This window comes from Cotesia typhae, unplaced genomic scaffold, assembly GCF_013202065.1.
Source record: "Cotesia typhae breed Kobodo isofemale line unplaced genomic scaffold, CoteBio_Ctyphae contig_44, whole genome shotgun sequence".
NCBI lineage: Eukaryota > Metazoa > Arthropoda > Insecta > Hymenoptera > Braconidae > Cotesia > Cotesia typhae.
Genome location: NW_027423753.1, coordinates 7,986,963 through 8,059,051, shown reverse-complemented (window position 1 = coordinate 8,059,051; position 72,089 = coordinate 7,986,963). Strand labels below are relative to the sequence as shown.

The 72,089-nt window shown below is 34.0% G+C and overlaps 3 protein-coding genes and 2 long non-coding RNA genes across 5 annotated transcripts; all 5 read left to right on the top strand.

The window, feature by feature from the left end:
- The first annotated feature begins 21,490 nt into the window (after positions 1–21,490).
- Positions 21,491–22,136, top strand: LOC141528515 (uncharacterized). Its single transcript, XR_012479387.1, has 3 exons — positions 21,491–21,623; positions 21,704–21,911; positions 21,989–22,136. It is a non-coding gene; the product is annotated as an uncharacterized LOC141528515 (long non-coding RNA).
- A 3,295-nt stretch (positions 22,137–25,431) lies between these two features.
- On the top strand, positions 25,432–29,606 carry LOC141528936 (uncharacterized). The gene is made up of 4 exons (XM_074245230.1): positions 25,432–25,495; positions 26,418–26,706; positions 29,139–29,452; positions 29,553–29,606. Exons 2-4 carry the CDS (start codon positions 26,418–26,420, stop codon positions 29,604–29,606), a joined length of 657 nt encoding a protein of 218 aa, XP_074101331.1. The 5' UTR covers positions 25,432–25,495.
- Positions 29,607–30,053: 447 nt separating this feature from the next.
- LOC141528935 (uncharacterized) lies at positions 30,054–59,611 on the top strand. Its single transcript, XM_074245229.1, has 2 exons — positions 30,054–30,341; positions 59,147–59,611. Exons 1-2 carry the CDS (start codon positions 30,159–30,161, stop codon positions 59,609–59,611), a joined length of 648 nt encoding a protein of 215 aa, XP_074101330.1. The 5' UTR covers positions 30,054–30,158.
- Positions 59,612–65,008: 5,397 nt separating this feature from the next.
- On the top strand, positions 65,009–66,044 carry LOC141528933 (uncharacterized). The gene is made up of 3 exons (XM_074245228.1): positions 65,009–65,695; positions 65,750–65,948; positions 66,028–66,044. The coding sequence occupies exons 1-3, from the start codon at positions 65,009–65,011 to the stop codon at positions 66,042–66,044; spliced, it is 903 nt and encodes a 300-aa protein (XP_074101329.1).
- A 66-nt stretch (positions 66,045–66,110) lies between these two features.
- On the top strand, positions 66,111–70,184 carry LOC141528766 (uncharacterized). The gene is made up of 3 exons (XR_012479456.1): positions 66,111–67,049; positions 69,967–70,023; positions 70,101–70,184. It is a non-coding gene; the product is annotated as an uncharacterized LOC141528766 (long non-coding RNA).
- Positions 70,185–72,089: the final 1,905 nt, after the last annotated feature.

Below are 72,089 nucleotides of genomic sequence, written 5' to 3'. Positions count from 1 at the left end.
TCATCATCATCATCATCTTCAATACTATTATTATTATTATTATTATTATTATTATTATTATTATTTGTTATTAATTGCTCAGGGGGGTTTTCCCCGGAGTCCGACTCTCCGAGGGCCCAGCCTGAGCGCCATCCATTACTGCTGCACCACTCCACACAACAAGGCGGTTAGTGAGTGCAGCAGGCCAAATTCATTTGCCTAAGTAGACGCAGGGATCCCAAAATGACAGCCTTTTGCATCCGCACTGCTAGAGACACGGCTGCTGAACTGCAAGCCGGTATCTTCGCAAGTGAAGACACAAAAGACTGTTTCATCCCTCCAAGGACGCCGACAACCAAAACGACGAGCTTGACACGGTAACCTGGGTACAGTTTGCCAATTTCAAACAGGAGATCCTGATATATCTGGTGTTTGTGCTCTTCTTTGGCCGAGATATTGTATTCGGCTGGGGCCGAAAACTCAATGACATAAATGTCACGAGTAGCCTTGTCAAAGAGCACAATATCAGGTTTGTTGTGGTCAATCCGCCGGGTTGTTGCGAATGGTATGTTCCAATAAATTTTGGAACTGTCATTCTCAACAACCTGCGGAATATCTCCTGGCAGATAAGGCAACACTGGTGTCTCATCGATACCGCAGCTATATCTGAGATGATAATAGAGTACTCGCAGGGCAGCATTGTGACGCTGTATGTAGGCACCTCTTGCCAGCACAGGACATGCCGACAAAAGGTGCATCAGCGTCTCCGGATGTTGTTTACACGTCCGACAGGACGTGTCCGGAAGCTGCGCCTGGAGCACCTTGCTACGGTATTCGAGAGTGTTGATAACACCATCTTGGCAGGCAAATATAAACCCTTCGGTCTCGGACATCAGGCCAGCTGACTTCAAGAAGGAGAATGTCAGCTGGGTGGACAAGCCATGGTCACGGACGTGTTTGAAATACATGCTGTGCATGGACTTGTCCATGTGTTCACCGAGGAGTTTTTTTCCTCGGCTATCCTGACGACGCTCTTGAACTCCTTTTTCGGGAGTTCAATGAGAGCGTTTATTTCTCCGAGACCTAAGGTATTTGCCGCGTAGATTGCTGCCTTATACAAGAACGACCCCTTCCGCGCATTTTCATGACTATGAACAAATTGCATCAGGAAGTCGTCCTCGTCTGCTGTGAAATTGGCAACCTCGTATGTTAAACCCAGAACCAAACGATCGTGAAGCCGCTCCAAGCTCTGCAATCCTCTCCCTCCGATGTTCCGGGAGAGGTACATCCTGACGACTGATGAGTTAGGGTGCATGCTCTGATTCATATTGATGACTTTACGGGTTTTGATGTCGAGATCTTTCAACTCATTTCGAGGCCATTTCAGGATCCCAAAAGAGTAAAGTAGGACCGGGACAGCGAGCATGTTAGTAGCTGAGACTTTGTTCTTGCCGGAAAGTTCTGATGACCAGATCTTCCGGAGTCTTCTAACATACTCACTGCGAAGAGTTGTTCGGACTTCAGAGACGGCATGCATTTGCCGCTCTTCAATCCCTAGATATCTGTACAACTCTCCGGCGTCTAATTCTCTTAAGACGCTCCCATCCACTAATTCGACATCTCCACCCGTATCAGAGCACTTACCCTTCGCCAGGTGTACGACCGCACACTTGTCCAACCCAAAAGACATTCCGACATCTCGTGTGTACTCTGCTACGATGTTGATGGCCGTTTGTAGATGATCTTTGTTGGCACAGTATATCTTTAGATCATCCATAAACAGTTGGTGAGTGATCGAGTATACTCGATCACTCGGTAGCCCCGCAGAGTACCCACGAGTTTGTCGGAGGGCAACAGATATTGGCAGCAGTGAGATGCAAAACAACAGAGGGCTCAGAGAATCTCCCTGAAAGACGCCTCTCTTGTACTGAACAGTTCCGGTTACGTGCAATGCATTTCCACTTCCTATGTGAAAACGCGTTCGCCAGAGCTGCATCGTACGTTGTATGCATCCCACTGTTTGGCGATTGATTCCGAGGCATTTGAGCAGATAGAGAATCAACTCATGTGAAGTTGAGTCAAATGCCTTACGGTAGTCAATCCAGGCCATAGACAGGTTGCGTTGGTAGTAGATTGCGTCTTGAATGACGCATCTATCTACCAACAAGTTGATCTTGCAACCTGACACGCCCTGTTTACTGCCACGTTGTTCGTATATCTGTTGCCACACAGGCTCTATCTCCTGCAAGATACGGTTATTTAAGATTTTTGTAAAAATCTTGTAAACCGCATTCAAGCAAGTGATAGGCCTGTAGTTCTTTGGGTCGGACAAGTCACCCTTTTTAGGGATGAGTACGGTTCGCCCTTCTACCAGCCAGTCTGGAATTGGTTCGTCGCCCTGAATGTATGATGTAAAAATCCGGGCCAGATGAGCATGTGTAGAAGAAAATTTCTTCCACCAGAAGATGTTTATGCCATCTGGACCCGGGGCAGCCCAGTTCTTGCTGCCATTCAGGGCTTTACGAACCTCTTGCACACTGACTGCAGGGCTCTCTTCGGCGATATCCTGCCGTCGGTGTTCTCGACAGAATGCCTCGAAGTCGTGCAGAGCTGGAGTATCCGGGTTGACGTTTGGTTGATCTCCGTACAATTCACTCCAAAAGGCTTCCACTCGCTCAGATGATGGATAATTCTCGGGAACAGCGGTCTTAGGTGACAGAAAGCGTGAAGGGTTTGATCGAAACAAAGAGTTGTCGATCAACCGCTTCAGCCTTTTCTCTAGTGACTTTTTGGAAGCCACCAGAGCCCGCAACCTATTAAGAGACTCTTCTTTGATGACAAGAAGAGTACTCTTGTTCAGTGTGTGATGTCGCCTTCGAAGTTCTGCCGCCAGGCGACGAACTTTTGGCGTGTACGGTCTTTGAGTACTAACATACTCTATCACACACTGAATGCGGGAGACTTGTTTCCGAGAAATGTCAATTTTGTGTCCAAGTTGAGCGATGCGCAGCTTCAACTTCGCCTCGAAGGAGAGAGAATGTCTTCTCTCTATCGGCAGAAGCGAAGCCGCGGCACCGTAGACAACTCGGTTGACAGTGAGCAGAGTGGAGTCCTCTTGAAGCTGTGTGGGGAGATCTTCGTTCACCGTGTCGAGCTGTTGTTTTGAGTGAGTCATCTTTTTGGAGATGCTCACTTGTCGACCTGTAAAGAGGTTGTCGTTGTCCTCGGAGAAACGGTGCCGTTCTTGGTGTAGCGGTGCTGGAAATGAAGGCCGATTAGACTGCCTTCTATTTGGCAGCAGCGATCGTCGATTATGCCGAAGGTATGAAGCGTAATTACGCAGGTGTTTGGGCGTAAAATGTCTGTGCTCCGGATGCATGCCACACCAAAGTGTGTGCATCCGGGCCATATACCCTGATACCTCCGGCTCGCTGTTCTGCCAGCACACCAAGAGATCGGCGCGAAGCTCCTCCGTCCACTTAAACTTAATCCTATAAGCGCCGGGGTCGTCATAAGTCATCGGGTCCGGTGTGCTCCTCCCACCTGATGACTGGTCCTCATCCGAAGAGGACCGGTTGTGGGGAGCACTTCTGAGATTATACTGTTTTGGAACTCAGATATTACGGTGCAACGGGTAGTTGGCCCGTTGCTCCGGTTACGTTGTTAGCCTACAGACCAGATGTTGCGGTCTGCGTTTCCCGCGGTGGGCCACTAGGAGGCCACGTAACAAGCACCGCTTATTATTTTGTTATTAAATGCTCAGGGGGGTTATCCCCGGAGTCCGATTCTCCGAGGGCCCAGCCTGAGCTCCATCCGTTACTGCTGGACCACTCCGCACAACAAGGCGGTTAGTGATCACAGCAGGCCAAAGTCATTTCCCTTAAGAGACGGAGAGAACCAAGTAAAACAGCCTTCTGCATCCTAACTGCCAAGAACTCAGCTTTTGATGAGCAAGCTGGAACTTTGGCAAGTGAGGATACAAAAGACTGTTTCATCCCTCCTAGGACGCCAACAATCAGGACGACAAGCTTGACACGGTAACCTGGGTAAAGTTTGCCAATTTCAAACAGGAGATCCTGATATATTTGTCTTTTGTGCTCTTCTTTGGCTGAGATGTTGTATTCAGCCGGGGCCGAGAACTCAATGACATAAATGTCACGAGTGGGTTTGTCGAAGAGCACAATATCAGGTTTGTTGTGATCTATCCGCCGGGTTGTTGCAAATGGAATGTTCCAATAAATTTTGCAACTGTCATTCTCAACAACCTGGGGAATATCTCCTGGCAAATAAGGCAGCACTGGTGTCACGTCAATACCGTAGCAATGACGAAGATAGTAGTACAGTACTCTCAGGGCAGCATTGTGACGCTGGATATATGCACCTCTCGCCAGCACTGGACATGCCGACAAAAGGTGCATAAGCGTCTCCGGATGTTGTCTACACCTCCTACAGGACGTGTCCGGAAGCTGCACCTGGAGCACCTTGCTACGGTACTCAAGAGTGTTAAGGACACCATCTTGGCAGGCAAATATGAACCCTTCAGTCTCGGACATCAGGCCCGCTGACTTTAAGAAGGAAAACGTCAGCTGGATGGACAAGCCATGATCACGCACGTGTTTAAAGAACACGCTGTGCATGGACTTGTCCATCAGTTCGCCAAGGAGTAGTTTTTCCTCGGCGTTCCTGATGACGCTCTTAAATTCCTCCTTTCGGAGTTCCATAAGAGCGTTTATTTCTCCAAGACCAAGGGTTCTTGCCTTATACAAGAATGACCCCTTATGCGCATTTTCATGTTTATGTACAATTTGCATAAGAAAGTCATCCTCGTCTGCAGTGAAAATGACAACTTCGTGAGTTAAACCCAGGACCAAACGGTCGTGAAGCCGCTCCAAACTCTGCAAACCTCTCCCACCGATGGACCGGGAGAGGTATAATCTGGCGACTGATGAATTGGGGTGCATGCTCAGATTCATATTAATGATCTTACGGGTTTTGATGTCGAGATCTCGTAAATCCTTTCGGGTCCATTTCAGGACACCGAAAGAGTATAGTAAGACTGGGACAGCGAGCATGTTAGTAGCTGAGACTTTGTTTTTGCCGGAAAGTTCGGAGGACCAAATTTTCCGGAGTCTCCTAACATACTCGCTCTGGAGAGTTGTTCGGACTTCAGAGACCGCATGCATGCGGTGCTCTTCCATTCCTAGATATCTATACAACCCCCGGCGTCTAATTGGCTTAAGACGCTCCCATCCACTAATTCGACATCATCACCAGTATCAGAGCACTTACCCCTCGCCAGATGTACGACCGCACACTTGTCCAACCCAAAAGACATTCCGACATCTCGTGTGTACTCTGCTACGATGTTGAGGGCTGCTTGTAGATGATCTTCATCAGCACTATATAGCTTCAGATCATCCATGTAAAGCAGATGGGTGATCGAATATTTTCGATCACCCGGAGGCCCCACAGAGTACCCACGAGTTTTACGGAGAGCAACAGATATAGGCAGCAGTGAAATGCAAAACAGCAGAGGGCTCAAGGAATCGCCTTGGAAGACCCCTCGTTTGTACTCTACAACTCCGGTTACGTGCAATGCGTTTCCACTTCCAATGTGAAATCGCGTTCGCCAGAGCTGCATTGTACGCCGAATACATTCCACTATTTCGGGATTGACTCCCAGGCATTTGAGTAGATATAAAATTAACTCATGTGGAGTTGAGTCAAATGCCTTGCGATAGTCAATCCAAGCCATTGACAGGTTGCGTTGATAGTAGATCGCATCTTGTAACACGCATCGATCCACTATCAGGTTCTCCTTGCAACCTGACAGGCCTCTTTACTGCCACGTTGTTCATATATCTGTTGCCATACAGGCTCTATCTGCTGCAAGATACGGTTATTTAAAATTTTTGTAAAAATTTTATAAACCGCATTCAAGCAGGTGATAGGCCTGAAATTCTTAGGGTCAGACAAGTCACCTTTTTTAGGTATCAGTACGGTTCGCCCTTCTACAAGCCAGTCCGGAATCGGATCGTCAGCTCTAATGTATGATGTAAATATGCGGGCCAGATGGAGGTGGGTAGAAGTAAACTTCTTCCACCAAAAGACATTAATGCCGTGTGGTCCCGGGGCAGCCCAATTTTGCTGCCATTTAGAGCTGAACGAACTTCATCCACACTGACTGCAGGGCTCTCTTCATCAGCATTCTGTCGACGGTGTTCCCGACAGAATACTTTGAAGTCGTGCAGAGCTGGAGTGTTGGCGTTCACGTTTGGTTGATCTCCATACAACTCAGTCCAAAAAGCTTCCACCCGCTCAGGTGTTGGATAATTCCCGGTAACATCGGTCTTTGGTGTCAGAAACCGTGAAGGGCTGGATCGAAACAACGAGTTGTCGACCAACCGCTTCAGCCTTTTCTCTAATGACTTTTTAGCAGCCACTAGAGCCCGCAATTTATTAAGAGACTCTTCCTTGATGACATGAAGAGTACTCTTGTTCAGTGTGTGATGACGCCACCGAAGTTCAGCAGCAATGCGCCGAATTCGGGGCGTGTATGGTGTTTGAGTTGTGTCGTACTCAATCACACACTGAATGCGGGAGACCTGTTTCCGGGACATGTCAATTTTCAAGCCAAGTTGTGAGATACGCTGTTTCAACCTTGCCTCGATCGAGAGACATTGTCTCTCTCTCGGAAAAGCCGAAACTGCTGCACCATACACAACCTGGCTCACAGTGAGCAGGGTGGAATCCTCCAGGATGTTTGCACGGAGATCTTCGTTTACCGCGTCAAGCTGTTGTTGGGAGTAAGTTATCTTTTTAGATATACTTACTTGCCGTCCTACAAAGGGATTGTTGTTGTCCAAGGAGGAACGGCGTCGCTCTTGGTGTAGTTGCGCCGGAAAGGAAAGTCTATTAGACTGCCTTCTGTCCGGCACAAGCGATCTTCTATTTCGCCGAAGATGAGCGGCATAATTACGCAGGTGTTTGGGCGTAAAATGCGCTAGCTCCGGATGCATATCACTCCAAAGAGTGTGCATCCGGGCCATATAACCGCTCACCCCCGGCTCGCTACGTTGGTAGCACACCAAGAGATCGACTCTCAGTTCCTCCGTCCACTTAAAGTAAGTCCTTAAGGCGCCAGGGTCGTCATCATTCATCGGGTCCGGCGTGCTCCTCCCACCTGATGAATGGTCCTCATCCGAAAAGGACCGGTTGTGGGGAGCACTTCTGAGTTGATATCTTGTGGTAACTCAGTTATTTCCATGCAGTGGGTAGTTGGCCCACTGCACGGGCTACGTCGTTCGCCTACAGACCTGATGTTATGGTCTGCGTTTCCCGCGATGCGCCGCTTGGAGGCCACGTAGCAAGCATCGCTTATTATTATTATTATTATTATTATTATTATTATTATTATTATTATTATTATTATTATTATTATTTTTGTTATTAATTGCTCAGGGGGTTTTCCCGGAGTCCGACTCTCCGAGGGCCCAGCCTGAGCGCCATCCATTACTGCTGCACCACTCCACACAACAAGGCGGTTAGTGAGTGCAGCAGGCCAAATTCATTTGCCTAAGTAGACGCAGGGATCCCAAAATGACAGCCTTTTGCATCCGCACTGCTAGAGACACGGCTGCTGAACTGCAAGCCGGTATCTTCGCAAGTGAAGACACAAAAGACTGTTTCATCCCTCCAAGGACGCCGACAACCAAAACGACGAGCTTGACACGGTAACCTGGGTACAGTTTGCCAATTTCAAACAGGAGATCCTGATATATCTGGTGTTTGTGCTCTTCTTTGGCCGAGATATTGTATTCGGCTGGAGCCGAAAACTCAATGACATAAATGTCACGAGTAGCCTTGTCAAAGAGCACAATATCAGGTTTGTTGTGGTCAATCCGCCGGGTTGTTGCGAATGGTATGTTCCAATAAATTTTGGAACTGTCATTCTCAACAACCTGCGGAATATCTCCTGGCAGATAAGGCAACACTGGTGTCTCATCGATACCGCAGCTATATCTGAGATGATAATAGAGTACTCGCAGGGCAGCATTGTGACGCTGTATGTAGGCACCTCTTGCCAGCACAGGACATGCCGACAAAAGGTGCATCAGCGTCTCCGGATGTTGTTTACACGTCCGACAGGACGTGTCCGGAAGCTGCGCCTGGAGCACCTTGCTACGGTATTCGAGAGTGTTGATAACACCATCTTGGCAGGCAAATATAAACCCTTCGGTCTCGGACATCAGGCCAGCTGACTTCAAGAAGGAGAATGTCAGCTGGGTGGACAAGCCATGGTCACGGACGTGTTTGAAATACATGCTGTGCATGGACTTGTCCATGTGTTCACCGAGGAGTTTTTTTCCTCGGCTATCCTGACGACGCTCTTGAACTCCTTTTTCGGGAGTTCAATGAGAGCGTTTATTTCTCCGAGACCTAAGGTATTTGCCGCGTAGATTGCTGCCTTATACAAGAACGACCCCTTCCGCGCATTTTCATGACTATGAACAAATTGCATCAGGAAGTCGTCCTCGTCTGCTGTGAAATTGGCAACCTCGTATGTTAAACCCAGAACCAAACGATCGTGAAGCCGCTCCAAGCTCTGCAATCCTCTCCCTCCGATGTTCCGGGAGAGGTACATCCTGACGACTGATGAGTTAGGGTGCATGCTCTGATTCATATTGATGACTTTACGGGTTTTGATGTCGAGATCTTTCAACTCATTTCGAGGCCATTTCAGGATCCCAAAAGAGTAAAGTAGGACCGGGACAGCGAGCATGTTAGTAGCTGAGACTTTGTTCTTGCCGGAAAGTTCTGATGACCAGATCTTCCGGAGTCTCCTAACATACTCACTGCGAAGAGTTGTTCGGACTTCAGAGACGGCATGCATTTGCCGCTCTTCAATCCCTAGATATCTGTACAACTCTCCGGCGTCTAATTCTCTTAAGACGCTCCCATCCACTAATTCGACATCTCCACCCGTATCAGAGCACTTACCCTTCGCCAGGTGTACGACCGCACACTTGTCCAACCCAAAAGACATTCCGACATCTCGTGTGTACTCTGCTACGATGTTGATGGCCGTTTGTAGATGATCTTTGTTGGCACTGTATATCTTTAGATCATCCATAAACAGTTGGTGAGTGATCGAGTATACTCGATCACTCGGTAGCCCCGCAGAGTACCCACGAGTTTGTCGGAGGGCAACAGATATTGGCAGCAGTGAGATGCAAAACAACAGAGGGCTCAGATAATCTCCCTGAAAGACGCCTCTCTTGTACTGAACAGTTCCGGTTACGTGCAATGCATTTCCCTTTATTATTATTATTATTATTATTATTATTATTATTATTATTATTATTATTATTATTATTATTATTATTATTATTATTATTATTATTATTATTATTATCATCACTATCATTATTAATGTTATTGTTAATTTCAAACGTCGCAATTTCATCAATTCTATTGAAGTCTAATTTTATTTTGCAATAATTATACACTTCTGAATTTTTTAACATGTTCGCTGCGTTTATTATTGCTTTTGGCCGAACATTTTCAAACATAACATTAGATTTAAATGACCTTTTCCTTCGAAAACATATTGGAATGACCATAGCCTCTGATTGAACTCTAGGAAGAATGCTTACAGAAGTTTCAACATTTGTTGGTACGTTAACAGCTCGACCTTTAACCAAATATTGCCCATCATTAATCACAGCTCTGATCATCATAAAAGGGATTCGAGGACAAATAAATCTTTCTTCTAAGTCAGATAAAGTTGAAATTTCTTCTGGTATGTTTGGAAATATTAATTCTTCATTAAACAGTGATAATATGGGTACTTCATGCTTTTTAATTGCCTTTTCACAACTAGAACATAAGAATCCGATTGTGGTACTATTTACCGTTTTACAAGTTGATTTGAGAAATGATAATTTACAATGACTTAAATCATTTTTAGTGAAAAATTTTACTGACGTTCTAAACCACAAGCGGCAACAAGATGCACATTCATATGTTGGACCTTCTAATTTTGATACATTAAATTGATTGAAAAGAATTTGGCGTTGATTTGTTTCATGATTTTGTTTTCTTAACGTATAACATTTCTGAACTCGACGTTGATGTAAATATTTTTGTTGTTCATCGAATAATCGATTTTTTTGTGATATTTTTAATCTTTCATTATGTATAAGTTTTTGATTGGTTTTCAGCAGTCTTTTCTTTTGACACATTTTATTTTTTTCGTTATGAATTTGTTTTTTTTTATCATCAAGCAATCGAATATTTTGATATTCTTTGTTAATTTTATTATGTAATTTTCTATGTTTAGGATTTTGTAATCGTCGTTTTTGAGCAATTTTTAATCTATTTCTATGGATTTCTCTATTTGATGGATCTTCTAATCGGTTATCCTGCGCTAATTTTAGTCTTAGTTGATGTAACATTCTTCGATTTGAATCTGACAATTTTTGCTTTTGAGTTATTTTGGATCTTTTTTGATGTATTTCCCGTTGTTCTGGATCTTGTAATCGTTTGTTCTGTGCCACTTTCAATCTATCTCGATGTTCTTCTCGTTGTTCTGGATCTTGTAATCGTTTGTTCTGTGCCTTTTTTAATCTATCTCGATGTACTTCTCGTCGTTCAGGTTCTTGTAATCGTTGTTTTTGTGAAAAACTTAACCTCAACAAGTGTTTTTTATGTTCAACCAAATTAGACAAACGAATTTTTTCATAAATTTTGTGTTTCTCTCTGAAATTCATTGAAGCGTTATACTTCTTCATTCTGTTTCTATGTTTTGTTAAATTTTCTTCACTAGAAAGATATTTTTTCTGCCGTAATTTTGTACAAGTTTGATCAGGATGTTCTTCTTTCTTGTCGTTATTACTGCTGTTGCCTTTGTCACTATCAATTATATTAATATTATCTTTCTTTCTCCGTTGTGAAATTCTTTCCGACTTTTTCTTTCTGATTTGATCCTCACTGAGGCGTTTCAATTTCGGCATTTTGAGTAACGCTGAGTAAATTTTATAAACACTCTAATTAATAATTGTAATCAATCAGTATAATTGTGATAAGTTATTTTTATAGGAATACTGAACCAAATAGATTCGAATAGTATTAGAAGTCTAAGATTGATGAAACTCTTTTGACTCGAGTCAAACTGATTTCGATCGGTCAGGCTGCTCACACACACACACACACACACACACACACACACACACACACACACACACACACACACACACACACACACACACACACACACACACACACACACACACACACACACACACACACACACACACACACACACACACACACACACACACACAACGGCACGGACACCATCGCAGGAATAGTCAGGACAGCTTCCTAGGACCTCAAATCGTTGAGATCTGATGAAAACTCGATTTTCGCAAAACGGGGTAAAACCAATAACTTCCCGAATTTTTTTTAATTTTCAATTTTTTTTTAGCGGGAAGTCAAAAAAACACACATATACGCAAACATATCATACTCAACATAGGTTCCTAGTGCCTCAGAGAATCAAAATCTAACGAAAACTCGATTTTTGAAAGTCAAGATAAAAATGATACTTGGTCATTTCTTAGAAGAGGGACGCATATATCTTTCGAGTATCAATTCTCTGATTTCGACATAGGTTCAATCGCATGAGTTGGTTTTGATTTACGGATTTATGTAACTGTATAATAATGAAGAGTCTTATGGCGCCTAAGATTGGTAATTTTAGGCCCAGATTACATAATAAATTGTCATAGTACCATTAGATTACAATAATAAGAATTTCAATAACTTTCATTATTATACAAATGACAAGATAATGATTATCGAGAATTTTATGTGATTTTTTTCAAAAATTTCATAAAAACAGCTGGAAAGTAAATTTGAATAATTTTCTTTAATTACTATTACGAAAATGTTTTGAATAAACAAGTTACAAATGAAATATTAAGATTGTGAACTATAATACCATTTTAAAGTGATCCAAGTGGTCGCTATAGTGTAGTATAGGAAAGAACATATAAAATTTAATATTTTAAACTTTAAATATTTTTTTAAATTATGAATTTTTAATTAATTATAAATTCTAGCAATTGATCAGTTGATCCAATCGTTTGACCACTATGCACCGTAGTTGACCCGTCTGCTAATATTAATTATTTATTTTTTGTTACATGAAATCTGACTTCTAAGTTTCATTAATACATTTTGAACTAATAATTAGAATTTAAAATTAAAAATTCTATAATAAATTTATATACTTCGCCACACCCAAGGATTAACAGATGATTCTATGTATTTACTGATATATTTATCCCAATAATTTGGTTCAATAATTATCTATTTATCTATTTATTAATACTATAATTAATTAATTGAATACGGTACTTACTCGTAAGCAACTATGTGAGGTTTCTTAATTCAATAAATATATGATTATTATTAATAATTCTCTTTAATTAAAAAGGATAGGGATATTCCAAAAATTTATCTATTCTGAAAGAAATATTGTGAATAAAAAGATTGTGAAGACTTTAAATATTAATAATTAAGCCAAAAAATTCTTATCTTATTAAATCTTCACAAATAGAAAATCTATTTATCCATGAACATAATACCAAAATAAATTAATATTCTTTTCCAGTTGATATAATATTGAGGAAATATCATATGTTTCATTCCTAGTAGTATTGTAATGTCATTTTACTAAGAGCTCTGCTAAATACATTAAGGTTATGATATTAAATTTTATTTTTTGTTTTAATAGTGAAGTAAGTTAGTAATAAGAGACTTCAGTAATAACATTACGTTGCCTATAATATAAATATTTCTTTAAAACAAATCATTATAATTAATATCTTCTTAATTCCATTTTATACATATAAAGACACATGATGCATTTTTTCACAACATCACAATCTATTAATTTAATAACGATAAACAAATTGATGTAAGTTACTGTTTAGACATTTAATTTATTACGCTACTATAATATTTGTCTATTATTTTAGCGATAATACTGGATACATAGTATTTGAATTTATGATTTCTAATAATTCAGGTAAATTCATAAATTGTCAATGTTTTAATAAAACTGCAGAGATTATGAATAAAGCATTGGGATTATTTATTTAAAAATAATTTATAAAAAAATTCAAGCAAACTTTTAAATTTGAATTTTCTCGCCAATTTGTAATTAAATTAAAATTATCGCGGATTTTTGATATGTTATTGATACTTACAATAATATTAACAATGAAAATAATAATAAAATTTAAATTTGTTATTTCGCGTCAACTTTTAAAAAGGGGTTTTCCCGGGATTTTCAACGTATGAATGATACTTATAATATTAATAATGATGATAATAATAATAATAATAATAATAATAATAATAATAATAATAATAATAATAATAATAATAATACTTTTTTTTTTACCTATTATCCATCAATCGTAGTTGTAATTCTTATCTCGTTTAAGTTCTGAGAATACTAGTCTACAATGCGCGAATTAACTTAATTTGAAACGTTATGTTTTTTTTTCTGTCAGAAAAGTCAACTTTTGACGTAAAAGTTTGTTTTCATAACATAAATTACGTAAAAATTAGACAAAATGGTCAAAATAAATTTTACTGAAAGTGATGGAATGAGATTAGACACAATTGTTAATGGTGAAGAATCAAAGTTAGTATTGTTATCATTATTATTCTCATTTATGATCAATTTTTCTGCGCTTTTCATAAAGCGAAGCAAATTGAGACTGTGTTTCTGAGAAATATCGAAAGTTGGATAGTTTTCTAAAAATAAATATAAATTCAAAGCACACGCATAATTATTCTAACCATATTTTTTTTTAATTTAATTTAATAGTTATAAATAAATCGACTAATTTATGTAGTGAAAAAGATATACATTAATTTATTTTGTTTCCTCACAGTTTTATTGGTTTTGTAACCCGTATAATGGGAATAACATCGTTTGGAGATGAAGATGAAGGTCGATTTGTTTTTTTAATATCTGAAGGAGTTATTACTAGATATATTATGTGTATGAGCACAGATTTTATAGATATTATCAAACATATACAATTGCATAATATAATTATTGTGCGTGGATCAATAGCGAGAATTGGGGTTCCGGACTTATTTACTAATGATCCTCTTATTGCGGATTTCCGATTTGAAATAAATGTCACATCTTTTATAAAACTAATCTCAATTACTTTAAAAGCTCAGGATTTCGCTCTGTTACCAAATATCAGATTTGAAATAGAGTCCGAGGATGAAGAATAAAATTCTAGGTTAGTTTATAATAAACATTTTTGTTGAAATCAAAAATTCCATGAAAACTGAGTTTTATACAATGAAGAGATTAGAAAAGGTGATAAATTGGAAACCAGTTAAAAATTATTGTAAAAATTATAATTTAAAAACTTTTTCTAGAACTGAATATAGAATTTTCATCGTGAAGTTTATTTACCATATGATGTTAACGATTACTTTAAAATTTTAAATTGACAAGAAATTTTTTATTTAATTTTTCAGGATATTTAATTATTAAAATTTTTTTTTTTGCAGAATTGATCTTAGAACTTTCATCGTGAAGTTAATTTACAATATGATCTTAACGGGTACTTAAAAATTTTAAATTTATAAAAATTTTAAGTTTATAAAAAAATTCATCACAATTTTCTATAATTTCAAAAATTATTCCCATGTAAGTATGGACACTAGGGTGATTAAAAAAAAAAGAATATTTTTTTTTTCGTTTGGTACTCTGGAAAATAGGTTCCTAGACACCTCTAAGAAAGCCTCTCCAAGCATGAGTTCTTAATTGTAACGGGAAGGTCCTCCTTCTTACAGTTTTCTATTTTTTCTTATTATCAGATAGAAAAATTTATATCTCGCTTCCAACTACTTGAAAAAATATCTTGTTCCTTAGATTTTGTAGGAAATTGAATGCTCTACAAAAAAGGTCTCTTACGATTTTTTTCGTAAACCCAACCGTTTAAAAGATATTAACGGTTAAAGTTTGATTATTTTTGGGAAAATTTTTTATTTCTTATGAATTTTATAACTCAATGAAAAAAAATCATTATGAATGATGAAACTCATAGTTTTGTAGGAAATTTACTGCTCTATAAAAATGGTCTCTTATGATTTTTCGATCAAGTTGAGCGTTTACGAGATATTCATCGTCAAACATCAATGCATATCAATTTTTCTAGTTTTTGATCAATAATTCGAAAAATTTCAATTTATTCTGTGAGTTTCAAGGAAATTTAGACAAATTTGAGTTTCTATGAATAGAAATATGTTATGAACTATTTTTTTAATTAGTTTTTTTAGTCTTGGACATGTTTGATTACATTAAAACAAAAAATTAGTGCATTTTTTTAAATATATAATTCAATTTAGTGTGTTTCACATGTGTTTCACTTTTTTATCGAAGAATTTATTTATTTAATTATCAACTGCCATATAATTTTCAATATTTTCAACATAACGGTACACTTTTACTGTAAATAATTTCCTCTATTGCAGTTTGGGTAGTTTTTTCGATGTTCTTTGATAATTTGCAATAAGTATTGGAATTGCTCTTCATTTTTGTCAAGCATTGATTATACTCACTAACTAATGCAACAGCTCGTTCTGCTGAATCATTAACAACTTTCAATTGGTTAAAGTATTCTTTATTTTCAATGTAACTGTCATTAGTAGGCCACGATTCAATATCTTTATCAAGGAAGTCATATGGTAAATCAAAGATTTTAAAGAGATTTAAAGACTTTTTAGAAACAAAGTCACTCAGACTTTTTGCGTTAATGAATTCAAATCGTTTTTATCAATTATAAATTTTTTAGCTTTAGAATCTGTACCGTTACGAGTATTAACAGCTCCAACAATATTTTTTTACTTCCAATGAAACGGTATCGTCAAATAATGATAAAATGGCAAGTTCATCACTTAAATACCATAAATGCAAAATCATTTTTCACAAGTTGCTGAAGAAATCAATGAATTGATATTTTTGTACTCGAATAAATTTTTCAAAAACTGCAAGTCATGATTAGCAGCAGTTGTTGCAGAAGTTGATGAAAACCAAGCTTTTAAATACAGTGTAACTATAAATATACAAATTTGCCGAAGACCGTCCAATTCTTTATTAGAAAGTTTAAATTCATTTCTGAATAGAAACATTTTTAAACTGTAAATTGCCTTCGCCATCCACCTAGCATGATGAATTGCACCAGGACGTTTGAAAAAATTTCTTCTTGAGGCATTTCTCCAAGGAAAATCAACGACAATTCCAACAATTCTTTATAGTCATCTCGGGGTTGTAGTAACTATCAAAAACAATTAAAAATTTGTCAAAAACAAGAAAATTTTTTTCTTAAAATCGCAGTTAAATCATACCTGTAAGGATTGTGCAATTAAACTAGATATTTCATTTTTTTTATCCAAAATGATATCAGCAACAACAGTATCTTCAATTCCAGATTTATAATTTGTTTTATTTATTTCATCCCATGATTTTTTAAATCTTCCGAACATTGGTACGTTTGGCCCAGATGACACAGGCCAATATACTTCAAATGCACTTCTCAATATGATCTCAAAAATGTGGTGACGACATGGTAACTAGATTAACTCTCTTCTCAAAGTCTTTTCAATTGCCTTACATGTACCGTTATGAATTCCTGTATAAAGAAAATAGATAACTATCGTTAAATTTAATATTTTCAACAAATTGTAGATTATATTTAAAATCCAAATGAGTAAATAATTCTCAATAATTTCAAAAGTGAAATTCAGTAAGCAATAAAAATTAAACTAGAACGTTAATAATTAAATATTTTTTAGATTAAATTATCATTGATAAGTTACCTGTATTAACTGCCGTCGTGTCAAAACACATCGCCTTAACATAATTAGTAATACCCCATTCACTCAATGTCGATAAAATGGCTGATGTTTGATTGTCTGCCGTCCCAGAATTCATTTTTGGAACCCCAAGTAATTGTTCGGTACCAAATGCAGTTAAAATAACTGGTAGCTGCAGTTAAAATAAATAACTGCAGTTAAAATAAATCATAATCTGTTCCACAGATTTTGATCCAACAAGGTCATTCAGCATTTTTCCGTCCCAATGCACAACGTATTTATCGTGTGTCTTAAAGTTGTCATTAAGTCCTTTAGCAATGTCTTCTCTTTGAAGCATACGAGCTCGTTGAATTGAACTATAACTGAGCGTTGTATCTTCAATTTTAATACCTACTGCTAGTAAAACCGGAGCAATAATAAACATCGCATTTCTACTGCTGACATTAGCTCGGTCGAGTCCAAAAATGACTTCAGGAGTTAAGACATCAAGTTTTGCTCGTTTTGTCGGAATTGGAGGTTCATACTCTGAATCAGATCCAAAATTTGTAACTCCACTTAATGTATACGTAGAGAACGACTCTGATTTTTCACTTGGAACAATCGCATGACTGGTAGACGGTTAATCTAAGTCTGGAATAAGATCTGTTTTATAAATTAAACGAAGAAAATGTATAGAATTTATTCATTTTGATGACAAATAATTAAGAAAGGACTCCAAAAATTGTCTAGTCAAATGTCATCTAGTCATCTATGAAAAGTTACACTACTACCTGACTTTATAATAATTAAATATCTCAGATACTTACTACTCTCATCTATTCCCATCATAGTTGTGGTTAAGTTTGATACAGGTACATTATTAGAAAGAATCTCTTTATGGGTACCGAATTTTTGATCCAAATACAACTTTCTAATATTATCATCAAGCACTTTTAAGGATTTTTCGCTCACAATGTCGAATAATTGTTCAAGATCAGTCTGAAATTTCATTTCCTTTTGGTTTTGCGCTGAATTCTTTTTATCGAAATTTTTTTGTAATTTTAACCATTGACTGTGATAGCGAAGAAATTTTTTGACTGCATTAGGAGCTCCACTAGTTGGAATCTAATTTTTCTCCACAGTTCAATAACTTGGTCAACTGAATTTTTAGCACTTTGTTTGATTGAATACTTTAAAATTTTAAGTTGGTAGAAAAACACACGCATAACCTCTTTCACTTTTGGTAACTTACGTTCCGAAATTCTTTGTAGAGGTATTCCGATAAAACGTATTTCTTTATTCATTGTAGGTTAATTGATGATAAATAAATTTATGTGATGATTATAAGACTTATTTAAAATGAATTATTTTATTACGTATTCAAGATGATCAGTTTTAGGAACACTGAAAATACGGTATTAAATGGGTAGATACTGAAGATAGTTGAGAGTAAAAAACATAGATGGCGTTAGTTTCAGAAGACAAACAGAAGAAGAAATGGAATTCAAAACAAAAATCCCCTCGAACGAAAATTTTATGTATATTTTGTGAAAAACAATTTAAAAATACGCACTGAACAAATTTCATAATAATAAATGACAACGCGATTAAGATTTTAAATTATTAAAGATAAAATTTAAAAAAAATATTATTAGAATAAAAACTTTCAAATGAATTTTTGAACAGAAAACATCTATAGGAGTTGCTTTTATAATAAAAACTCAAATTTGTCTAAATTTCCTTGAAACTCACAGAATAAATTGAAATTTTTCGAATTATTGATCAAAAACTAGAAAAATTGATATGCATTGATGTTTGACGATGAATATCTCGTAAACGCTCACTTTGATCGAAAAATCATAAGAGACCATTTTTATAGAGCAGTAAATTTCCTACAAAACTATGAGTTTCATCATTCATAATGATTTTTTTCATTGAGTTATAAAATTCATAAGAAATAAAAAATTTTCCCAAAAATAATCAAACTTTAACCGTTAATATCTTTTAAACGGTTGGGTTTACGAAAAAATCGTAAGAGACCTTTTTTGTAGAGCATTCAATTTCCTACAAAATCTAAGGAACAAGATATTTTTTCAAGTAGTTGGAAGCGAGATATAAATTTTTCTATCTGATAATAAGAAAAAATAGAAAACTGTAAGAAGGAGGACCTTCCCGTTACAATTAAGAACTCATGCTTGGAGAGGCTTTCTTAGAGGTGTCTAGGAACCTATTTTTCAGAGTACCAAACGAAAAAAAAAATATTCTTTTTTTTTTAATCACCCTAATGGACACACTTTAAATCATATTGCAACATGAAATGAAAATAAAATTAATTGAAAGAAATCGAAAAAGCAAACGAAAATGTAAAACTGTTCAACAATCCTAGCGAAAGTTAAAAGTTGAAAAAAAATCAACAAAGCAAACTATAATATCTATTATAAGAAAAAAAAAAAAACAAATATTAATATAATTATACTCTAAAATACTATTATTTTTCATTTTCTTCTTTCACAGAGAATTAACCATGTAAAGCTTGAAGAAAAAAACTCTTAGATCTTTCTGAGTTATTTCATCACAGTTGTCTATTGTCAATGGATACTCCAGACTATTCTATTAAATCATTTTGTGCAATTAATATAAAAATATCCAAGATAGCAAAATTAAACCTGAAGAACTGATCATAGAATTTAAGTTTTAATGTACTCTTGTAATTTCGAAAATAATGGAAAATATAAAAACATACGATAGTTCGAAATTCTAAATCAATAACAAAAATAATTAATAAAAATTTTCGTTTTTCAAATTTTTGTACAAATAAAACAAAATGTGTTAAAAGTTGAGATAAAGTGAATAAATAGATACGCACACAGAAGAATCGGTAAGTAAACTAATTACAGTATATGCAGTGAAAATATTAATTGATCAATAACTTATATTATGAAAATCAAAAAATTGAAAATAAATACTTGTTTTCAATCTACAATATATTGAAAAACATTTAGAAAGGTTAAAAATATCCGTAATTTTTAAGTATCGATTAACACTTGTAGTAATTAGATCGGTGATTGTAAATTTTAACATTTGCTTACAAAATTTTAACTTCATTTTCTGTTAAAATTGTTAGAAAAAATCTGGAAAACGGCTGACCCTAAAGGTCAATGATCATTTTCAATGATTTCTTAAATACTTCGTTTAAAAAATTTTATATTATTTTATTTCTTTAAATTTTTATTCATCAATAACAAAATAATTTTTTAAATTTCGAATAAAAATAAAATCAGCAAACGAGGTTACTAGGATTAACAAACAACTGATTATCTAAACTCAAACGACGTAAACAAATCAATAAAATCTCTCTTATAAATATAATTAAAAGGAAATAATTTGCAATAAAATATAGATTTAATTTGTGATTGAAAAAATAATTATGACAAAACCAAAAAAAAATATTAATTCAGATAATAATCCTAAAGAATCAACGAGTTCTGCTGCAGATTTGCTTGAGAGACAAGAGAACAATAACAATGACTCTAGCCAAGTCGATGATGGGAACCAAGAACCACCCGAGGAGTCACCCATTGAATTATCATCATCTGAGTTCATAAAATCTCTCAAACCTTCTTCATCAACTATGTGAGTAAATTATTAATAATTATGCAAATAACCAATTAAAAAAAATTAGGAAAACGGTTGACCCTGAAGGCCATCCCTTCAACTTCCCTCTACTTTCTTAATTAAGCGCTCAAAATTGCACTTATTATGGTTTTAAGCTCTTCGAGCTCAGAAATATAATTTTCGTGTAGTTTTGAGCTCTCCGGGCTCAAAAGTCTGATGGAAGTTTAATAAAGCACTATTTTTTGAATTTTCAAACCGCAATAACTTTTGAATGAATGAACCGATTTTCACGCGGTTGGTGGCATTCGACGCAGTTTTTCAAATTCTATGATATATTTTCAAACACAAATTGATCAGACCGGAAATTCCGGAAAGTGTTTTTTTCGATTTCTTTCGTCAACGATAACTCACGAACGAATCAACCGATTTTGACTGGCTTGGTGGCGATCGACGTGGTTTTTCGATGTTAAGAGCTGATTAGTTTTGGAATTGATCGGTCCAGCCGTTTAAAAGTTATTCAAAAAAAAACCATATTTGAAAAAATTTTTTTTCGCAGTTTTTTTAAGATTTCTCAAAATCTACCGGTCCGAATCGGTCCAACTTGTATCTAAAACCTAAGTTTAGTTGAACCCTTTCGAATGGCACCAACCGCGATCAAATCGGTCAAGCCGTTCAAAAGCTATGAGAGGTTTACATACATCCACACACACACACACACACACACATCCACACACACACACACACACACACACACACACACACACACACACACACACACACACGTACATACAGACAAACGGACACCCCCCTGGGAGTTGTCAGGGATGCTTCCTAAGCCCTTAAAACGTCGAGATCTGATGCCCACTCGATTTTCGAAAAACGGGGAGAAAATTAAAAATTTTCGAAAATCGGGAAGTTAAAAATGAATAAATATCATTAATATTTATATTAGCGAATTTGTTGGAAGAGTTGTTAGAATTTTTCCTACTAGAAGACACGTCAATCAAGAAACCAATGAGGTATCATTTGTTTTCAAATTCGTTTTATCAAATGATGACCAAGAGTCAGTCCAAGTGAGTGTGTGGAATGATGAAATTGATCGTGTCGTGGACAAAATTACAAATAATGCTGTAATGAAAATTTCCTATCCGGTAATATTACTAATTAGTTGCTAAATAATTGTTAAAATATTAATTAATTTTTCTTATAGATCGTGCATATTGACGGAGCTTTTTCAAAATTCATTGGAAAAAATTTATATTACAATTACAGCACCGTTGAAATTGAATTGTTCATCCAATCAAACACTCAAGTCAACGTTATTAGAAAAGTTGCATCTAGACCAGTTTCTCAAGAAAAGCAATCCCTACCTCTTGTTGAAATTGAAAATTGTGATGGTTACATTAACAAAAAAATTTGTATATACAACTTATATTATTTTAACTCAAGAAGAATTAAAATTTCATTGGAGATAATTAATTTTTTTTTCTTATAGGTGTCCAAGGATATATAAAAACTCAACTGAACATCGCTAGAATACGGGGAAAAGACTTCGCGAGAGATTCTTGCGTTGGATCAATTGCAAACAAAAACAAATATAAGTTGGAAATTAAAATAATTAATTTCGCTGACAACTTTATCAGTCCATTCCTAAAAGGAGAGCCAGTTAAAGTATCCGGAACACTCAAAATTTTGAGGGGTTAATTTAAATATTCAATCTAATTTATTAAATTAATCAATCAGAATATTTTTTAACAATTGAATTTTAGTCACAATTAACTGATATACTACCTTCCATTCAACAATTTTTTAATTTAAAATATTAACAATATTTATTAGTAAAATATTTCTTCTCTTTTCTTAGAACAATTGTTTATTATAATTTTTTTTATTTACGCTTTATATCATAGGGATTGCGATGATTGAGGTTACTAGCATTGAGGACATCTCAAAAATTGACGATGGTTCAAAAATGAGTCTACATGAATTATTATTGGCCAATATGGAAATAAGTGTCGAAATGGTTACTAACAAACGGACTACAACTGGATTTGGCAGCGGCGGAAAAAAAATCGTAGTGATTAGCTATGATTACTTACTTTACACATTTATGACGTTATATTTATTCGTTTTGTTCCTGAATTCCTGATTTGAAATATTATTAACATTGATACCCGAGAAAAATTAAATTTTTCAAAAATAAATTAAAGAGAAATTAACCAAATTTAAAGTGAAATTTTTAGAATTAAGCTATCGTTTTTCAATCTAAAGTTGTTCAGAAATAAAATTACAAAAATTATAAAAATTGTGATTTTCTTGTGGTGAAGAACATCGATAAAATAACTAATAATTGTCAAAAAGTTAACGTTGTATACGTCAAATTAGAAGTAATTTTGTAAGCGTTTACATGAATTTATCAAAAATCAGCTATCTTTTTGGTATTAAAAGTTATACATAAATGAAGCCACCGGAAACGTAATTTTTATTATTTTGATCATTTTGAAGAGCTACTATTTCTAAACTAAACGAAGGTTTTCGCTCATTTTAAGGCTCATGCAAGCTAATTGTGTAAAGAATTTGCATACTAAATTTCACTAGGATCTGTTGAGAATTCTCAACATTCATAAATCGGTTACACTACACAATGCCTGAAAATGGTTCAATAGAACTCTTAACTTTGATAAAATAACTAAAAATAGTCAAAATGTCAATGTTATATACGTCAAATTAAAGGTAATTTCATGAGCTTTCACATGAATTTGTCACAAATTAGGCATCTCTTTTCAATCAAAAGTTATACATCAATGAAGTCACCGAAAACGTGATTTTCACTATTTTGATAATTTTAAAGAGCTGCCATTTCTAAACTTATTGATGGATTTCGCTCATCTTCGAACTCATCCAAGGTTATTATCCATAGAATATGTGTAACAAATTTCATCTAGATCCGTCAAGAACTGTAGACACAATCGCGGCAACATCCTGCGTTATATTACATATATATATATATATATATATATATATATATATATATATATATATATATATATATATATAAATATATATATACATACATATATAAATTTTTTAACTAACGTTATTTTTGAGCTTTACTCGACTAGTTAAGAGATATTACGACAAAATTCCGAGTAAATTCCAACATGAGGACCAATGCAAAAGATTGATTTCTATGAAATCTACCTAATTATTACAATATTTTTACTTTAAATGACGCGCGTGACTAACCAATGTGACTTCTAAAATACGGTGGTAATGGTATTGTGGCTCCACCTACTGCCGTATATTGAAATTTCAAACTAACAGTCAACTACAGTAAAAAATCTTTAAAGTTACCCAACAGTTTTCACTGTAGTTATGGGCTCTAAGTTCAGTATTTAGTATACTAGCAACTAGCTACTTTGATGGTAAAATAACATGGTTAAGTGATGCCAACTTCGAAATAATAAAATTCGCCCTAAATCTGTAAAATCTCTCGTAGAATCGAAAACAGGCGCAAGCAAAAATTTTCAAACTCGCGATTAGTTAAATAAATGATAAGACCCAATAATTTTTTCTAACATATGTATAATTGGTAAAGAAAAACTTATTGACAATGGTGTAAAGTATATATATACATACATATATAAACTTTTGAACCAAATATATTTATAGATTTAGGATTTTTTAATTTATAGCTTAGTTACAAATAAAAAATTTATTGTTTATTTAAAAAGTTTGATTGAGTCCACTAAAATTAAAATCTTAAAAAGAAAAGTCTAAATTAAATTTCATATTTTTTAAATAGTAAGTTAATTGATTTTTTTTTTTTTTTTCAACAGTTGCATTATCTAGTCACTAATTATAAAAAAAACTATAAGACTTTTTGTACTATATTAGTCATTACGTCATACATTATATCATTTAGAAATTAATTCTTAATAACTATTTGAACTTGTGCTAGTGAAGAAGACGATTATAAGCAATCTTTTTAATTATCGAATCACGTTTTGAAAACTCAAATTAACTGTTTAAGATCTTCTCTGCCGAAATTTTAACTTTAGTACATTTAGCTTAGATAAAAAGTATATATCCAAATACTGTTAATTTTAGCCATGAAAAATATAAAATTTTTGATCCACCTCAAAACAAAAGACGTGTGAGCTCTTATTAACATCGCTCATTAAATTAACTCAACTCAAACCAAACAAATGACATGTAAATATTATTGAAATAAAATTTGAAATAAAATCATCAACATAACATAAATTTTTAAAGTTTAGTTTTTTTAAAAGGAAGCTCTTCTTGATTCTCGAAAACCACCTCTTTGTTGGATTTTATTAAGAGAGAATAGATCATTTTCTCTTCATCAATAACTTTAATCGCATCAATAGTTTCGATAAGTATTAATGCACGATCTGTAATAAATTTTTAGTAATTATTAAAACATAAATAATAAGATATACAAATTTTTAAATAATTATCAATTTACTATTATATTTTTTCAAAATTCCAGTGATCTCAACATGGTCGCCTTTAGTGAAAGAACTCTGAAACGGGTGTTTGTTAGGAGGTCAAGATTTACCCAAGCCCGCTTAAGCTTATTATTATTATATATCTATACTATTATTATTATAACTAGTGAGTTGGCGGCGACCTACGCGCCGCTTGACGGCGCATACGACTCCTCTCCCCACATTCTATACTTTTCTACGTATGCACGTTCTTCACTTGGTCGTGCTACAAGCTACCACGTGCTTTACATATATATTAATTATCTCTGTTACAGAATACGTTATATTATTACAATATTATTAATCACAGTTTATTAATTATTAGATACTTAGAAGACAAATAAAGATTTATCTAGATTATTGAATATAAATACTGGTGTAAATTAATTCACTTCCTAACAGGTTATTGAGGCCCAGTGCACGCTACCACAGCGTTTGTGATTTTTTTAACTAAAAATATAATAAATTTTGTGGAAGTGATTTATTATAAGGTAAGAGTATTTATAAACATTAATTTAGAAAATAAAATATACAAAAATTAAGTAAGAAGATAAGACGAAATGAATAGATGAGTGAGTCATGCATGCACATAGAAGATAGAACGCAATAGATGCGTATTAACAGACGACGAATTAGACAACTTAGGAAAAACTGACAAATATTTATTTGCGTCATTTAATAAATTCATAGATTTCTGAAAATAATGTTCAGTATATTAGAATGTGACAAAGAGATTAACATTGAGTAGATTGTCTTTTGTTTTATGATGAAATAATCAGTGAAGCCGGTAGGCGCGAAAAATTTCAAGATGTCGGATAACGGCGTCATAATAATAATAATAATATATAAGAAATCACGTGTATTATACTTTCGATTACGATGCTTTAAGATGATTTAAACTAGATTTTGGATTTGATTATGAATCATAACAAATTTTGAAATAAAATAAAAATGTATTTGGACATGTCATAAATATTGATCAATATAAAATACATATCAGAAATATTTCGGTAACTTGAGATATGCGATGCTTGCGTTCGGTATCAAGTATCTTATAGTTTGTGAGGTTGTTTGTTTGCACAATGTATCCCGAGTGTGTGCGTGATCAACCGCCTTCAACGTCATTTTATTGTCGTACGTAAAACTACACGTTGGAATAGGTGTGCATACTCGAGGTGGTACTGTGTCAATGATCAATCTTGCGTTTCAAATAAAAGTGAATTGCTGTGCGTTTATTTTGGTTTAGAAGCACGAAACAGAATAAAAATTAAGAAGAGTATCGGGTACTAGATGAATAGAATTTTAGAATATTAATAATAAGAGATAGACGATAAATTATTAATTAAATAATAAACTATTAATTAAATGTATATTTAATTAAATTTAAATTCTGTTTCATAAAATCCGAAATAGATGTCAGAGTCAGGTAAAATGATTACACTGGTTGATTATGATAGTGAGGGAAGTCTTGAAAGAATTGAAGATCCTGAAAATGTGGAACGAGAATCAGAATTACAAATCAAGACTGAGAAAATTGTGGACACTTTTTACAGTCTGTCACAGTTTCACAAAGGATTGATTCAATCAGCAGATGAAGTTAATTCAGAGTCATCAACAACAACTGATAATAATAAGGAAGTAAAGGTGTCTTCCAAAAGGATGAATAACTTCTCAACTCCTGTCAAACCAAGCCAGTCGACGAGTAAGTAATGACTATAAAATAATTTAGAAGCTGTAAACATAATTAGAAGACACAATTTAAGAATAGATGAAACTGTTTAAGAGTAGTTAGATGAGGCCTATTTAAGATGTATAAAGATGTATAGATTAGGGTGGGTAAAAAAATCGAATAATTTATTTTTGACTTTATACTCTGAAAAATAGGTTCGTAGACACCTAAAAAGAATTCTCTCCAAGTATAAGCTCTTAATTATAACGGGAAGGTCCTCCGCTTTGCGGGTTTCTATTTTTTTCGAATAATCAGATAAAAAAATTTATATCTCGCTTCCAACTGCTTGGAAAAATATTCCGTGGCATAGATTTTGTGAGAAATTGAATGCTTTACAAAAAAGGTCTCTTATGACTTTTTCAAAAACTCAACCGATTAAAAGATATTCATAGTTGAAGTTTGGCTATTTTAAGGAAAATATTCGTTTTTATTATGAATTTTATAAGTCGATGAAAAAAATTATTTCGGATTGCGGAACTCATGATTTTGTAGGAAATTTACTGCTCTACAAAAATGGTCTCTTATGATTTTTTGATTAAGTGAAGCCGTTACGAGATATTCATCGTCAAACATTAACGAATATCAATATTTCCAGTTTTTGATCAATAATTCGTTAAATTTTAATTTAAACTATGAGTTTCAGGAAAATTTACATAAATTTGAGTTTCGATCGATAAAGAAATGTTATAAACAATTTTTTTAATATTGTTTTCAGTCTTGAGCTTGTTTGATTGCATTAAAACAAGAAATTAGAGCATTTTTTCGACATATAGCCAATGATTAGTTTAATTTGAAGTGAATGACATATTTCTTTGTCAAATTTAATATGAAAAGTATTGAATCAAGTGAGAAACAACCAGTATTTAACTTTTTTATAGATAAATTTTTTATTGAATTATCAATTGCAATATAATTGTCTATATTTTTAACATAACAGTACGCTATTACTATAAATAATTTCTTTTATTACAATTTGGGAATGTTTTTGATGTTCTTTGACAACTTGCAATAAGTACTGGAATTGTTCTTCATTTTTGTCAAGCATTGATTATATTCACTGACTAATGCAACAGCTCGCTCTGCTGAATCATTGACAACTTTTAGTTGTTGAAAGTATTCTTTATTTTCGAGATAACTCTCATTAGTAGGCCATAATTCAACATCGACATCAAGAAAGTCATACGGTAGATCGAAGATTTTGAAAAGATTTAATGACTTTTTAGACACAAAGTCACTCAGAGTTCTCTGCGCCAATGAATTCAAATCTTTTTAGCAATTACAAATCTTTTAGCTTTAGAATCTGTACCTTCACGAGTATTAACAGCTTCAACAATACGTTTTTTTACTTCTAATGGAACGCCATCGTCAAACAGTGATAAAATGGCAAGTTCATCGCTCAAATACCATAAGTGCGAAATCATTTTTTCACACGTAGCTGAAGAAATCAAAGGATTGATATGTTTGTACTCCAATAAATTTTTCATAAACTGCAAGTCATGATAAGCAGCAGTTGTTGCAGAAGTTGATGAAAACCAAGCTTTTAAATACAATGTGACTATAAAAATACAGAAATGACGAAGACCATGCAATTCTTTCTGAGAGAGTTTGAATTCATCTCTGAATAGATACATTTTCAAACTATAAATGGCCTTAGCCATTCATCTAGCATGATGAACAGCACCAGGACGTTTGAAAGAAATCTTTTCTTGAGGCATTTCTCCAAGAAAAATCAATGATAATTCCAATAATTCTTTATCTAACTTATTATAACATTTCTTTATCGATCGAAACTCAAATTTATGTAAATTTTCCTGAAACTCATAGTTTAAATTAAAATTTATCGAATTATTGATCAAAAACTGGAAATATTGATATTCGTTAATGTTTGACGATGAATATCTCGTAACGGCTTCACTTAATCAAAAATCATAAGAGACCATTTTTGTAGAGCAGTAAATTTCCTACAAAATCATGAGTTCCGCAATCCGAAATAATTTTTTTCTCGACTTATAAAATTCATAATAAAAACGAATATTTTCCTTAAAATAGCCAAACTTCAACTATGAATATCTTTTAATCGGTTGAGTTTTTGAAAAAGTCATAAGAGACCTTTTTTGTAAAGCATTCAATTTCTCACAAAATCTATGCCACGGAATATTTTTCCAAGCAGTTGGAAGCGAGATATAAATTTTTTTATCTGATTATTCGAAAAAAATAGAAACCCGCAAAGCGGAGGACCTTCCCGTTATAATTAAGAGCTTATACTTGGAGAGAATTCTTTTTAGGTGTCTACGAACCTATTTTTCAGAGTATAAAATCAAAAATAAATTATTCGATTTTTTTGACCCACCCTAGTATAGATGTTAAGAAAATCCCAGATACTAATTAAGATTACATGTTTACAGGTACAGATGATGGTACAGATGATGCTAAAGATGATAATGCTAAAGATGATGATGATCTTAAAGACAAGAGTGAAAATACCAAGATTAAAAATAGAAGCAGCGAAAAGATGTTAATGCTTGGTAATAAAGATTTAGATGATATGAAGAGGTTGATGCTGGAGTCAAACAAGAAGACTCAAGAAATGGCAATGTCGATGGAAAGAACAGCTAGGAGACTCGAGGAAGTTTCAATTGCAATGTTAGATGCCCTAAAGGTAATGACAAAAGGGTATAAAGCAGAGTTAGATCGCGAAAAGACTAAGGCAGAAGCAAAGGTAAAGAATTCACATACATTTCCTACTTTCCCAAATAAGAATGATTTAGAAGTTACAAATGGGAATCATATTATCTCTAGAGATTTGAATGTAATTAAAGATGCATTACTATCAAATCAAAGTAAGATTAATGTTAGACGAGAATATAGATTAACTCAAAAAACAAACTATAATATCTGGTTTGATTATTTAAAATCAGAACTTACTAGTTGTGATTTATTAGATGTAATAGATGAAAATAACAGTAATAATAATAACTTATCAAATTCAATAAATAATAAAAGAAAATGCCTTGTTAGAGATATTATTATTAATCATTTAGATGAAAATTATCACAAGAGAATTCTTGATATTTCTGAACCCGTAGAAATTTTGAAAAGAACTAAAGAATGGAGAAAAGAACAGATAAACCTTACATCAAGTTCAGTTAGAAAAAGACTGTATTCAATCAAGATGAAAAAGAATGAGAAGGTCAACGACTTTTGTGAAAAATTTGACCCGATCATTAGAGAATATGATTCTTGTGGAGATGGAGAAAAATTAACTGAGCAAGAGATTAGATCAGCTTTTTATCAAGCAATCACCCCTGTAACTCCTCAATTAATGTCCGCAGATTTTCTTAAGAGATCTCAGTCAAAAGAGATGATGACACTAAATGAAATGAAATCTTTTATTCTACAGTTAGAAGCAGAAAAGAAGACCGGAGATGGATATGATAATGTCAAAGCTCAGACAGCCAAATTTGACGGTAAAACAAGATGCTATAGATGTGCTAAGACCGGACATAGAATTGAGGACTGCCCATTGTCAAAAGACTTGTGGTTTTGTTATTTTTGCCAGGACATTAAAAATCACAAAGGTGCAGAATGCAAGGAAGGAAGACTCAAAAGTAAGGTTTTGAATAATAATGATAATATAAAATCTAGAGGTAAAATAGATAGACGAGGTTTTATTAGAGTTAGAAATAATGTGAAGTCTAAGCCATATAATAACGATAGACGTTTTAAGAATTATAATAAGAACGATCAACAGTCAGCTCAAAATGCACACAACAACAGAAGTGCAAAAAGAGTGACTGACGAAAGAAAAGGTAAGAAATTATTAAGTGAAGATTTAATAGACGAGATTAAATTTATTGCTGATTCAGGAGCAACAGATCATATAGTAAAGAATCAATTGATATTAAGCAATTTTGAAAAATGTGAAAATAGAGTAATTAAGAGTGCCAATAAGAATAAATCGGCTAACATTTTAATAGATGGAAACGTGATCTTTTGCTCTACACGAATCAAGATAACAAGATAACTAAATTATCAAATGTTATTAGCGCTAAAGATGTATCAGATAATTTATTATCATTAAGAAAATTAGTAGATAAAGGATTTAAGATTTATTTAGATGATAAAACTTTGAGAGTATTTAGTGAAAATTTAGAAGAAATAATACTAGAAGGAATATATGAACAACCCAACTGGATTTTGAACTTCAAAGTTAAGGATTACATCGACGATAAAAATAAATCAGATTGGGAATACAACGCTTACTGTTGTAAAGCTGTAATGATTCAAGAAGATGACACCGATGAACCAGAAGTAGATTTACAAAGGAAGGAGGGAGATTCAGAAAACATAGAGGCCAAGGATTCTTCAATTAGGAGGGAGGAAGAAGTTACAACACCTCCAGAAATAGAACAACATCCTGAAAATCCAAATGATGACATATTTAATTGGGATTCTAGTTTAATAACTAGAAATACAATTAAGTTAGATGACATCGAAAGCATTAAGAATTTAGAAGTACTATTCACATCAAATTCATTAGAGCAAGGGACAACAGAGTCAAGTAAAATAAATGAAGCTATGTTATGGCATGTAAGACTTGGTCATGCTTCATTAAATTATCTCAAGAAATTACAGAAAGTATACAGCAAATTAGAAAAAGTTAAATTTGATGATTCAATTCTAGATTGTGAAATATATATTATATCAAAGATGCAAAAATTACCATTTAAAGAAGTTAGAAGACGAGTATCAAGACCATTATAAATAATACATACGGACACGATGGGTCCAATAAAACCAACTTCACACCCAGGACACAAAAGATTTATTAATGTATACATAGATGACTACTCCAGATTAGCTAGAGCATATTCAGTAAAGACTAAAGATGAATCAGGAGAAACATTAGAAAAATTTCTAATATCTACAAGAAACCTACTCGGCAAAGGTGAAAAGGTATGCTACGTTAGATCGGATCAAGGAACAGAATTCACTGGTGGAAAATTTCTAGAGGTTTTAAGAAAAGAAAAGATAGAATTAGAATTAACACCGCCTTATACCCCTGAACATAATGGAGTCTCTGAAAGATTCAACGCCACGTTGCAGAGAAAGGTCAGAACCTATATGCTAGATTCTGGTTTACCCAAGAGTATGTGGGAGTTAGCAGTGGATGCAGCTGTTCACTCATACAACCGAACACGACATAAATCTATAGATTATAATGTACCATTGATGAAATTTAATAAGGATGAAAATTGTCATTTTGACAAAATTAAAAAATTTGGATGTATTGGATATATTAGAATTCCAAAACCAGAGCACAAGTTCAGCGAGAGAGCAATCAAAGCAGTCATGATGGGATATAAACCCACAGGATACTTGCTATGACATCCAAGTACTGGAAAATTTCTAGAGTCACGACATGTTAGATTCAATGAAAAATTAGTGTACAAAGATGTATACAAGATTAAACAAACAGAAGAAACGGAAGATGAAATTAGTTGGAAATCAGATGAAAATGTACCAAATAATTTAGAAGACAAAACCAACGAAGAAAAGGAGAAACCGGAACAAAGAAAAAAAGGAAGACCCCGTAAAAATTCACTAGATGTTAAAAACTTAAATGAAAAGAAGAACTCATCAGAAGAAATTAGACCATGTACTAGAGGTGAGATGAAAAGAAAATTAGAATCTAAAAAGGATAAAGATAGAAAATTGATTGAAGACATAAGCTTCGCAAGAAATGTCAACGTGTCTGAAGATCAATCTAACATGGATGAACAAGAATCAATGAGATGTTTAATTACTACTTTAAACAGAGAACCTATCAGCTATGATGAGGCAAGTAACTTAAGTGAAAGAAGTCAATGGATGAAGGCTATCAAAGATGAATTGGACTCAATAACTAAAAATGACGTCTGGGAATTCGTAGAATTGGAAGAAGCAAGTAAAACTAAAGGAAAATTAAATATCATTGATTCAAGATGGGTATTTAAAAGGAAAATAGAATTAAATACAGATGTACTTTATAAAGCACGACTAGTATGTCGAGGTTTTAAAGATAAGAATGATTATGATCTAAAAGATACATATTCGCCAGTATCTAGACTATCACTCATACGAGCATTACTTTCAATAGTAAATAAATATGATCTAGAAATCTGTCAATATGATGTGAAAACTGCATTCCTCTATGGAAATTTAGATGAAGACATTTACATGAAGATACCAGAAGGTCTAGATGTAGATGAAAAGACGAAGCAAACAAAGATACTTAAATTAAAAAAATCGTTGTATGGATTAAAAGTAAGTCCTAAGAAGTGGAATATAAAATTCAATCAAGTGGTAAAAGAGATTGGTCTCGAAAATGATCTACATGAACCATGTTTATACACTTGGAGGAAAAATGGAATTGTAGCTGTACTGCTAATTTATGTAGATGACATTTTAGCTGCTAGCAATGATCCAAAGAAGTTAGATGAAATTGGACACCATTTATGTAAGAATTTTGAGATGAAAGTTCTTGGTGAACCCAAGAAATTTCTTGGAATTGAGATAGAAAGAAATAGAGAAGAGAAATACATTGTATTAAATCAAAGTAGTCATATAGAAAGCATTTTAAATAGATTTAAGATGACTGACTGTAACCCGCAGAATACTAGAATTTTTGAGTCTGCTATCTGATTTCCGCCATCTGGTGGCTGCTATCTGAGTCTGAAATCCGCCATTTTGAGTCTGCTCTCTGAAATCTGCTATCTGAAATTTACCATCTGTTGGTTGCTATCTGACTCCGCCATTTTGAGTCTGATTTCCGCCATTTCAAATTTTGATTCTGATTTTCTGCATTTTTGTTAAAAAATGCACCTGTGATCTCAGCATCAATAATAGTTGCTTAGATCACAGGTGCATTTCATTGTTTATATTCTGAAAAGATTAATATATTCAAACTGTACGTATGAGGAGTACATGCGAGAAGATACGCCATCTGTCGAGATTTCTGTCTACTTCTAAACAGGTCTGAACCTGTTCAAGGTCACGGTAACTGCGTAGTTCTCTTTGCTTTATTCCTAACTGCGTAGTAGATGACGTCATCATACAGGTCTGAGCCTGTTCAAGGTTGCGTAACTGCACAGTTTTCTTTGTTCTATTTCTAACTGCGTAGCAGATGACGTCATCAAACCGTTTTTGAGGTAAAGGAGTGGGGGGTAACTGCGTAGTATCCTCTGGCTATAAAAGCAGCGCGCTCAAGCCGTACTTCATAAAAACGAAGTACATCTCTCGTGATTAAACAATATTCAGTGTTATAAAATATAGTGAAGTTCAATGTTGTGAAGTACGCGAGTATAGTCCAGTGTACAAAAACTATTGTGTAGTGTACATCATCTATAAACAGTGACATAACCTTTAAAAGTGTACATAACCTATAAACAATGTATATAACCTATAAACAGTGTATATTCTCGTGTAAATTCAGTGTGTATATAACCTACAAACAGTGTATATAACCTATAAACTGTGTACATAACCTATAAACTGTGTACATAACCTACAAAATTGTGTAAATAGACAATAGTGAAGTACGTGTCTTTCAACGATGGCTCAACCTAACCTAATTGAGGCTTTAAAAAACTTGATAGATACTATTGCAACCTCATATGCTGATCTGTTGGGAGCACAGCTTATTGACGATGAACATCGTCAAAGGTGTTCACGAGTGTGTGATGAGACCGCTGAGTACTTCAACACAATATTATTGGATCCTGGAACATCAATCCAAGTTAGGCGAAGTGTTCAAGCACACATCAACCAACTTAACTGGTTTGCCGATCAGTTCACCAGACTCGGTAACCAAGTAGTCGGTGAAGATCTCAACCAAGGAGTCAAATGGCGGGACTTGGAAAACGCTTTCGCTGGTAACATCCAGACTGGATGTGTTGTCAACCAACATCACAAAGATCCAGCATCATTTCTCCAAGCCTCACGGGATATCATCATCAACAAGGTACAGAGTGTCTTGAGAGATCTGGCAGGGTTGAAAGTGAATGTTGAACTCTTTTGCACATTCCGGAAACAAGAAGATGTAGAAGAGCGAAAGTCTTTCATCACCAAAAGTCGTGAGATTCTCCCTGCTACATCTCTCCAGGATTGGTACAGTGAACATGTATACGACAAATTACTTCAAAGAATTGAAGAATTTGAACATGAGGGTTCCGGATGGAGTCTGCTTGGACCGAACAGCTTGATGGTGACCATGTCAAGATTCGCATCAACCCAAGTTGGAAACTCCACCTTCGTCAAATTACCGAGGGATATTATCAGGAAGAGTGCGGTTACCAACATCCAAAACAATGACGAGTTCTGCTTCCTGTGGTGTGTCAACGCTGCCTTGCATCCACCAGTATCGGTTCCAGAAAGCCCTACAAGATATTGCCACTTCAGCGTCAGATTGAACTATGAAGGTATTCAATTTCCAATTAAACTTAATGATGTACCAAAATTTGAAAAAATGAATAACCTTAGCATTAACGTATATGGTATAGATTCTGAATTCACGGGTAAAAAGTCTGAAAAAAGTACGATTATTCCATTATATTTAAGTAACTTCGAGTCAGAAACACCAACAATACATTTATTAATGATTAAAAAAAGTGTAAATTATACCAATAATTTAGATAATATTGAGTCTGTCTATCATTTTGCGTGGATACATAATCTATCCGGACTAATTAAAAGTCAAATAACTCTAGGCAGACATAAATTGTACTTTTGTGATCGTTGTTTGAATCATTTCAAATTAGAAAAATGTTATTTAGAACACCGAGCAGATTGTTTCAAATCTAATAAAGTTCGTATGGAGTTTCCTAGTGAAAAAAATAAAATTTTAAAATTTAAAGATTTCAAATCTAAAGATACTGTACCGTTTGTAGTTTACGCGGATCTAGAATGCACACTCGAACCCCCAGAAGATGATGAAAAGACAGTTCATAAACATGTTCCACACAGTATTGCTTACTATGTACATTGCAGCTATGATAACACCCTCTCCAAATTCGAATTGAACCGTTCTCCTGATTGCATAAACTGGTTTGTTCAACAATTAGAGTCATTAGCTCTGGACTTTGAAAAAATTCTAAAGAATCCCATTAAAATGAAACCTTTAACGATAGAGCAACAAGATAGACACAATCAGGCAACTGTGTGTCACATCTGTGAAAAACCAATCACTTCTACAACAGATAAAGTCTATGATCATTGTCACTTCACGGGTAACTATAGAAACGCAGCTCATAAATCATGTAACGTTAATTATCAGAAATCTACCATTATTCCAGTTGTCTTTCATAATTTATCTGGCTATGATTCACACTTTATAATTAAATCCTTAGCTACAGTATTTGAGGGTGAAATTTCATTATTACCAATCAATAAAGAGCGTTACATTTCTTTCACAAAATCAGTTAAAAATACTTCAGTCTCTCTAAGATTTATTGACTCTTTTAGATTCATGGCCTCCAGTTTAGAGAAATTAGCTTCATACCTTGATGATAAAGACAAACAGATTACGCGACTACACTACCCTGACCCTAACAAATTTAAATTAGCAATACGTAAGGGTGTATTCCCGTATGAGTACGTTGACAGCATTGACAGACTAGATGAGAGACAATTACCTGACCAAGAATCATTTTATTCAAAATTAACAAACTCAACTATTTCTGATGATGATTATGCTTTTGCTCAAGTAGTTTGGAATGAATTCGGTATCAATACGTTAGGTGAGTACTCAGACTTGTACTTGAAGACTGATGTACTTCTCCTGGCTGATGTTTTTGAGAATTTTAGACGCAGTTGCTTTAAGACATATAATTTAGATGCCCTACATTTTTATACAGCACCAGGTCTTTCAAACTCTGCAATGTTAAAGCATACTGAAGTAGAACTTGAACTGTTAACTGATCCTGAGATGCTTCTTTTCATTGAAAAGGGTGTTCGTGGTGGGGTATCGATGTGCTAATAGACATGCTGAAGCTAACAACCGGTATATGGGCAAAGATTATGATTCAAACAACCCCGAAACATACTTGATGTACTACGATGTAAATAATTTGTATGGAGCAGCAATGAGTATGTCTTTACCCAAGGGTAAATTTGAATGGGTTGAAAATGTAGACAATGTAGATCAGTTTTTCAATGATGATGAGAGTGTAGGCTACATCCTTGAAGTGGACCTACACTATCCTGAGAAATTACATGATCTACACAAAGATCTACCTTTATGCCCAGAACATTTTGTACCACCTGGCAGCAAACAACAAAAATTAACAACAACTCTGTATGATAAGTCTAATTATGTAATACATTATAAGAATTTAAAACAATGTTTAGATTTAGGCTTAGAACTTAAGAAAATACATCGAGTCTTGAAATTTGAGCAGTCAGACTGGCTCAAGTCATACATTGATAAAAATACTGATTGCCAAAAATTAGCGAAAAATGAGTTTGAAAAAAATTTTTATAAATTAATGAATAACGCAGTTTTCGGAAAGACGATGGAAAATGTAAAAAAATATAAAGATGTATATTTGAGAACGAAGTGGCAAGGTCGATATAATGTATCCGATTTAGTATGTAGACCTAACTTCCACAGCCTTACAATTTTCGATGAAGACATGGTTATAGTAGAACTTAAAAAGGCTAGAGTCTGCTTCAACAAACCAATATATGTAGGCTTTAGTATATTAGATTTATCCAAGACTTTTATTTATGACTTCCACTATAATTATGTGCTTGAAAATTATGCAAAAACCTCTAAATTATTGTACACCGATACAGACAGTTTAATTTACCAATTCAATGTACCCAACATCTATGAAGACATCAAACGTGATATCTCAAGGTTTGATACTTCAGATTACCCACCTAACAACGTCTTCAACATGCCCCTTGTTAACAAAAAGGTTCTGGGACTCATGAAGGATGAGAACAATGGAAAAATCATGTCCGAGTTCGTGGGTCTCAGAGCCAAATTGTATGCCTTCGAAATCCATGATCCTGAGAAGGAAAAGGATAGGATTAAGAAACGGGCAAAGGGTATCGGAGGATCAGCCTTGAAGACTATCATGTTTGATGACTTCAAAAGATGCCTTTCTGAAAATGTGCTGTTAAAGAAAGAGCTGTATATGATAAAAAGCAAAAACATCAAGTGCACACAGTAAAACAGGAGAAACTTGCTCTCAGTTGGGCTGATGACAAACGTCAACTCATTGAGGCAAGCACTGATACTGTGCCTTGGGGTTATAAAGGCTCCTTAGATTTTAAGAAAAGAAAACTTGTAGATGATGAAAATAATAATAAGAGACAAAAAGTTTTGTAATAGTAAAAATAATGTAAATATATTTTTAAGGATTTATGTATTAAGGTTTTGTAAATAAAAACAATGTAAATATAATTTGTGTTTTATATATCTGATTTATTGATCCAACTATTATGTTTAGTATCAAAGCCTAACCATTTAACATAGTATTTATTTCCACGTTTTCTAATTACTTTTTCAACAAGATATACATCTGGATATTTGACTTTGCTGAGTTCTTCGTTGTAAAATCCGCTTTCAATTGGTTGATCCTGATAGTCCACGAGCTTGTACGTCGTTGGATTCGTATTCTGCACCGATTTGATTGTGAAGATTTCTGTTGTCCAGTTTGGTGTGTATCCTTTGTCAAAAACATGCTTGTACTTGCTGATTCGGACTTTGTCTCCAACTTTGAACTTCTGCTTCGATTTGGTTTTCAGTGGTTGATATATATTTTCCAATAGTTGTTTCTCCTGAGCAGCGGTAACATCAACAGGTTTCATTTTGATGGTACTGTGTTTGGTGTTGTTGTAAGTATTCACCAAGTCATCAAGTATATCAGTCCACTTGTAGCTGCCACGAGCTGTAAATTCTCGCCACATTTTATTCTTGAGTGTTCTATTGAAACGTTCACATATGGATGCTTTGAGATTGCTGAATGTTGAGTAAAGATTTATCTTGTGCTGCTTCATCAGATCTTTGAATTCTTTGTTGTAAAACACTTTACCCTGATCAAGATGGAGATTCTTAGGAACACGACCTTGCTGGAGTAGACTTCATAGCACTAGTGACATCTCCACCACTTTTTGATTTAATTGGAACTGCCCAGGCATATTTAGAAAATATGTCTATGATTGTAAGCAGATACTTGTATCCTTTATTGACTGTCGCATATGGAATCATCTCAACCAAGTCAGCTTGCCAAGTCTCATCGAGACCTCGGATGTCAACATGACGACGTTTATAGTTCCTGCGAGCTGGTTTGTGAAGCTCTTCAGCTATCACTGTCTTTTTGTCGTTCATTGAGTTTCTCAGTGAGATATTTGATATTATTTTGGTGAGAGGAAAGTACTGCTTTAACTTCCTCAATAGTCGTCTGCAAATTTCCCACAGCAGCTTTCAGTATTACTATTTCAGAGTGTAAATGTGAAATAGTCTCTTTCTGTTCACTGTCTATACTTTTATTCAGTTCAGACATTTGTCTCAGTACAAACTGCACTGTCGCCGCATCATGTTCATTTGAAGGATTACCGAGATTGCACAGCCTTTTATTCTCAATGTTATAGTTTCCATCAGAAGTTACATTGAAACCTCTACCAGCTGGCCCTCGTTGACCTAAGTTATTGTCCAGTGGACGTCCAAATATATCGATGCTCAAGGTTATGAACACTTTGACTGTCAGCGTGTGAATGATTTAATTTTTCAGAAGCTTTTAATATATAACTCCAGCCTCCCTAAGCTCTTCAATAATTGACATGATTTCATTCGTGTGACTTGGATTTCCAGCAGCTTGAGATGCCATAAGTAGTCGCAAACGATCAACTAGTTCATTTGGATCATCCCAGTAAACATAGTCCATTGGTAATCTCTGTTTTCTTGCAATCATATATTTTGGTAACCCTTTACCGAACTTGGTGATAAAATCAGCAATGTATTTATTGAACTTGATTGTTGTATTTTCATAAATAGTACGATTTGGGTCATAATTTTTCCTATGAGCGTTGGTATGTTGAATTATGTCCAAGTACTTTTTCTTATCATCTGGGGTGATGAGTGCATCCTCTGGTGATTTTCTAAATAATAATTCCAACAACCCAGGAGTTATTGGATAATTTTTTTCTTTGACAGTTATTGTATCATTTGCAAATGAAATAGGTGAATCACCCATATGCATTTCACCGCGTTTTCTGCGTACACCATATCTCATATCATTATCTTTATGTTTTTTACTTAAACGTTGTAGATAATTAGTGAGAAGAGGATTTCTACGAGCTGGAGTACTTGTTGATGGTGGTGGCTGAGTAATAGCAAGTGCTGTATTCTCAAATGAACTTTCATCATCTGTTATTAAACTGTTGTATACTTCTGGATCATCATATAAAGATTTTTCAACCTCTTGTTTTTCAATCTGTGGTTTTTCTTCTTTTTTAATATTTTCCCCTTTCAACTTTGAAGATTCAACTATACTCTGGAGTGGTGTCACAATAGGCTTGAACATTTCCTCCATAGCTTTCTCAGCTGTATCTTTACCCAACTTCAACATCTTGTGCTTCCGTCGGATGGCATCACTGGCTTGAGATATCTGATGCAGAATATCTTTCTGCTTTGATATTTCTTCAGGCTTCATGTTGACAGGTTAACGTCTACAGCATGTATGACTATCACACTCTATAGTACCTCAATTTATACTAATGAAGCAGTCGAATCCTTTGCGATACCTACCACTGTTCAATTCACTGTCTTTATCTATTACCACAAACCCATATTTATTCCAACATGCCGAGCATAAATCTCTGAATGAGTTGTACGACATGTCTGTATTGACATGATCATTATAAATATGCTTCAGATTCATTTCATCTTGACGGAATAGCACGAGAAAGTTTGCATTATCTCTAATCAGATGCTTCGGTATTCGTGTATAAGATTGACAGAGATAGAAGCTGTCTACATCCTTGTGTCGACCCATGCAGAAAAAAGCCTTGATGTGATCTTGTTTTTCACAAGCAACATCATCAAATATCATCAGGGAGTTAGGTTTAGCATCTTCAGGCTTGATTACAGCTTCATGTTCACTGAATGTGAAGAATCCAATACCATCAATCTGTTTAAGCAGCGTCTCCAGGAACTGATACTTTGGTTGGTTAAGAGACTTTGAGTAAAGATATATATTCTCAAACCTCAAACCGTTTGGATGTACAATAAGAGACAGTAGAGCGTTGGTCTTTCCACAGTTTGATGGTCCCCAAAACACTGCACGGATACTGTTGGGAAGTAATGCACCGTGTCGTTTGAGTTTCACACCGGTCCCTTGAACAATTTGATCAAAATTGATAACTGGCAACTGAGCTCTTGATTTGCTGCCCATGACTGCTGATTAGATTCTGAGCTCAAGGGGTATATATACCAGCTTATATAGATTAGCATGTCAGTCTTTGATGTGACATGACTGAGAGCAGACGTGGTGAAGGTTTATTCAACAACATAATCAATAAGCTTCCACTTGAACTTCACATACCAGGATATCAGTATTGTGGTCCGGGAACAAAGTTAGCCAAAAGGTTAGCTCGAGGTGATCCAGGCATAAATCCTTTGGACTCTGCGTGTAAGTAACACGATATAGCTTACTCTAAAAATCGTGAAAATTTAGAAGCCCGTCACGAGGCTGATAAAATTCTTGATGAGAAAGCGTGGCAACGATTTCAAGCGAGGGACGCTACTATTGGTGAAAAAGCTGCTGCTTGGAGTGTGAATAAAATCATGAAGTTGAAAAGACGTTTCGGTATGGGTCTTAAAAAATAAAAACCTATTACCAAGCGTAAGACAATTAAAAGAAAAACAATGAAGCGTAAGACAGTCAAAAGAAAGACAACCAAGAAGAAGGATGTTGCTCTGAGACAGATTGTTGATGAAGCTAAAAAGTCCATGCAGCCTGGTGGAGATCCAGTTAAAACAGCTCTTGGAGGTGCCCGCAAAGCAGTCAAGAAAATTGGTGGGAAGAAAAACGTTCGATTGCCTCGTATTCTACCAGTTCCATCAAAGATTGGTGGAGTACTTCCATTCTTGATTCCCCTGTTTGCAGGGTTATCAGCGGTTGGTGCTCTAACAGGTGGAGCTGCAGGTGTTGCAAAAGCTGTGAACGATGCCAGCGCAGCTAAAAATCAATTAGCTGAAAAGAAACGTCACAACTTGAAGATGGAGGAAATAGCTGTAGGTAGAGGATTATACCTCAAACCTTACCGCAGTGGTATGGGACTTTATCTGAAACCATACCCAGAAGGAGCCGGCTGCAAGAAGTCAAAAAACCAGTAGAGCTACCACATCGAGCACTGACTAACATCGACTTATTAAAGTATGCCAAACTGCTTAAAATTTCAAATTTTCGTGGAGTTTTCATGAGAAATGATTTACCAAAATCTGGACCAAAGACAAACGAATCAGCAATAATAAATTTAGATGATAAACTTGGACCTGGAACTCACTGGGTTGCATACAAGAAGAATCATAATCAAGTAATTTACTTTGATAGTTTTGGTAATCTACAACCCCCACAAGACTTGATGAAATATCTCGATGTAGGTAGCGTAAAGTACAATCATAAAAGATATCAAGACTTTGATACAATCATATGTGGACATTTGTGCTTAAAATTCCTGGCTGGACAACTATAAATTGAATTGAGTCGGGACAACAAGCGTCAGTCATGGCAGAGTCGTTCACCTTGACACTATCCGGAAACTCCTCCATACTGGAGGCAAATTATTTTCCGCCGATTGAGCTATCACCAACAAAAAATTATGTACTTGGACTCGTTAAGCTCCTGACATTTAATTCAATACCAAATATTGATGTTGGTGCTAATAAATTTTATGTGTCATCAAAAAGATCCAAAAGAAGTACAATCAAGAGATTTCAAGAAATAACTATACCAACAGGGAGTTATGAAATTAAAGATATTGAAACTTATATAAACAAGACATTACCTGAACTAAGTATCACTTTAAAAGCAAACAACAATGAGTTGAGAAGTGAAATAAGATGTGATCAATATATAAATTTTGAGCCTGAAGATTCCATTGGATCATTACTTGGATTTACCAACCGCGTGCTTGAACCTAACACAGCACATAAATCTGATTTACCAGTCAAAATATTGAAAATCAATGCTCTGAGAGTCGAGTGCAATATAACTACTGGATCGTACATCAATGCTGAGAAGAATCACACAATCCAGGAATTTTTCCCGAGGGTTCCAGCAGGATATAAGATAGTGGAAGTGCCAACAAACATCATTTACCTACCAGTCACCGTACGAGCAATACACAACTTGAGGCTCCGCATTGTTGATCAGGACGGGAGAATAGCAAATTTCCGTGACGAGACTATAACGATAAGACTGCATATAAAAAGCCTGTAATGGGTATCGTATATGAGACAAAGACTGGTAACGGGTATAAAAGAATTGCAGGATGTCCAAAGATTATCAGTCATCATCGAGCTCTGAAAGTGTTGACACGTCAAAACGCCGAGTTCCTAAAAAGTCTAGGACTAAAATTACGTGGAAAATTACAAGATAAAAATAAATTTTTGTTGTCTAGCTTGTGTGATACCATGGCGGAAATCTTAGATATAAAAAAATCAATTATTTTCGATGAGTCTATTGCACACTGTGAAGCTCATTCACACTTCCATATGCATCATCAACATTCAACAACAGTGATGAAATCAGGATTGCTGTTCAACATCAAGATCTGTGCTTGCTCCCAAGCAAGAGCACATTACATTTTTATGGAAGAATGAGGAAGGCTGATGGTACTGCTGTAAGTGCTACTACGAAGATGGTCAACATGGCTGTTTGTCATATGTTTGAGGAGATACGTTATGAGCTCAATGGTGTAGAAATCGATAGATGTAAGAATGTTGGTATCACCAGTGTTATGAAAGGATACGCTTCTCTGAGTCCGGGACAACAAAATATTCTGGAAAATACTGGTTGGATTGTTAATGAAGATGACAACAAGGTGACTGATAATAGCGGTTACTTTGATGTCTCAGTACCGCTGAGTTTCATTCTTGGATTTGCTGAAGATTATCAACGAATTATCGTGAATGCCAAGCATGAATTGATACTGATCAGATCAAATACTGATCAAAATGCTTATGTTGTTACCGTTGAGAATGAAAATGTTTCAATTACGATTCAAAAATTGAGTGGATTGTACCATACATAACAATGTCTGACAAGCAAAAATTATGGTGCTGAATTACATAACCTCCGATCCAGCTATCCCAATCAGTTTCCGGACTTGGGAATTGTATGAGTATCCACTGCTACCAGTTACCAACAAGCATATTTGGGTAATCAAAACAACAAATCAGCTTGAGAAACCTCGTTTTGTTATCCTTGGATTCCAAACAGCAAGAAAGAATCAATCGAATCAAAACGCAAGCGAGTTTGATCACTGCAGCATAAGAGACATTAAGCTGTTCTTGAACTCTCAGAGATATCCATATGGAAATTTGAACCTCAACATTGTGCATAATCAGTATGCCTTGATGTATGATATGTACATAAATTTTCAAAGTGCTTACTATGGGAAAGAAGCTGAACCGCTATTGGCTAAGAAAAAATTTCTAAGTACAGCACCTCTGTATATAATTGACTGTTCCAAGCAGAACGAGTCTATCAAGTCTGGACCTGTGGATATACGTCTGGAGTTTGAATCGTCAGCACAGTTTCCAAATCAAACTGCTGCTTACTGCTTGATAATTCACGACCGAATAATTGAGTACAATCCCATCAGCAGCACTGTAAGAAAACTTACTTAATGGTACAGTTTGATCCGAAACCCACCATACATTACATGTATGTATGGGACTTTGCATCCAGACAAGCGAGGAAAGGACCATGGGAACAAGCAGCAAGAGACGGAGAACGATTTCGTCGACGAATACAACAAATCAATAACATTATTGATCCTATACTAATCAATAAACTTAATGTAATTACAAATAGTAAATAAACTTAATGTAATTAAAAATAGTAAATAAATAACAATGTGTTTTGTAATTTAATGTTTTTTAATTACAAACCTTACTAGAATAAGTATAAAAATTATTTAGTATAAAAGTTAAGTATAAAACAATTATTTAGAATAAAAGTTAAGTGCACATATCAAAACACAATTCTCTCACAATTTCTGTAATTGATTTCCCAGAGTGATTAATAAGCTTGAATTTATTATAATTGGCCCCAATGTAGTGTCGATTTAAAGTATTGCATAAGATTAAAAATTTCATTTTAAATATCATATCAGGATTGTTGAGATATTTCTGGTTGGTGGTAGCAGGGAAGAACGTTGAAAAGTGGTATTCCAGATCGATTTCAACGTTGAGTCCATGATCTGTCATAACCGTTCTAATCCCAGTTAGCTTGTAAGTTTATCCCACCTCAAGTTCACACATCCTCTTGAACATCAACGGGCTTGGAGTTTTATCTTCAACTTTGACACGCTTGAAAGTTGTTGATCTCTCAATTTCATGCATTGTATCGGTAACAGGATGTTTACGGTACGGTGCCATGATTGAGATTTCTTCAGCAGATTTCAAGTAGCAGATTCCAGCACGAGGTAGCAGATTTCAACAGCTGGTAGCAGGCTTCAGAAAACAGTTTCAGAACAGCAGATTTCAAAAGCTTGAAATTTTCTAACACACAACACTATGGTACTTCACTCGTACTTCACTTCGATGAAGTATGCTCGCGGCGCGCTGCTTTTATAGCAAGGTAATGACGTCATCTACTGCGCAGTTGGAAAAATTCTAGAATAGTATGACTCATAATCTAAAAATAGAAACTGCGCAGTTATGATAGATGACGCACAAGAAGTTTAACATAACGTGAAATCATAAGTTAAATGGTGGGAATGCATAAACATAACCAGTAAAATGAGTTAAATGGCGGGAAAGCATAAACATAACCTGTAAAAATGAGTTGACGTCATCTACTACCCAACAGAAATAGAACAAAGAAAAACTGCACAGCTACGAGACCTTGAACCGGTTCAAACCTGTCTGATGACATCATCTACTACGCAGTTTAAAACTCTACGACGTAGTTTGAATAACCAATCAAATTATTAATTAACCAATAAGATTATCGAGTGGTGGGGGTAAAATCCAGAGATCGGGTTATAAAAAGGTTGAATTGATTGTAAGAGTCATCATTCAGTCACTCTTTGTTGTCAAGAGCAGTAAAAATGGATATCATTCTAGACGTTCAAGGATTCAGAGGAGCTGATAATCGCTTCATTGTTAAGGAGTTGGCCTCAATAACAATTCAACATGATATTGTTAATATTGAAGAGTTGTCATACACACTATTTCAACTGCCATATCACTGGAAGGTGTTACCAGTCAACTATCAACGTCTGAATACCTGGCTGATCCGAAATTATCATGGAATCGGTTGGAATGCTGGAACAACTTCATATTACAAGCTCAAAGAAGTTCTCAATTATTTAACTTGTAATAAAAAAATTATTTATGTCAAAGGTATCGAGAAAAAGTTATGGGTTCAAAATTTAATTGATTGTAATAATAAAATTGTAATCGATCTCGATAATTTCAAATGTCCCTCTCTAAAAAGTATGAAAATTTGTAACAATCATTTTTGTAATTATCATGATCGTTTATCTGATTTATGTGCCTTGGAAAATGTAAAAATTTAAAAGATTGGTTTGTAAGCACTCAATAAATCTAAAATAAATGAATTACAATTGTTATTATTATTTCATCCTAACACATTTAATTCAGAATAGAATTAATTATTGTTAGTTATTAAATTCAAATAATTTTCCAACACTACTACTGATATTAATACTTATCAACAGATGGCGTAATGGTTTTTGATTTTTAATTATGATAATCAATAATCAGTTTTTGTTTTCTAAAATTTTATAATTAATATTTGTTTAAATTAAAAGTCATGCATTATTTTATATAACCATTTAAAAATAAAAACTGAGTATTGATTTTCAAAATATATCACTAGAAGATTTTTGGATTTGACGATACAGAGCACATCAACCCCATATTAGTTTATCAAATAATACATAAATTTTAATTTAAATAAATATTAATAATATTAATAACAAAATATTATAAACTAATAATAATTATTTATCTTTTATTTAAATTAAAAGTCATGTATTATTCTATATATGTATATATAACTAGAAAATTTTTTTAATATTTATGAATTGACAGCTTTCACGCTCTAAGAATAAACTGATAGTAGATGGCTCTAGTACAAGAAGCGCGAAATTCAAACTATCATTATGATAAGTAACTTAAAAAATTATGATTAAGTATAACTTATTGAATTTGAATTATAAATATTAATCTTAAATTAAAAATGTGAGGAATTATAAATAAAAACAATGAATTATTTATATTGAAGTCCAATATTTTATTGATTAAATAATTCCACTGGTCATTTTTACATCAAGACTAGAATTAATAAATTCAAATTTATTATATTTTCCACCATGATAACGCAGAAACAGATAGTTTGAATCTATTAATTCATTCAAACTCTTCATGAAGTTATCATCTTTTAGATGTTGAGTAGTTCTTGATGGTAGATAAATGTTAAATTCATCGTTTATATTAGCAACAATCCTACTTCCATACTCAGTTGTAATAGCTTTGATACCGTTAATCTTATATTCTCGATTAAACTCCAATTCGTTCATTTTCTTAACAGGAAGAATCCCAGTAAGACAATTAACCTCATTTATCTTGGTTACATCCATGATTGATTGCTGTAAAAATTTTTAATTAATTGTAATGGTTGATTAAATGATTCTTCATTTAATTCATATTTTGATTAGACAGTAAATGAATACTTACGATTAGTAATACTGATAGGTAGAAGATGTATATCACCAAGAACTTGTACTTCAACTTGTAGTCACCACCAGCTCGTACTTTACTGGAGACGTGTACTTCGTTTTTGTGAAGTACGGCTTGAGCGCGCTGCTTTTATAGCCAGAGGATACTACGCAGTTACCCCCCACTCCTTTACCTCAAAAACGGTTTGATGACGTCATCTGCTACGCAGTTAGAAATAGAACAAAGAAAACTGTGCAGTTACGCAACCTTGAACAGGCTCAGACCTGTATGATGACGTCATCTACTACGCAGTTAGGAATAAAGCAAGATAAACTACGCAGTTACCGTGACCTTGAACAGGTTCAGACCTGTTTAGAAGTAGACAGAAATCTCGACAGATGGCGTATCTTCTCGCATGTACTCCTCATACATACAGTTTGAATATATTAATCTTTTCAGAATATAAACAATGAAATGCACCTGTGATCTAAGCAACTATTATTGATGCTGAGATCACAGGTGCATTTTTTAACAAAAATGCAGGAAATCAGAATCAAAATTTGAAATGGCGGAAATCAGACTCAAAATGGCGGAGTCAGATAGCAACCACCAGATGGTAAATTTCAGATAGCAGATTTCAGAGAGCAGACTCAAAATGGCGGATTTCAGACTCAGATAGCAGCCACCAGATGGCGGAAATCAGATAGCAGACTCAAAAATTCTAGAACAGAATGAGTCATCTACTGCGCAGTTATATGACCTTGAACAGGTTCAAGCCTGTCTGATGACGTCATCTACTACGCAGTTAGAAAATTCTAGAACAGAATGAGTCGTCTACTGCGCGGTTAGAAGTAATGCACGCTGTCACCAGATGGCGTTGCGTGAAATCCTTCTCGCAAGTAGTTGACATAACTTCATTTTAAATATATAGAACATGGATATACCATACTACAAATGCGTAATCCTGAACTATTGATCTGTTATGGCTGAGCCGAAGGCAGGTTAATAGTTGAGGATGCATTTTAACCTCAAAATGTTGAACTCAAATTCAAAATGGCTGATAGCAGCCACCAAATGGCGGATTCAAAATGGCGGATAGTAAGATATAAAAAATGGCGGATAGTAAGATGGCGGCAGAATTCCCCACCAGCGCCACCTATAACCTCGATAAAAACCTCACCCATAAACTCAAAATGACATACACATCTACCGCCGGCAATACCTACTGTCGGTAAAAACAGGTCGCCCATATCCACAGACGATATTTGTCATGGACCTACAGTCGGTAATGTAGATCCCAGCTTATTATGGGGCATGAATCCGCAAATCTGTTTTACCGACTGGATATGTACCCCCCTGTTTAACTACTACTTTCTTTTGAAATCTCCAGCAGATTATTAGTAATGTATTACGCAACTCTGGGTGAACAATATAAACGGTTGAATATTTAAATGCGAAGCATTAAGCCAAAACTTTAAGGTGATGTCTTACTACACACACACACAAATAGAAAATTATAATTGAAATCCTTAAAATTTAATTATTACGAACGATAAAGAAATTTAAGATTTCAGTTAACACAATTTGTCATGCCATACTTGAGATTAATAATTTTTGTCTACATTATAGCTTTCAAAAAATTTGAAGAAATAATTTTAATAATTGTTTTAAAAATTAATCCGATTATATACATATATGTACTTTTTTACAATTTGAAATACTTATTATAAACACATTATATCAGCAAATACTGTTTAATCGATAAGCAAATAAAAAAAAAATTAAATTATAAATAACTTACATGGCTTGGTCGTCGAAATTTGTCCATACTACGTTCGGAGCAAATTCTACTAGTTTCACTACCATTACTATGATCACCTTCATTTGAATAGGGTGTTTTTGGATAATGATCACGATCAGAAGTTAAAGCGTTAGCAACAATTGATTCCGCTGCTTGTAATTGTTGCAACATTTTTTGAACCATTGCAGGTGGTCGTGGTGTTATACAAGTTATGTTTACGTAATTTAGAACTGACACTGCGGTCTGAGCCAAGCCACTACGCAAGAAATGAGTCGCTTTTACGACTATAAGATTCGTAAAACATTGGAGATGCTTGAAAATTCAACTGGGAAAATTATCCATTGAAAAAATGAAACATATCGAAGAAATTGATGATGAATTTGATTATAAAAATATTAATCTTCAATTATCAAATTAATTATATTTCATTATTTATTTTTATTACGCGTTTGCTCAGAATATTTATAGGTTTTACGGGTTGATTATGATTATTGAAATCTATATATACATATTGGACGAGTTTTTTAATTTTCATTACAAAGAAATTCAAATGGAAAATTTAAAAAACAATACTATTTATTTATAGCTAAATTTCATTTATTTATTTCGAAATATGTTTCGCGGTACATGTTACGTTGTAATTTTTCCAATTTATTGTATTTAATAAAGTCAACCTTACCAAAATCTATTTTTTTAAATATTAATGAAAAAAAAAATTGTAAAAAGATAAATAAGTATTTTTTTTTTAATTTTACATCAAATGTTTTTTATTTATTTTTAAAAAATTTTCTGTTTTAAATAATGATTTTTGTGAAATTTTTAATTTTTAAACCAAAAAATTTATGGTTTTTAATTATTTCATTTTTCATAAATAATTACAAAAAAATGTGGAATTGGTAAAATAAATAATTTATTTTCTTAATTTTTCGATTTTATAAGGTCGAGTTATAATGTAATCAATAAAAATTACAATATTTACAATTACAATAAAAATTATGAAATTACAATAATTGGTTTTGTAGTGTTTCAGTCTCGAGTGATAAACTTACCAAGAATTTGTAGGGATAAATCTCATTAGTGTCATTTTAAAACCTTCAATTACTTTTACAAATTCTAATATTACTCACTTCGATCAAGATTTTAGGATACTATTTCTTTTTTAATTTCTTCTAATTAAACTGACATTATAAAAATTCATATTAGCATTGAAAAATATTGAAATATCTACATTTACGTACTTTTCAAAATAACCTTCAACTAGATTTCTTCTTAAATTCACGTCACCAATAACAGGATTTTGGACTTCCGGAATTCTTAAATATTCGTGTATAGGGTAAATATTGAAGGGTTTCTCTCTCCTTATAATATTATGCAAAACAGCTGTAGCAACAATTATAGTTAACGTTCTTTCTGCTGTTCTAAACCTAGTTCCTTGCAATACAGCAAACTGTCGCGACCAAACACCGAATGTACGCTCAATAAAGTTTCTTGTTCTTATTTGTGATTCATTATACAGTTGTTCAGATGCTGCTTGTGGATCTTGAAGTGGAGTTAATATATAAGAAAGATTCGGGTACCCAGAATCACCTAACAATATCGCATCTCCAAAAGCATTATTCTCAAAGAGAGTTTGAATTCTGGAATTGTGAAAAATGGTGGAATCATGGGTTGAACCCGGCCATCTCGCTACAATATCTATAATTTCTAATCGAGCATTGCAAATAACTTGAACGTTTATTGAAAAATTTCCTTTTCTGTTTCTGTAAATCTCGGCATCATTACCACCGAATGATTCAATTGTCAGATGCTTACAATCAATGCAACCTACTGTTCTGATGAATGAGGCTGTTTGAAAAAATTCAACTTGGTTTTGTAGTATTTGTTCTCGAGTAGATGGAAAATTAATGAACTCATGACGTAAGGATGCAATCGAATGAGCTAAACTGTGAATTATTTTATGAGCACAACTTTTTGATATTCCAATAAAATCTCCGACAGTTATTAAAAAACTTCCTGTTGCACAAAAACGTAACAATAATAACAATTGTGTTAGTGGACGAACTGCATTATTTCTGAAAAGTACAAAACAAACTTTTACAACTATTTACTAGTGTAATACTAAAATCATCAGACTTTCGACAATTTTGTTTATTTTTTTTATATTTTATTATAAAAAAAAATCATCAAAATTGTCAAATGTCTGCTAATTTATTATTTTTTAATAAACTTTACGATTTATAGATTTAGTAATAACTAATGATTTTAGAGTCTTACCTTTCAGTGAAAAGTTCAAAGTAATTACCCAATCTATTTAATAACATATGTACAGAATTTTTTAATAAACGAAATCGGTCGTGAAATTGATTTTCATTTAAAATATAAAAATAATTTAGACGTTCACGAAAAACTTGGATTGGTCGTTGCTCCTCAACGGGAATCTCATCCAGATCATTATCGGAGTCTTCATCAGATAATAATGCATATTCAATCACATTATCCATATGATATTATTTATTTATTTCATAAAATACTTATAAAATATTATTTAAATTAATAATATTTTTAACGAAATTATGATTCCATTACATTGATTTATATCACTCTTTTTAAATTATGTTTATCAATTTATCTGTCTGGTAAGAGGACACAAGGTTATATTATTGAAAACAAACATGAACGTAGGTAGAAATAAAATTTTAATATACACGTTCAGAGTGATCATCAAGTAATAACGTCACTTCATACATTTTTCTATGTTGGTACAACTTTAAACTCTGGTTTAATCAAAACCCCCGGTTGAAAAACTGGCCCTTAACATCAGCCTCGAACTGGTTCAATTGATTATCATAAAAACTTATCAACATTTTTTGCATTAGAAACTTCACTTCGAGAAGGAAAAATTATATCTTGAGGTCCATCCTTCCAAAGTATCTTTTGATAAATCATAAACTTAAAACGATAAGTCATTCCTAAAATATTATATATAATGAGATTATCAATACAATAATTTTCCTAAATGATCACTAGAAAAACTATTTTAGGTCATGAAAATGATTTTTAACTTTCCGATATGAAAATCCATGATTCTTAAAAAATCAGGAAGATTTTGATTTCATCCCGATTTTCAAAATTCGAGTATTTACCAAAATGGTATTTTCGGCCTTAATCTTGAAGTACGTTTGTTGCTATCAGGAAAATAAGTAAACCTTAAGAAAATCACCTCATATGAGGAGATACTTCGAGAACGGTCCTCAAAATTTCATTCAAATGTCGTCAAAACGGCCACTGATATTATATGCTAATGATACTGTTATCGGTATCATTTAATAGTCCCAGTGGGTGACGTCAAAAATGAGGAGCATTCAATATCATAATAGGAAATAAATTTGATTTAAGATAGAAATGTCATTAAATCTGCTGATGTCGTCAAAACTACCTATTTATAAATGTCGTTAAAAATGCCATTTCAGAAATGTCGTCAAAACTGCCAATGTCGTTGAAACCACCGGACTAGAAATGTCGTCGAAACTGCCAAACTGTCGTCAAAACTGCAATGTCGAGCATGTCGCCGTATGTACCATCTACAGGAATATCCAAAAAAGTCATGGAATAAAAAAAAAAAAAAAAAAAAATTCCGATGGACTTAGACTCCTAGAATGATGATGAATCTTTTTCAATGATAAAAAAATACTGTCGTCAAATCCTCCACTACATACACATATATATATATATATATATATATATATATATATATATATATATATATATATATATATATGACGGGAAGTCAGGAATAGTTGTTGGAGTACCAGAATTATCGTTTACGCTCATTTTTATTATTACAATCAAATGATTATGCGAAGTTACAATATCTTAATTAATAAAAATGAGTAGATAAATTCGTATAATAATAATAAACACAATTATTATTTATCACTTATCACTAACACAAAATACGATACAAGATTACTTTACTTTGCGGTACACTCGGATTTAGGAAAATAACGAATTCGTGATCACCAGGATGTCTATACGATCTCGATTCCAGAGTAAGACTGTCTTCTTAAAAGATTCTCAAATAATAATAATATGTAATATAAAGATTCTCTCATATTATAAATAATATGTCAACTGCACATTTCCATTTCCTTTGGTAATTTATGATACCCCTATCGTCCTGTGATCACGACTACGTTGACAACCATGTGTCGACCTAGGTCTAAGCCTACCGCAGTTAAAATTATTTTTACAACCATACTCGAAGTAAAAGTACATTCTTTAAATATTAAGGATTACTAAAAATATTACTATTCTAAAGAATATTCCCATCATTTTGTCAGAGAAATACTCTGATGTACTTTACTCTCCGACACGGCCATTCTGACAATCACACGTCCTCGGGTGTATCTAAAACATTGATCGGTTAACATAAAGCATTTTACAACAGTGAAATTCCAAAAAAAAACAAAAAAATTAGATTCAGAAGTCCTCTCGAGTAACAGAAATCCATTAATTATTTATTATCTTAAATAGTTATCGTATAGTACTCAAGAGATCGAAAAGCCATCAACCATTATTCCTTATCATTTAATAATCAAACAAAATTTGATTTTATCCACCAAATAGACCTCTGCACTATCTCTAGGCTATTCTGTATGCCACATACAGTACCAAACATATTTTTGTATTTGCCACAACTACCTGCCCGCCACATCATCAGCTGCCCATCGCGCCCTGATCAAACTAACATTAGCCACTAATTTAGTTTGCAGTTGCGACTACACACTGATGCATGTGCGATATAAGGAATGCCAGAAACATTCCAGGTCCACGACCTGCAGTCAGCCATCAGTGCAATGCGTCATTGCTGGTCTCATTTTCAACCATAGTCCCTGTTTCAGAATCAACATCAACAGTCTCCTCGGCACAACTTTCATTGTCCGAGAAAACATCCAACTCATTAGGAATATAATTCTCAGGCATTTCTCTCAACTTATCATGACTATACTTATAACTTCTACTACTATTTAAAGATTTTAGTGTGTACCTGTCGTTATCAAGTAATTCTTTTACTACGAATGGACCTCTAAATTTCCTATCGAGTTTCGTTTGATTACGTTCTTCATTTTTAATCAAAACATGATCTCCTATTTTAAACCTGTTTACTTTAGCTTTATTTTTATCGAATCTAATCTTCTCATAATTAGCATTCTCTTCTATACTATCAATCGCTCGCGTTGTCTTACATTAGAGATATCAATTTCATTTTCGTTGTCATCAACTAACAACCCGTAAGGTCTCGCCTTCTTACCAATTAATGATTCTAATGCACTAGATTTGGTAATACGACTCGCGGTTGAATTTAAAGCTAGCTGAACATCACCAATGGCGTCTTGCCATGGACGATTATTAGACTCAACAGCAGTGAACATATTTTTAAGTGTACTCATCACACGCTCTACTTGACCATTTGCCCCGTACTAGTACCCGTAGCAATTAAATGTAAATTTATATTTAGAGATTTACAAAAGTCTTTAAAGTCTTTCCCAGTGAAACATCTATAGGAATCATTTAGGAATTTTTTTTTAAATCAATTTTTGAAAAGTTATTGCTGCTTTTAGGAAGATAATGTTTTTGATATCTCATGCTTACTTGTGCGGTATCTTTTGATTATTCTAATCACTATTTCTACAAGAATATTGAAAAAATCTTCTCAATATCGTGCTGCTTCTTGATAAAAAATATCTCCAATGTTGTGTCTACTAGTATAGATACGCTTCGTTTCATTCTGAATGATCACTCGTAAAGTGTCTCTCAATCATTCGAATTACTACATCTTTCGAAATATTGGAGATAGATCCTCAGTGCCTTAGGTTTCTATTTTTGAAATTTCATAAGCTACAAATTTGATGTTTGAGAAACTTTTTTTAAAATCAAATTTTAAAAAGTTATGGCTGCTCTTAGGAAGATAGTTCTTTGATATCTCATGAGTACTCGTGCGGTATCTATTGAGTATTCTAATCACTATTTCTACAGAAATATTGAAAATAGCTTCTCATTATTATGCTGCTTCTTGATAAAAAATTTATGAGCTTGTCAATCGTCTATAAGTTTGCGCACTAAAAACAATATTTGCAAAGTTAAGGCTACTTGTATAGGAACACTTCTGTTGATTCTAAATGATCACTCGAAAAGTATCTCTTAATCATTCGAATTACTACATCTTACGAAACATTGGAGATAGATTCTCAGTGTCGTAGGTTTTTATTTACAAAATTTCAATAGCTACGAATTTGATGTTCTAGGAATTTTTTTTTAAATCAATTTTTAAAGAATTATGGCTGCTTCTAGGAAGATAGTTCTTTTGATATCTCATGATTACCCGTGCGGTATCTTTAGATTATTCTAATCACTATTTCTAGAGGAATATTGAAAATAGCATCTCAGTATCATGCTGCTTCTTGATAAAAAATTTATGAGCTTTTCGATCGTCTGTAAGTTTGGTCTAAAAACAATATTTTCAAAGTTGTGGCTACTTGTATAGGAACACTTCTTTTGATTCTGAATGATCACTCTAAAAGTTTCTCTTAATCATTCAAATTACTACATCTTACGAAATATTGGAGATAGATCCTCGGTGTCGTAGGTTTTTATTTACGAAATTTCATTAGCTACGAATTTGATGTTCTAGGAATTTTTTTATTAAAATCAATTTTTGAAAAGTTATTACTGCTTTTAGGAAGATAGTTCTTTTGATTTCTCATGATTACTCGTGCGGTATCTTTTGATTATTCTAATCACTATTTTTACAGGAATATTGGAAAAAGCTTCTTAGTATCATGCTGCTTCTTGATAAAACATATTTCCAAAGTTGTGGCTACTTGCATAGGAACACTTCTTTTGATTCTGAATGATCACTCGTAAAGTGTCTCTCAATCATTCGAATTACTACATCTTTCGAAATATTGGAGATAGATCCTCAGTGTCGTAGGTTTTTATTTACGAAATTTCATATGAATTTGATGTTTTAGGAATTTGTTTTAAAATCATATTTTAAAAAATTACGGCTGATTTTAGAAAGATAATTTATTTGATATCTGATGATTACTCGTGCGGTATCTTTAGATTATTTCAATTACTATTTCTAGAGGAATATTGAAAATAACATCTCAATATCATGCTGCTTCTTGATAAAAAATTTATGAGCTTTTCGATCGTCTGTAAGTTTGCTCTAGAAACAATACTTTCGACTCTTCTACGGGCCTAAAGGAGTAGAAAATGATTATTCTCAGCCTCAGACTGGTGGCTTGGGTCATTTTAAAGGTAGAGAAACCTGTTGGACTCTTTTACGAGCCTAAATAAGTAGAAAATAATTATTCCCAGCCTCAGACTCGAGGCTTGCTTTCTTTAAAAAGACCCATGCCTTGAGTCTGAGGTTGAGAATAATTATTTTCTACTCCTTAAGGCACGTAGAAGAGTCCAAGAGGTTTTTCTTCCTTTGAAAAGTCCCAAGCCTCGAAGCTGAGAATAATTATTTTCTACTCCTTTACGCCCGTAGAAGAGTCCAAGAAGTTTTTCTTCCTTTAAAAAGACCCAAGCTTCGAGTCTGAGGCTGAAAATTATTTTTCACTTATTTAGGCCCGTAGAAGAGTCCAAGAGAAATTTTTGTCGTTGATGATGATATTTACATGGATTCTAATAATCCGGCTCGAGGGACCATGTTTATTTCTTAACTGCTTTATACAGGAGTGAGGATATTTCATTGAATTGTTGTATTTGACGACACAAGAATATTTTTTACGTTTAACAGTTTATTAACAAATAATTACTAATATTATTAAATTACAATTTTGTCGATGTTTTTAAACTAGTGGTGGATAAATAAACAATTGATAAATTTTCGACAGATAGATTGTCAGTAAATTGTTGATAGATAGACGATGTAGATGTTTAGTGAGTAGGTAAGTAACTGCTAGTTAAGTCGTTGGAAAAGATAGTCATAAGTTGAAGTTCAAGAAAAATCGGAAAAGGTCGATAGGTGTGGTTATATTATTTCTGCAAAATTATTGGTAGATGACAATTGTAGGCGTAAAGAAATAACTAGAAATCGCAAGAAGGCTAAGTCAGTGGACAGATGATAGGCAGATGGTCGACAGGAAAATTTTAGTTAAGATTGGAAAAAATATTTATTACATCATGCAATAAAAGGTCATCAAATAAAAAACCCAAGGATGGTTAATCCCTAGATTTATGACAATGTTTTCGAGTTATTAAATAGAAAGGTTTAGTCGAAAACTGAGTTTAAGTAAATTTTGAAGAGAATAATATTTAAAAGAACATTTACTACTTTAAAGAAAGGAAAATCGGCTTACGGTCATAAACAGCCCAAAATAATTTTCTCATAGTATATTCTAACTAAAGATATGAATTTACTTAACAATATTGAAAAATCATTATAAAATAAATTTAGTGCTAGACGAAACACTGACACATCGCCCGGACCATCTAACTTTGGTTTACCAATCGGTGTAAGTAATGTTGACATTGATATATATACATATATATATATATATATATATATATATATATATATATATAAATATAGATACATGTGTATATTTTGGATAATATCCTTGACTGAACGACCCCATTTTTCACAACGTTCGTTACATACTGTGATCCAACTTACCTTAATCCGCGACCGAGGGCTGGTTCCAAATGTAAGCAACTGCTAATTATTTAATTAACGAGGCCGAGCAGCGATGCCTCGTATCTATAGGGCACCACTCATGTTTATTTTAAACTAGTAAAACTAAGAAAACTAATTGCTTAGTGGTGGATCTCGGTTTTGGGCCCATGATATCGGCAATTAAAATCGGCTCTTATCAACCCAGCGGTTTTTATCAGAAGCGAAAATCCGTCGCCATCACCGCGGAGACCAGAAGCTCGGGGAACTTGGAAATTTTTCTAAGCTTCACTATTTCTTGCACAAACTTCCATCGGGACTTTTTATTAGACTAGAATAATTTTTAGTGTTACCGAAAAAAATTATAAGTAAATTTAAACTTAATCAGAGGGAAACTTAGAACTAAATTTTAATCTTAAACAGAAAATCGTTGAATCAAATTTTTCTTCTTTGAAGAAAAATTCAACGCGTAGTGTTGGGCCTTTATATCACCTCGGCGGTTTTTACCGCGAGCGAGAATTTTTCTGGTTTGTCATTCCCTAGCGTCGGGCTAGTGGACTACACGTATTCTTGTCGGGTGATAAAGACCGAACACTACTTACTTATGACCTTTCATACTTACTTATGACCTTTAATACTTACTTATGACCTTTATTACTTACTTATGACGCCGTAATAGTAATAATCCACGGCGTCCACACCACTTCAGGGCTCGGGATCCAGGCATCTTCACAACACACACACACACACACACACACACACACACACACACACACACACACACACACACACACACACACACACACACACACACACACACACACACACACACACACACACACACAGGCATAGTACAATTAATAGCGCACACAATTAGTTGCATAGAACATATATAAGACGAGAATTTTATATATTACATTTAAGGATTTACCAATTTTTTATTTTTATTTTTTCTCTGCAGTCATCGAGGGTAAGTGACCAGTGTGCCGCGATACGGATTTGTAAAATAAGAACATTGGAGAGCTACAAGCTCTCCGATTTCTCAGATATTATTTTACATACAACACCAAAACGTACAAATCGTTCAATGCGATCGCTCGATGGTGCGGAAGGAGATGGCAACGAAGAGAATATAGAGGCTGAGACGAACAACGAGGCTACCAGTGAAGACAACGACAATATTGAAGAGATTGACGACGAGAATACAATCTCCGTATCGTCGTTGAGTCATGCTGATCTGAGGAAGAGGTTGATGATTGCCACTTCAATCGTCCAGGGAGTGAATAAAAAGCTGGGTGAGATTTATTACATACACAACACACCCGAAATCGCAAAACGATCTTTGACCAGAGTAAACAGATCATACCAATGTTCGCTGTGTAACTATACAGCTACTACTGCAACTACTGCAGTAACTTTTGAATAAATGTATTGATTTTTACGCGGTTGGCAGCATTCAGCGCAATTTTCTAAGCTCTATAAAGAATCTCTAAGTTTAGTTTGATCGAACCAAGAATTTCGGAGTAATTCTGGAAAAACACTTTTTTCCGTTTTCTTTCGTCAACGATAACTCACGAATGAATGAACCGACTTTGACGGCGATCGACATGATTTTTTGATGTTAAGGGTTGATTAGTTTTTGAAATCGATCGGTCGAGCTGTTTGAAAGTTATTCCAAAAAATGTCGGAGTAAAGTTGAAAAAATCCGTGTATCCAAATATTTCGTCGAGGATATCTCTCGAACCAACCAACTGATTTTTAGGTTCTTGGCGGCGATTGACGCAGTTTTTTAAGCTCTAAAAATTATTCTATTTCACCAAAAACGATCCTAAAAGAAATATCGAAGTTATGTGAAAAAAACACTTTTTTCGGTTTTTTTTTCGTTCACGATATCTCTTGAACGAATCAACCGATTTTGACCGGATTGGCGGTAATCGACGTAGTTTTTTAAGGTTGAGAGCAAATTAGTTTTGGAAATCGATCAGTAAAGCCGTTTAAAAGTTATTCCAAAAAAACCACTTCTGAAAAAAATTTTTTTCCAATTTTTTTGAGATTTCTCTAAATTTCTCAAAATCTATCGGTCCGGATCGGTTCAAATTTTCACGAAATCTAAGTTCAGTAAAGCTCTTTCGAATGGCACCAACCGCGATAAAATCGGTTCAACCGTTCAAAAGTTATAAGAGGTTTACATACTTACACACACACACACATACATACAGACATGGTGACACCCTCGCGGGAATAGTCAGGGAAGCTTTCTAGGACCTCAAAACGTCGAGATCTGATGAAAACTCGATTTTCGAAAAACGGAGTGAAACCAATAACTTCCCGATTTTTGAAAATTTTCAATTTTCTTAGCGGGAAGTTAAAAACATTTATTTTGAAATTTTTCGTTCATGATATCTCTTGAACGAAACAACCGATTTTGTCCAGCTTAGTGGCGATCGACGTGTTTTTTTTAAGCTTAAGGGCTGGTTTTTGGCTGGCTAGTTTTTGGAGTTGATCAATAGAGTCTTTTAAAAGTTATTCGAAAAAAACCACATTTACAAACAATTATTCTCTTACAGTTTTTGAGATTTCTCAAAAACTATCGGTCCAAATCGGTTTAAGTTCACATAAAATCTAAGTTTGAGGAAAGTTTTTGCAACGTTGTTTAGTAGATACCGATCCCAAAACTGGGTGAAAACAATAACTACCTGATTTTTGAAAATCTTCGATTTTCTTAGCGGGAAGTTAAAAATGTCGGAGTGATTTTAAAAAAATACTTGTTTTCAAATCTTTTATTGACGATATCTTTCGAACTAATAAACCGATTTCTACGTTTTTGGCGGCGATCGACGCGATTTTTTAAGCTCTAAAAATTATTTTATATCATCAAAAACGATCCGAGAAGAAATAACGAAGTTATGTCAAAAAAACACTTTTTTCGATTTTCTTTCGTTCACGATATCTCTCGAACGAATCATCCGATTTTGACCAGATTAGCGACGATCGGCGTGGTTTTTCATCCTTAAGGGCGGATTAGTTTTTGAAGTCGATCGATAGAGCCGTTTAAAAGATATTTCAAAAAAACCACTTTCAAAAATGATTTTTTTCTTATTTTTTTTGAGATTTTTCAAGATTTCTTAAATCCGATCAGCCCGAAGCGGTTCAAATTCTCAGGAAATCTAAGTTCAAGGGAACTCTTTAGAACACCGTTTAGTTCGTGACGATCGGTTTAGTCGTTCAAAAGTTATAAACGAGTTACATAGTCACACACACACACACACACACACACACACACACACACACACACACACACACACACACACACACACACACACACACACACACACACACACACACACACACACACACACACACACACACACACACACACACACACACACACACACACACACACACACACACACACACACACACACACACACACACACACACACACACACACACACACACACATACACACAGAGATGCATAGTGACAACATCGCGGGGGTAGTCAGGGAAGCTTCCTGTGACCTTCAAACGTCGAGATCTGATGAAAACTCGATTTTTGCAAAACGGGGTGAAAACAATAACTTCCCGATTTTTGAAAATCTGAGATTGTTTGACGTCGGTAAAAAGGAGATTGACTGGATTGCTCTCATGAGCATATTCAAACTTAAACATCTATACTTAATATTTAACATGGGTCATTCTCATGGCATATTCTATTATCGTACTCATGAACGCAATGACAAAATGGCTGCTGCACATGCGCACCATAACTTAGCGGCAAGAAGACCGGCAAGCCCGGGACACGAGGGAGAGGGATGCCATGTGCGGGCAGTTGTACTGGAACTTGTAACTAGTGCAATATATCTGCGATCTCTTTGACATAGAAATTCGTTCATCGTGTTTCATTGTTGCTAAAATAATTAATTATCGTCTAATTATCAGTCTTGTGCTTAAGTAAAGTCATTTTATTCAATTTTACGCATTATATTAGATTCAACATAAATTCTTAGTCAAATATTTAAGACGCGAATTAAAATTACTGCGTACTTGGTATACAGCCTCGCGGCCATTGTTCTTTGTGTGAATAAATTAGACGCAGTAAAATAGCATCATTCAATTTATTAAGAATCTTCAATTCAATCTTTTAATAATTAATAATATCTTCACTTCAGTTCTTTTAATATTTAATTATAATTAAAGTTATTGTTATTTAATTACATTTTGCAAATTTAATTGAAATTTAATCAGTGTTAATTATTAATCTAACTTCACTCACTGTGCTTGTTTAACTAAATTTTAATCGTTTATTTATTAAAATCAAACCATCATTTTAAGAAACAAAGTACGTAAAAATTCATATATTTAATAATTGTTGAAACGTATAGAAAATAATTTAAATTAAACATTAAATTCTCGCGTCAATTAAAAAATATTTTCAATTGCCAATTTAACCAAATATTCAAATCATTTAAATCAGAAAACTAATTCAGATCTTTAAGGATCAATTTAAACATTTTAATATTTGATCCTCTCGGATCACAATCAACTTGATCCCAGCGATCAAAAATTCGATCCTCTCGGATCACAATCCAACTTGATCCCAGCGATCAAAAATTCGATTCTCTCGGATCACAATCCAACTTGATCCCAGCGATCAAAAATTCGATCCTCTCGGATCGCTACACACTTGATCCCAGCGATCAAATCACTACTTGAAATTACAGGTCATTTCTGACCATTACAAACATAGTCAATTCTCTTCCGATTACAAACACACGATCCTTTCTGATCATAATCACATATTATATCTTGTTACAAATTTAACGGTTGACGGTTAACCTCAATAACCTAACGGCGGCTGAGATCAATTCTCACCCCTCATTGCACACCAGTGCAATTATCATACATATTCACATCAATACACATCTACACACTCACATTTCTTAACTGTATCATCTTCGAGGAGTTTTTCTCTAGCAATTGCTAGAGTTTTTCTCTCCCATTGGGGAATAAATTATTCATAATTATTACCCCAACACCGAGTCTTTTATTTTTAAAATAGATAGATCTTGAACCAATTCCTAACCAATCAAATACATATAGAAGAATTACGGAAATTCTCCTTATTGGAGAGTTTGCGACAATACAAATTGGTGCCTCCTGTGAGGTGTGAATTCACGAACCCTGGTCTACGAAGTGAAAGGAAACAAGTGTCAATTAATTTCATCAACCCTGGACATCTAGCAATAAAAAGATAAGTCTTAAACTATTACTATCTAATTGTTTGTTTTAAATTACGATTAATTACTATAATTATTCAATTGCAATTAATTATCAACTGATAATTTATATTTTATTTCCTTATTTATAACTTGTTTACTAAAAAATAACCTAAAACTATCAATTATTAATTGACTACAATATCAATTTAATTATATTTTATTATTAAACAATTAAATTTAAATATGGATAACCAAAAATATACTCTTGAACAAAAAAGAAAACTACTAGAAGGCAAATTACAGAGACTACAGTCTAAACTGACAATAGGAGAAATAACACCTTCAAATGCTGCTCTGCAATTTGAAAAAATTAAACCGATGTTTGACATATTTGATACATTAATTGACGAACATTTGTTATCAAACTCTGACGATACTACAGAATTGGAACTGGCTGAAAAGGTTAGAGTAGATTATTACGCCCTTGCAGATAAATTAGCGACCTTGATTCCAACTGACAGTGCTAATACATCTCACAATTCGACTGGAATGAACACAACAATGGCAAATACCTCCTTTGGGACACAAAGCCTTGCAAAACTTCCTACTGCTCAACTGCCTAAGTTTGACGGGAATTTTGAAAATTGGATTTCCTTCAAAAACACCTTCAAAACGTTAATAGACGGACGAACTGACGTTGATGATCTCAATAAATTTTTATATCTACGTTCATGTTTAGTAGGTGCTGCAACTAACAAGCTTGCGCTTTATGCTGCCAGCCCTGAAAGTTATGAAAAGGGTTGGAAATTACTTACAGATACTTATCAAAAAGAACGCGCATTAATTTACAAACATTGTGATGCCATTTTAAACATAAAGCCCATCACTGTTGCTACTACAGACAATCTCACTAAATTTATCGATACTGCTCATCAACATTTAAATGATCTCGACTCTTTAAACTCATCAATAACTAATGTCATGCTTATAAGAATGTTAGAAAATAAATTACCTACTGAAGTTAGAGACAAATGGTCAGAAACGTTTACAGATGACAATACTGTTCCAACCTTTGAATCGTTTAGTAAATTCATTACGAATTATGCCTTTAGGCTCAGTACACGACATCATGACAATCGCGATTCAAATCAAACTTTCAAACGAAAACGTAATGATCATTCAGAAAACATATCAAAAACCCACCGCGGAGAATCATCAACTAGAATCCTGATGACTGCCACTACTACTACTTGTCCAAACTGTAGACAAAATCACCCTTTGTTTAAATGCCAGAAATTCAATTCATTGACAATTGACCAACGCATTAAGTTTGTTAGAGCTTCCCGGCTCTGTGTTAACTGTTTACGTGACCACAAGGGACCATGTAATTCAATCCGATGTAAACTCTGTAACAAATTCCATCACACTATGCTGCATTATGCGCAAACTCCACAAAAACAATATTCTCATAATAAAAACAATACAACACTTACTTCTAAGCCTGAATCAACTATTGTCACACCAGCTGTCAAGGACTCCACCACTTGACTATCTGTGCACAACCTAACTACAGCACTTAGAATGCCACGTTTTCAATTAATGATGAGCGCTCTCATACATCTGCGTGATTTTGATGGTAAATTCATTCAAGCTCGTGCTTTACTCGATACTTGTGCTACTGCTAATTTTATCACTGAAGATTTAACAAACAAATTAAAATTACCAACTAAAAATTGTGCTATTCCAATTGGCGCGGTTAATGGAATGCAAACATTTTCTAAACATCTTGTACAAGTAGTATGTAAATCATTAAATAGTAAATTTCAGAAATCATTATCTTTTTTAACAGTCAGTAAAATTACCGATTTCAGTCCTAATGAAGTATTTCCTCGTGATAAAATACATTTACCTAATAACATAACTCTTGCTGATCCATTATTTCATCTTCCACGACCAGTAGATGTTCTTATTGGTTCCGGAACCACTTTAGCCTTGCTGTCAATTGGGCAAATAAATCGCTCACATGACGATTGTGACTTAATCATCCAGAAAACAGTGCTTGGTTGGGTTGTAGCGGGGGGAGTCAACGATGATAATAACACACAGCCTGTATCATGTCAACTTTTAGACTTATCAAATCAATTAACACATTTTTGGACAATAGAAGACATTAGTCCCAAGGGATCTAGAACTTTAGATGATTCCCTTTGTGAAAAACACTATCAACTTAACACTACACGGGATGCAACTGGGAGATACATTGTAAAATTACCCTTTAAAGTCGACAATGTAAATTTTGGTAATTCAAAACAACAAGCTTATAAAAGATTTCTCTCATTACAGAGGAGATTGAATTTAAATCAACAACTTAAGATTGAATACAATAAGGTAATGCAGGAATACATCGACCTTGGTCATATGGTACTTGTATCAAATGATCAAGAGCCGGGCTACTTCTTACCACATCATCCCGTCATAAAGACATCTAGCACTACCACCAAGGTACGCGTTGTATTTGACGCCTCTGCAAAATCTGATAAAGGTATCTCCTTGAACGAGGTTCTACTGACGGGGCCTACTGTACAAGATAACTTATTCACTATTTTATTACGTTTTCGTAGTTATGTTTATGCTATGACTTCTGATATTGTTCAAATGTACCGACAAATTCTAGTCCATCCGGACCATCATAAATTTCAAAGAATTCTTCATTATCATAATGACACAATTAGTACCTTTGAATTACAACGAGTTACCTTCGGAGTATCCGCAGCTCCTTTTCTAGCCACACGTACAATAAATAAATTAGCTGATGACGAACGTCACAATTTTCCAAATGCTTCAACTATACTCAAACGCGATTTGTATGTAGATAATCTATTAACTGGAACAAATTCTTTATCTGAAATTTTACAATTACGCGATGAAATAATTCAATTAGTAAGAAAGGGGGGTTTTGAACTCCGTCAGTGGGCCTCTAACCATAAACATACATTGGATAACTTTGATCAAAGAACTCTTGACTTGGATTGTGCTATTAATGATGATCCTATATCTAAAACTTTGGGCGTTTTTTGGAACTCCTTAACTGATGAATTTGTCACGGGGCTCCTTCATTACCCGTTGAAGGTCCTCACTCTAGCCGCGGTTAGTTATCGACGGATCACGGAGCGCTGTGGTCTAGGATGCTCGCGCAGTAGAAATAAAATTTACATAAGTTCCGGGGCCTAGAAGATAAGTGTTCCGCGGGTGGGGATAATCCCACACGAGGGACGAGTGAAGTTGCCGAACAGAAAAGCGACATTGTGAAGCCGGAGTCCGAGTAACGAACACGAAATTTTGGAATTATCAGGTAAATATTAATATTCCTCTGAGATTCCTGTGGAACCTTCAGAGCGATTATTTTTAAATTGTAAAATTGATAATTACTGCTAGGCATTTAGCCAGCCTAATTATCCAATGAAACCATTCTAACTATCCTGAATTTCCAGATAAAACATTGCTAAATATCTCGAGCTGCGATGCAGTGAACCCGAGTACCGAGAACACCGTGATTTTGGCTGACAAGGTTACCTCTATTAGAAGTCAACGAGAACAACAAAGAGAGCCAAACTCAAGAGAAGAAATCGTCAAAAGTTCTCAGGTACAAAATAAAGTTTAACCTCGGGAAATTATTGCGTCGTCCCCAGAAACTCTAGGCACAGGCCAGGTCCCGTCCTCCAATCACCCTACTTGATTAATTAATTAATTATTCGAATTTAATTAAAATATCTAAATTATAAATCGAGGTTAAAATTAGTTAAATCAAAATTTGAACAAATAGAAAATTCAATAAGTTGGAAGAATTTCAAAATTAAAAATAAAAGAGGTTAAATTTAGAATTAATATTATTATAAAATTGGTCAATTAAATTTAGATTAAAATTTTCAAATCAGAAATTTTGATATCGACAATTTTGAGTTAACTGCGTCATTTATATAAGCGATATTCTGTTGATTAAATTATTACAAATTAGAAATTAAAATAAAACCAAAGGAAACTAAAATTAGAAAATTGTCCAAGTTAGATTAAAATTGACCAATAAAATTAACAAGTAAAAGTGAATTAAAATTTAAATTAAAATTAATAATTATAATTTACTTTTAGAAAATTATCAAAAATTATAAAATAAAATTAACATAGACACAAATTCCTTAAATTAGAATATTAAAATTGTTAAATAGTAAATTAATTTATAAAACAAAATTACAATAGAAAATTATCGACAAAAGAAAATTTGTTCAATAAACTTCGATAAATGAACTTGTCAAATTCCAGTACGATGATTTCAAAAATAATTAACATAAAATTTAGCCTTGGGAAATTTTTACCAAGTTGAAGACGAAGTCTCAAATCTTGACTGGAATTCAAAATAGACATAAGCCGATTATTCAGGCAGTTTGAATTCGAGCAAATTTTAATTAATCTAACATTTTGGTTGAACAAAACGCTACTGTGATATTAATAACTAAGCAACCAGAATTTAATTAACTTATTTATCGAAGTCAAGTTAGGGACCGGGAAATTTGATTCCCAGGAAGTTATGTTGTAAAGAGTATCTTAGATTTTAAAATAATTGTAAATTAGAGTCAAGTGTGTTTTAGATAAATTGTTTTATTGAGAATAGTGTGTGTGTGTGTGTGGAAAACATTTTACAGTATATACTCCTCGTTCACGGGCTGTCGAGGAGGTTAGAATTAGCAGGTTGTCGACTAGCGTCATGGTATCCTCCTCTGTCCTAGTCGACTTCAGGTTCCTTAGTCCCGTAGTGAGGGTCCGGGCGACAGCGAAAGGGCTAAGGACGGTATGAACCTTGGGCAGGGGTCCGGGCGACCACCCAGGGTCATATCTAGAGTCTTAGAGCGTGAGGGTCCTGTGGACAGCGCGATTTAGTTAGAAACTGCGGTATAGACGCTCCTTATGAGGGTACCGTCAGGAATAGGCAACTATGATAGAAACTGCGGTATAGACGCTCCATAAGAGGGTATCGTAGGAATAAGCAACTTTTGTAAGTATGAGGGTGTGTGTGAGAATTAAATAAGATTTAATTGTTGTCAATTTGCTAAAATAAATTTATAATTGATGCCAATTTTAATTGTTTTTATTTATGTCAAACTTTTATGATTTCTCTCGACCCTGTGATATCTCTCTTGCTTGGACCGGTTCTGGAAACCGTGATAAAAATTCCAGTGGCGCCCTAATTATTAAATTTAAATAAAGGGGTGACCAAAAGACGGTTCAAACCCGTTACAAATTTATCTATACTGTTAACTCACTAGATTCTTTAAGAAAAATAACTAAAAGAACAATCTTATCAAATGTCGCAAAAATTTTCGATCCACTTGGAATTTTAGGTCCAGTAGTACTTGCTGCCAAAACTATGATACAAGCATGTTGGAAGGTAAGGGTTCATTGGGATGAAGCAATACCTCAAAATTTGCATACTCGCTGGTGTAAATTCGCTGAACAATTGCCATTAATTAGAGAATTTGCTGTTGATCGTAATATTGTCATTCCTAATGCTATTTATATCGAGATACACGGATTTTGCGACGCCAATCAAATAGGCTACGGAGCCTGCTTATATATCCGATCAACGAATCAACAAGGTCAAATCATGTTTAATTTAGCTTGTTCAAAATCTAGAGTCGCGCCAATTAAAGATGTAACTATTCCTAAATTAGAATTATGTGCAGCACAATTACTTTCTAGATTATATAAAGAAGCACTTCCTGCATTTGATTTTACATCTAATAAAACAATTTTTTAGTCAGATTCAACTATAGTCTTGCAATGGCTCAAACGTTCACCTCACACTCTTAAAGTTGTGGATCGAAAATAAATAATTTTTTGTAAGAAGACTATATTATTGTTACACAGAAAGAAAAATTTATTGACTTGAGAAAAAGATTCTTGGTCCAAGAAAATATTCAGGAACTTGAAGGAAAACCGAAATTGTCTTGGCCGAAGAAAAAATTATTCTTGAAATTTCATTCTTGGTGGAAGTAATTTTTCTTCGATAAAGACCAATTTATTACTTGTATCAAGATTTAACTTTCATCACTGAAGTTAATTTTATTGAGTCAAGTGTTTCTTTTATTTAATACAAAAATTCATTTACTTGAAACTAGAAAAAAATTTTTTGTCCTGTTCCCTTTTATATGTAATCATTTTATATATATGACAGTAATTTTGACAGTGACATATATATTAATATTATTATTATTATTATTTATTGTTAAATTGCGGGAATGTGCTGTGTTTGTGTGGGTGATGAATATGCGCTGATGAAACTGAAACTAGAGATTAAAGTTAGTCAGTGCATTATTTAATTTGCATACCCTGTAACAGTTTCACGCTGTTGTAACACTGTAACTTGTAATACTGAGAGGTGTAAAAATTCAGGGGGCGATCGCTGTAAAAAAATCAATTTAGGAAATAACGGACACCCTAATCCACACATACACGCATAAATGCAATACGTATAAAACCTCATAAATAATTCATATTTAATTTTGCAGGTTTCAAACCATGTATCTGAATCACATTTCGACGATTTGAATCAAATTCAAGTAAATGTCAGTATTAAGATAGTAGCATAAATTATATTTTTAAGCTCGAATAGGTCCTAATTTCTTTTTTTTGTTACTTGTAGGCGACGGTGCGCACAGTTCAGAGCATGGTTCTCACCCCCCCCCCCCCTGTTCGTTCTATGGAAATAGAGAAGGCCGCCAATTGTGTAAGTTACTTTGACAGCTCAAGTTTTTTTGTATACTACATTGTACCAACTTTGAAAGATTCTAAAATTGTTGGAACTGTATTTTTTGTTTTTTCAAAAATATGAATTTTTAAATTTTAAAAAAAAAAAAGTTTGTACATTCGACGCGACCTATCTACCGTCTGTATTTTGATCCGCTGAATCCAATTTTTAAGTTTGTTTGGGCCGAACACCCTCAAAACCTCAACAACTTTCCATTATTTTATATATATGAGTAGATATAGAAATTAATTTAGAAAGAATGAAACTCAAACTAGAGCTTAAAATTAGTCAGTGCATTATTTAATTTGCATACCCTGCAACAGTTTCATCTGACCGCTTAACTGGCCCCAATAAGTATTTCAATAATAGACAAATAAAATAGACATCGTAATACACTCTAAACTTTATGGTTCACATAGTCTGTAAAATTTTTAGGCTATTTTACAGAATTTATTTTTTGGCCGGGATGGGATGGTGAAGGTGGAATAATTACATGTATTTTCACAATAATAAAATATATATTGACACATCACATTTACAGTCTTAAAGTGACAAGAGTTTCATGAGAATTATAATTACTATTATTGACACAAGTCTCAACAAAATGTCCGAACCGGGTACAATAGCGATTCAACGGTAATTTTATCTTGAGCCGAGAGTTTTGAACATGCGTGGATACCACGTCATGCCGAGCGTAGATTAGCTTAGCAATTGAGTATAAATTTATTTGAGTTTATTTATCTAACAATAGTTGAATTCGGGCTGAGAAGCAGCCACGAACCGAGCGTATAATCATTCGAGCAGACACACAATATTACAAAATATTAGGTTATTGTTGTAGAGAAAAAAAGACTCTACTGGCCACTCTCTTAGAGCCAGTGAAGTTGCGCATGCTATCGCATAAACCCCACAATCGTAATGATTTGGTTGTCTTTGTGCATCCGGAAACTGAATTGTATCGTCATTAAATTCAAAATCAGGATATAATCTTTCTAAAACAATTCGATGCTTTTTGTGAAGCTTTTTCTTGTTCACTGAATCAAAAATGTAAATTTTTTTTTTATCATAGTAGCTACAAACCCAATGATCAGTAGTATATTTATCATTTTCGTTATAACCATACTCTGTATCACGGCTGTGCAATATCTGAATATGTAGTTTATTACTATCCAGTTTTTCAATTAATTCTGGATGTTGGACATGCCATGCTTCACGATAAGCATAACCGAATTGTCTATGTAAAAGAAAAGCGAAGTAATCAATATGTTGATCTTGTAATAAATGATTTTTGTTAATGATAGCGAAATCGGATTCATTAAGAAGTATCATTTTTATCTTAAATAGTATACTGAAGTATCAAATCAAATAAAGTTAGGAATATTTAAAAAGGATCCTCAATAAGAAAATAAAACGAATTAAAAAATAATTTTATTTATTTAAAACTATACGAATAACAAGCTGTTTCAAAATTTCTATTTGTAACAATACAAATGACAAGCTGTTTATAAAACTTGAATAAACAACTAAAATAATAATTTAGAATATAAGAAATCGATAAAACTAGTACTATAATTATGTGTGTAATTATTTTTATTTATTTAATTGCATAGCAGACGAGTTGGAATTTTTCCAATCGCAAAGCAGACAGTTTATAATTTCCCAGTCGCAAATCAGACGGGTGATAATAATAATAATAATAATAATAATAATAATAATAATAATAATAATAATAATAATAATAATAATAATTTTGGTGGAAGAAGTTTACTTCTACCCACCTCCATCTGGCCCGCATATTTACATCATACATTAGAGCTGACGATCCGATTCCGGACTGGCTTGTAGAAGGGCGAACCGTACTGATACCTAAAAAAGGTGACTTAT

Bases quoted from the DNA above. Each gene is read 5' to 3' on its own strand.
- LOC141528936 (XM_074245230.1), top strand. From the start codon at position 26,418: ATGTCAGAGTCAGGTAAAATGATTACACTGGTTGATTATGATAGTGAG. The intron at 26,707-29,138 runs GTAAGTAATGAC...ACATGTTTACAG, and splicing joins CAAACCAAGCCAGTCGACGA to GTACAGATGATGGTACAGAT. The intron at 29,453-29,552 runs GTAAAGAATTCA...ATGTAATTAAAG, and splicing joins AGACTAAGGCAGAAGCAAAG to ATGCATTACTATCAAATCAA.
- LOC141528935 (XM_074245229.1), top strand. From the start codon at position 30,159: ATGGATATGATAATGTCAAAGCTCAGACAGCCAAATTTGACGGTAAAA. The intron at 30,342-59,146 runs GTAAGGTTTTGA...TTTTCTCTGCAG, and splicing joins CAAGGAAGGAAGACTCAAAA to TCATCGAGGGTAAGTGACCA.
- LOC141528933 (XM_074245228.1), top strand. From the start codon at position 65,009: ATGAGCGCTCTCATACATCTGCGTGATTTTGATGGTAAATTCATTCAA. The intron at 65,696-65,749 runs GTAAATTTTGGT...CTCTCATTACAG, and splicing joins TACCCTTTAAAGTCGACAAT to AGGAGATTGAATTTAAATCA.